At 38.7% G+C, this 72,089-nt stretch overlaps 3 non-coding genes and 1 pseudogene across 3 annotated transcripts; all 4 read right to left on the bottom strand.

Moving 5' to 3' along the window:
* Nucleotides 1-36,553: 36,553 nt before the first annotated feature.
* On the bottom strand, nucleotides 36,554-52,063 carry LOC107130226 (olfactory receptor 10R2-like; annotated as a pseudogene).
* Nucleotides 52,064-61,235: 9,172 nt separating this feature from the next.
* Nucleotides 61,236-61,309, bottom strand: TRNAN-AUU (transfer RNA asparagine (anticodon AUU)). Its single transcript has one exon. It is a non-coding gene; the product is annotated as a tRNA-Asn (tRNA).
* A 2,789-nt stretch (nucleotides 61,310-64,098) lies between these two features.
* On the bottom strand, nucleotides 64,099-64,170 carry TRNAE-UUC (transfer RNA glutamic acid (anticodon UUC)). The gene has a single exon. It is a non-coding gene; the product is annotated as a tRNA-Glu (tRNA).
* A 5,464-nt stretch (nucleotides 64,171-69,634) lies between these two features.
* TRNAG-CCC (transfer RNA glycine (anticodon CCC)) lies at nucleotides 69,635-69,705 on the bottom strand. The gene has a single exon. It is a non-coding gene; the product is annotated as a tRNA-Gly (tRNA).
* Between the last annotated feature and the right edge of the window lie 2,384 nt (nucleotides 69,706-72,089).

Genomic DNA, 72,089 nt, shown 5'->3' with positions numbered 1-72,089 from the left:
TAGATCTTCTCCTTCACTGTGGCCAGCACCTGTTTTAACTAATTAGTGCCAGGGCCATACCAGTTGTCAAATATTTTAAATTGTGTTCCTAGTCAAAGAACTCTAAGAACAGAAAATGCCTTCATAAGAAAGAAGATTGAAGAGCCATAGATAGGATGCAGATATCTGTATGGCAATTGGGATGTCTCAGGTTCATAGCCTGAATCATAGGTATTCTAGCAAGTTCCTTTGATTTTTGGAAAGTTGCTTGAATTGCTTAGAGAAATTTTTCTTATCTTGAATCTAGGCTCATTTACGCAAATTTCTGCATCTTGAATCAAATTCAACGAGTATTTAGATATGAGATATATGAAACAAAATAAATATGCAATTGAACAAATTCCAATAAACACAGATTGTTGGTCAGTGCACATTTCCCTATTCTGAGACAGGTTTTGAGGGAGAAAAAGACATGTGTCCATCAATGCATTGATTCTATTCAAATCAGGCTAAAACTTAAGATGATTTGTCCTTCCTGAGCTAATAATAATTGGGTCAGATAAGGAATTAATTTGAATGAAGTGTGTAAGATAACAGCAAGCCATAGAAGGAATTAAATTGAATGAACTGTATAAGACAATTGGGGATTAAAGCTTGCCAGGGACTAAAATGTAATCATTAATAAATTGCTACTCTGCCACTATGTAGTTGTTTAAACGTAGAGAAAATCACTTAAATCACTCTGGGATTTCCTTATCTGAGGAAAAAAAAGAAGTTTGAATTAAAATACCACTGATTTTAAAATGCTATTATTTCATGAGACAAATCCACAATGTGTGACTGACAGTTGGCTACAAGAAAAAGTGAGATGGTTTAACCTGCTGCTAGATAATATGTTTGAGATCCAGAGTACTGGAACCTTTAGCTGGCTCTTGGCTCTCAGCCCAGCCCTTTGATTCTCCTTAAATTTTCATTACTTGCATAGAGAGCCATTAAAACTATTTTTAAAGGTACAATTTAATTCTCAGAAGAAAAAAAAAAGCCTCACCCAATTCATAGATCATCCTCTACATACTCATACACAAAAGTCAGTGGATTATAAAAATTAAACTTGCTATTTAATTTCAATTCTGCCATCAAGCAACTTAGCTGTGTACCATTCAGCTAGACATTTAATATCTTTGGGTTAAGTCAGCACTGTGACATTGGTGCTAACTCCACGATGGTGAAGATCAGACAGAACGATGTGAATGTGCTTTCACATACACAAATGTGAGTTACCATCTGGCGGTAAAGATGCTTCCATATATTCAGCAGAGCCTCCTCAGAATCCAGTTCCTATGAAACCTCCACTGGAAGGCTGTTAACTCTGTGAGCCTTGCTCTCTTCCTCACAAGCCTGCCCAACAGACTGTCTAAACAGTCTTAGAAGGCACTAAGATGTGACTCAGACAATCTAGCCCTAGAAATTAGGAATCTAGACTCCTTACTACATCTACAATGTATGTGCCTTTTTTCCCCCAGTAGTTGTTCATCTTCTACAAGAAGTTTATTCTAACAAATGTACAAATTAGCACTCTTCCAAAGATTTCAGGAGATCCCTTTGCAGCTATTAGACCTCCCTCTGTGGGTGCTAATCCCTTCTCTCTAGTTATCTGTCTTGAAATGGCCCCTTTGTCTTCTTTATACTCTAATCTTTATCTAATCTAGTCTCCTTAATACTCTAATCTAGTCTTCTCTGCAATCTTTGTCTAATCTAATCCTTAATTCAGTAAGACTACTTGATATATTTTTGTGTCCTCTGCTGCCTATCTCTCTCTCTCTTTTTCTGTCTCTGTCCATATCTATCTATCTATCTATCTATCTATCTATCTATCTATCTATCCATCCATCCACATACATATATATACATACACATGTATATACACATATAGAGCTTGTATTATTCCAACAGTTATGTCTCAGTATTATCTAGTATTATCTCAGTGTTGTTACATTTTTAAATATAAGAAGTATATAAATTTCTTATATTTAAAAGATTTTAACATATTTTGTCTCACTCCATCATGGTCACACAGTGTCCAGGACTAAAGTCCTATGGAATTACTTATGTTCAACTGGATAATACTGAGACATAAGTGTTGGAATAATTCCAGCTGAAGTTAACCATGGGCTGTTTTTTCTCTTTCACTCTCTTAACTCCCATTTCCACCTTCAGTTTTTCTTTAGAGCTAAAATTAGGATTGTCAGGATCTGTTACGGGGGTCCACATTTCTTTGGTTTGTACTCTACAAATACTTTCTAAGTCATAACATGTGGAAATCATTTCTATCTCTTTTCTCAAGAATAACAGTCTTATTCTGTCTCTTGTCTAATGTTTACAAACTGTTATGTCACATATTTTTCTAACTTTTAGTTTTTTAGGGTAGAAAGTTAAGTACAACTTGTATTAATCCATCTTGATAGGATTCTATATCTTACTGATATTCATTAACTTACTCAATGCCTTTTACATAACATACTTTTGAATATATTAATTGTAAAATAAGTAGAAAAGGAGGCCACAGAAAAAGAAAAAAGCATTACTTAAAATGTGTATAAATAGAACTTTCAACAGTTTTTACTTAATAAAAGAAACCAGCACACAGCCACAGACTGTATTAGAAGAATATCTAGGTTTCCTGATCCCTGCCCAGTGCAACGGTTTTTCCCTTCAGGATGCTTCTCAGGTGAGCACATCCTTTTTTTTGTTGGAAAAACACTGTTGAACAAATACTGCAGCTTAGAAGGTGCCACTTTAGAGCACATCCAGAAACCCTAGATTGTTTTTCTTTTAATGCTTACGGGATTCCCACCTATATACTGGCCTTACGCCCAAGAGAATGTATTTCGTATATTGTGTTACTACTGGCTCAGTAGGAATAATAATAGGGTATGCAGCCAAAAAGAAAAAAGAAAACTACTCTCTTACTGAGTGAGGATTTAGGGGAAGTAAGTAGTAGATTCAATATTTTGAAAGCAGAGAAAATGGATCTTTCATTATTGGAACTTCCATTGTCAAACTCAATATATAGTTGATGAAAGAGTAAATAATTGATAGACTCTTAAAGGCAGCTTTATTTATTAAATTACTATTGTAGTCAGTCCATTTCTCTCCTTTATTTTCCAATACCTATACTAAGGCTGCTTTTCCTACCTAAAAAAGCTTGACAAATCAAGGGATAGTAAGAACGCCTTCCTCTAGGAGTAATAGGTTGGCTTCCATTGACTTGCTCCCACCTTCTGTTAGATCTATTACTGAAGGGTAAGTGTGGGTAGATAGAACCAGTCTGAAAGTATCCAACCTGAAAACAATTTATACACGTTCTTTCTTTGTGTTCATTCACAGAATGTTAGATTCTTTTTTGTTTTTGTTTTTTTTTGAGACGGAGTCTCGCTCTGTCTCCCAGGCTGGGGTGCAGTGGCCGGATCTCAGCTCACTGCAAGCTCCGCCTCCCGGGTTCACGCCATTCTCCTGCCTCAGCCTCCCGAGTAGCTGGGACTACAGGCGCCCGCCACCTCGCCCGGCTAGTTTTTTATATATTTTTTTAGTAGAGACGGGGTTTCACTGTGTTCGCCAGGATGGTCTCGATCTCCTGACCTCGTGATCCGCCTGTCTCGGCCTCCCAAAGTGCTGGGATTACAGGCTTGAGCCACCGCACCCGGCCAGAATGTTAGATTCTTAATTCCTGCTTTTCAAGACAGGAAAAAAAAAAAAAAAAAAAAAAAAAAAAAGCAGAGAAATATCATTCTCTGTATGTTTTGCTATTCATTTACTTTTTAGCATAGTGTATTTTTGTTAAAATGAAGAGAAAAGTAAATCTTGACCAACAAAACATGTAACAAAAGCATTAAGAATAGTTGTAAATGGCATAATTGTTTTAGAATATCACTGCCACAAAGGAAGGTTATAAGAGGTATGTGGTGGGAGACATGAAAGACTTGACAGAAAATAATGCCATGGCATTTTTCTCTGTGGCAATAGAAGAAACTTTTCCAGGTACTTCAGGGAATTTCTTACTTTCACTTCATAAGATCATGTCCCATCCACCCACAGGTCCTGCTTCTACCATCCTGATAATTATAAAGTTGCCTAGGTAATCTGGCAATCCAGGTAATTCTTATGGTATCATGAATTAATCTGTTCTACTTCACCCACCAGCTTTATACTATTTCCAAGAATGTCTGTTTTGTTTGTTTGTTTGTTTGTGTTTGAGACATAGTCTCTCTCTGTGGCCAGGCTGGAGTGCAGTGGCGCGATCTTGGCTCACTGCAACCTCTGCCTCCCGGGTTCAAGTGATTCTCCTACCTTAGCCTCCCGAGTAGCTGGGACTACAGGCGCGTGCCTCCACACCTGGCTAATTTTTTGTATTTTTAGTAGAGATGGGGTTTCACCGTGTTAGCCAGGATGGTCTCAATGTCCTGACCTCCCAAAGTGCTGGAATTACAGGTGTGAGCCACCGCGCCTGGCCCAAGAATATGTTTCTTAAAAGGGTTACCTATTACATTTTAGAACTTGTGTATGTTAAAGAAGAACATAGTTTTAATGATTCCCATGATGTGATGGAGCAGAAATCAAGCATGAGGGTGTCCAAAATGGAGCTTGTGGAGACTAACTGATAAGTGATTTCATTTTCTTGAGTATCTAAGACAAATGTATGAAACATCTGACCATATTACCATGATTCACATTCACCCCTTGCCAGGCATCAGTATTCAGCCATAGTTCTCTTTGCCATTGAGCGTAAATAACTATTGGAATCCACGCAACCACTATTAATTGTGTTTTCATAAAATACAAATACTGTTTACTATTCAAGTCTAGAATAGATACAAGCAAACAATAAGAGAGGCCACCAGTACATTGCATATTATAAATGGGATGTGAAAAGACCTTCATATTCTGAAACTATATGCTAAAATAAAAAACAATAATGTAAAAGAACAAATTCCAAATACAATATTGTTTTAAAGGATAAAATTAAACTAAACTAAGCATAATAGGTTTCATAATCATAGGGTTGTAGATATATAACATTAAACTCTTTAGTCTAAGCAACCTCAGCGTCAGAGGAGAGCACATATTTGGTAGAACTGATAGAGAAGTAGTGAACTTTAAGTTGTATTGACATAAAATTGACTTCCGGAATAAGGAAAGTGATTATCTTAAGTCACCTGCAGTGTTGCCTCATTTCCTGGTAAGTCATTTTAAGAACACTATTAACAAAGAGGAAAGTATCTATAAAGAATCTAGAGAAAGATAACCAGGATTTTGAGGAGGCTGTGAACTCAGATATACCATGCAGTTCAAAAGCATCTTCAGGTAGGTTGTTTACTTGAGGCATACATTATGCTTCTTCAAATATTTGAATTGTTGCTGTGTAGGTTAAATATTATATGCAAATTGTACATCTGTAGAGACAATAGGAGCAAAAGGAGGACGATACATAAAAGTAGAACTTTGTAACACTTAGAAATATTTAACTGTGATATAACTCCCTATTGAGCAATTAATTGAGGCTAGAATGCTGCAGATGAGAATCCTACAATGACTGAGAAGTGGAAATGACAGCTCGGCGTTCTCTCTGACATGGATAGCTCATAATTATAAAAAAAAATCCATTATATTGGTTCCATTTTCTTTGTAATCTTGTTGTAAAGTGTCTTACTAACATTTTTCTAGACTATAAAGAAGTCGTAATAGTTGAATCTTCTATACTAAATTACAACCCATGATGTTTTACTTGTCACCAAAGAAACTAAAACCATTCTTTAAGTGTACTGAGAAATCAAAATACTTATTTGTTCAAGTTTGAAAAGTATTTGAGGCTTGAACCTGATTTTTAATAAACCCAAGTTTGAGATGGCAACCCACAAAGCTCATTGAAATAATATAGTGGGAAGCATGTATTATGAGGCTAGTAAAGTGCTATGTAAATGAAAAACAAGAGTATTATTAACATTAAAATTATCACTATGTCCTCTGAAATAGTTTTTCTGTAGATGCGAAATAATCTAATTATAGCTTTAGGAGGAACTCCTCCTTGGCAAATCACTTTCCAAATGGCCATCTGAACGTCCTTATTCTTGAAGCTATACACCATGGGATTCAACAATGGAGTCACAACTGTGTAAGGTCACCGTCACCAGCCTGTTCTTGCTGGATGATTATTTGGCTGATGGTCGCAGGTAGACAAAGGAGGCACAGCCTTAATGGACAATGGCTCTTTGCTTGCTTTCACTTATGGGATCCTCAGGATGATGTGAACAATGAAGGCATATGCAAATAAAATCAGAGAAACCATAAGTGCTAGAATTCCACCAATGAAGATGACTAGCTCCCTGATGTTGGTATCAGTACAGGTAAGCTAAATAACTGATGAGATGTCACAGAAGTAGTGGTTGATCTTGTTTGGGCCACAGAAAAGCAGTTGAAAAACTAAGAAGGAGCCTATCAGTGAGAACGAAAAAACCAATCACAGCACATGTTGCTGCCAGTTGTTTACATATCTGGCAGCTCATAAGGACAGGGTAGTAAAGTGGATGGCAGATGGCAACATAGGAATCATAAACCGTCATGCCCAGGAGCATGAAATTAGTGACAGCAAAACCCAGAAAGAAGAACATCAGAGTGGCAGTTAATAAATGAGATTGTTCTGAGCAAAGACAACAGATCTATGAGCATCTTGGGCAGAATGACAAAGCTATAGCATGTCCCAGAAATGGAGAGGATCCCTAGGAAGAAGTATACTTGTATGTGGAGGCTTTGAGCCAGTGGATGACAGTGACAGTGGGGATATTTCCACTCAGAACAATCAGATATAGGCACAAGCAGACAGAAAAAGGATCTGCTGGATTTCTTCAAGGCTGGAGAACCCAAGAAGCAGGAACTTCGACAGAGGAGAAGTTAGCTTGATTGACTTGATCCCAGAGATTGACCTACAGGGAACAAAAATGAAAGAACAGATAGTTTACCCTAAAAGAGGGAGAGAGTTAGTTACACTATGGATTGAGAAACAATAAATCAGAGAAGGGGGTAGAACTTGTAGTAGTAAATGCCCTACTGATCATATCTATTCATTGTATTGTTTCAAAATACTCAGATTACATTTGTTTCCAGTGACATGTTTACATATCTTATAGTGCTTAAGTCTAGGTGATTTTTTCACATTGCCTACTTTAAATAGCAAACAGGAAATTAACATGTTAATTTAATTACTTTATTAAATAAACACATTTAATAAATACTTACTGTCTATATTACACAATTTTCTTAGGTTGTATAAGCAAAGTATAATTCTTAGCAGGAATGATGCTAAAGCATCTTACTTTCTTCACCAAGTGTTCTCTCCTCTCTCCAGGTGCTCTTCGTAAATGCTCCAATAAAAAAAATGAGTTTTTTTTCATACTAAGACTATGTTTTCTCATCTCACAGCATCTCACCTCTGTGATTTGCTCATCTCTTTCCCTCTACCTGGAAAATCTTTATCCACTTTGCATTCATTTTTGATAACCCAAATAGAACTATAACCTCTGGCAACTCTGGTCTCTGAAGATAAGGGTGATATTAACTTTGCTTTCTTTTAAATTATTTAGCAACTTTCTATTCTACACTAGAGTGAATCACAGAAGATAGACATGAACTCTAAGTTCACAAAGTGCAACTCTAAGTTCATAAAATTAGTTACATACATTTGATTTTTTTCTTTAGTGCCCAGCACAGTGCTATTCACAAAAATTCTTAATATACAATGATTGAATAGTCAATTGCGTGATCTTGAAATGCACTTTTTCATATACCAGAGCATAAAGGCCTTGGGAGTAATTTTGTATTCCCCATAACATTTACAAACAAATTGCTATCTAAAAGCTATTTGTTTAATTAGTTGATTATTAAATATTTTATTCTATAAAGGGCATCTGTAAAAGGCATTATTTAAGCTCATGAAGGGTATGGTGGAATTTTAAGCCTCAAAAGGAAATTGATGGGAATAAAGAGCCAGTTTGAAACCTACTAGATCACATTGCATATTTATAATTGTACTGCGCACATTTTGATCTTTCACATGACCAAGAAGTTGTGGAATATGAACCAGATCTAGCTCTCATGAATTTCCCTACTGTGGCATTTATTTTTACTTTTATCTTTTTGTCTCTCAGTCTGGCTCTTCACAATACTTTATGTATTAACTGGTAACTAACGAAACAAATAGCACCAGGATCTTCCCTGAGGAGTGCAATTTATTTACCTCCTCAGTTGCCATCTCTGAGGCTTATGCAGTAGATTTTTTTGTCCATGGAATGTTAGGATGGTGAGATTCAAAAACAGCAGAAGGTCTGTAAAGAATGACAAGTTAATTAGACAGTCATTTTTTTTTTTTTTTACCTCCTCATCGCTTATTAGACATTTCTAATATACCTTTGTCACCAGATAATACTGTCATGTGACATTTGAGAATGAAAAATGAGTGAACTGTTGAAAGCTCATTCTTGATGGAGAGTCATGGGAATCTATTTTTTCCTTTTTCAGTTACCCAGAGAAGTGTTGTTTAAGGAATCAGTCTTTCTAAGATGGCTCATAGAGAAGTAGTCAGTGCTATGGGCTCAAGAGAACATTTTTTATGGCATTTGCTTGAAGCAGTAGCTTATTGTAGCTCATTTGGTGAGGTTCTATTTTATCTCCCCAAGCCCTATACTAGCTTCCATTTTTCAAGCTGTCATATTATTTCACTGTCACTGAGTAACCAGATAAACAAACTAAAACTCACGGGAGAATAAGAGCTTTTCTAAAATTATCATGGTGACTGGTATTTTTCTGTTAGTAAATTCACATACTATCTTCATTCCACTTCCCACATAAAATAATACAAACAGGGTTATTTTCTTATGTCCCCTATAACATAGCTATTGTAATCCAGTGAAATCTTCTAATGAGACGAGACTCAAAAATTAATATTATCACAACCATTTCTATATTGAAATAACACTATTTTATTCTTTTCTACTGTTAACCTCTCAATGCCCCAAACTGTGTATCCCTACCTGCTCTTCTGATAATTATGAGAAGCATCCCCCAAATCATCATTGGAAAAGTTTTCTTTAATCTCTTATTAGCTGGGGCCCCAATATGTTGCTTGGTACTTATACTTTCAAAAACTCCAGGGAGTCTTTATTGCAATGTTATTTTTGGCACAGTTCTGTACTTCTCTCACTTAGCAAACGGGATGCAGAAAACACCACAGATCCAAAATCTCACAGGTCTAATAGAAAAATGAAATAAAATAAAAAACAGAAGGCGGGCCACAGTGGCTCAAGCTTGTAATCCCAGCACTTTGGGAGGCTGAGGCAGGTGGATCATCTGAGGTAAGGAGTTTGAGACCAACCTGGTCAACATGGCAAAACCTCATCTCACTAAAAATACAAAAATTAGCTGGGCGTGGTGGCAGGTGCCTGTAATCCTAGTTACTCAGGAGGCTGAGGCAGGAGAATCACTTGAACTCAGGAGGCAGAGGTTGCAGTAAGCGGAAATTGTGCCACTGCACTCCAGCCTGGGTAATAAAATGAGAGTCCGTCTCAAAAAAAAAAAAAAAAAAAAAGAAAGGAAAAAAATGGCATTGGTAATTAATTGATCATCTCTTCCAAGTTCCCTGGTGGCTCTTAGAGGCTCAAGGCTATTGTAAATTAAGGAAGTACAAGCGAATACAGAAAAAACCATATAAACCATATTACAGGCGATAATGCAGGCCTGTTTTTTATGAGGCCTTTTTTAGTGAAGCAGAAGCTCTTTTTTTCTTAGACTTCATCAGGACAAACAAAGTCTTGCTGTATTATTGTCAAACAAGAACAAAGTTCTCTCTTTTAGTCTGTGTTCATCTGAAGCCTAACAATTCAGTTGCTATGTCAAGGAGAGGAGCATAGGAGCACAGCATGAAAGATGGGGAAAAGAGCAATGTTTTGATGACAGAGCTGAAACCTTGAAGAACAGCAGCAAATAATATATATTTAGAGACTGAAGACAAATTTTGGAGTGCTTAAGTGCAGGTTACAGAAGTGATACTCTGCTTTTTTCTAGCTTTCTGGAGGTGAAAATATCTTCAATCAAGGCTGCGCCTCAGCATTTGTGAATGGGAGTAAAGCTTGGTGGGTAACCTCCTAGAGGGCTTGGGTAGTCCCCCCAGTTATTCTCATTCTTTCCTGCAACTGCCTAATAGTCTGACTCAAGATAGATTAGAGGGACTTGGGATTGGAGAGAAAACAATTAAGTACCTGTCTACATTTGTGTGCCACTGTTGTGTTACCCTGAAGTCAAAATTAGGTTAAAGGTCGAGCTTTTTATTCCTGAACTCAGTTAACACAGTGTCCAGATCGTTAAGTTTCCTGGAAATTGTTATTCTTCCTCCTCTATGAGATAACAGAGGAAAAATCTGCCCTCTCTATTCTCCCTCAGCTTGTTATGAGTGACTTGCAAGGGGATGGAAGAGAGAATTGAAGGCACTTAGCATCCAGGTCTGCCCCAGCCTGACTCTATTTGTTACAGTTTCTGTCAGTGGCTCCCAGCAGAGATTTCCTGGCATTGTTCCCAGCAGGAGCCCTCAGAGCAGCAGAAATTCCCAAATGAGAGGATTCCTGTCTCAGAGTCTTTTTCTTTCCAATTATACTAACCATTGTCACAGGTTACCTACGGAGATCCCACAGTAGCTACTGCTGCTTCCAGCAATATTCGAATATTCACAAGTTTTTTTTTTTCCATTTGCCGCTGAGTTTTGGGGTGTTTTTTGGACATCTGGTCTGCTCATTGCATCTTCCTAAATAAACATTTTCCCACAGAATGCTGGCCAAGTCTCCAGCCTTGGTACTGCACAACTCTATAAAGAAAACTGTCCAAAAACCTCTAAAGTATCAGAATGGAAATAGACCTGGAAAAAAATACTATAGTTAGTCACATTTATAGGAATACTTGTTGACACAATTTGGGGTGAGCTTGGGCATGACCCTAAACCAGTAGCTGCCTCTGATCACAGTCTCATACACTTGAGGATAATTTTCCAGGAAATTAAAGATAGCCATTCCTTTTTAAACTGGAGTTTAACCAGGTTTCCAGTAAACTTAGTATGATACATATATCATCTCAAATATTCCAATACAGTTCAAGTGTGCAAACAAAGAATATCTTTTATTTCTATATTCAGAGAAAGGGACTTGAAATACTTCATTATGCTTAGTCTTCATTCAGAGGTCAACCTCTGAAAAACACCCCTTTTATAATTTACTTTTTCTTGTTAACATATATTAGAAATTTCTGTGTAATTATCATTACATGTTTTCCTTTACATATCTCTATTTTCTGGTTTTGTGGGGTTACTTTTTAAAGTTTTGCTGAATGTTTAGCCCCATCATTTAGGATACATAGTAAAAAGGTAACATATGTATTTCTTGAATGAATAACTAAATACTTTTTCTTTCTCTGTTTCACTTGATTAAGTTTCACTATATGTGCTATGTTTCTTTTTCGTTGCTGTGGCTTTATCCAAATTGCAGAAAAAAATGGAGGTAAAAGCCTTAAATATATGTTCTTAGCAATTCAAAAAGCTGAAACATTCTCAATCTTATGTCTCCCACATATGGGATGTAATCATGTCTTTTGCGGGGACATGGATGGAGCTGGAGCTACTATCCTTAGCAAACTAATACAGGAGCAGAAAACCAAATACCATGTGTTCTCACTTATAAGTGACAGCTAAATGATGAGACCACATGGACACATAGAGGGGAACAGCACACACGGGGGTCTATTGGAGGGTGGAGGGTGGGATAGGGGAGAGGATCAGGAAAAATAACTAATGGGCACCAGGCTTCATATCTGGGTGATGAAATAATCCACACAATAAACCCCCAAGACACACATTTACCTGTATAACAAACCTGTACATATACTCTTGAATTTAAAAGTTTAAAAAAATCTTTTTTTTTTTTTGGCTAAAAGTTAAAACAATGTGTGATTGATTTCACAGGCCTTTTTACCCAATCCTAGGGTAAGAAATAGATGAGGTAGGTTAGTCCCCCAACTATATATTTGAAAAGTTTTCCAGATTAAGTCTTTTTTTTTTTTTTTTTTTTGAGATGGAGTCTCGCTCTGTTGCCCAGGCTGGAGTGCAGTGGCCAGATCTCAGCTCACTGCAAGCTCCACCTCTCGGGTTCACGCCATTCTCCTGCCTCAGCCTCCCAAGTAGCTGGGACTACAGGTGCCCGCCACCTCGCTCGGCTAGTTTTTTGTACTTTTTAGTAGAGACGGGGTTTCACCGTATTAACCAGGATGGTCTCGATCTCCTGACCTCGTGATCCACCCGTCTCGGCCTCCCAAAGGGCTGGGATTACAGGCTTGAGCCACCGTGCCCGGCCCAGATTAAGTCTTATACTGCAAAATTTTTAAATTTAACTCAAACTAGATTTAGCGTATAAACAGGAAGAGGAATCTGTAATCTCCTATATCAAAATATACATCAGAACATCAGATGATGAGCTGTAGGCAAATTGTGGATTATAGGCTAAGATGATTAAGATCCAGTTTACTTGTTTTCTTAACTATTCTTTCTCTTGTCTTTCAACTTCATTCTCTGCCTGGTTTTCCTTATGATACTTAATATGGAAGGAAAAATTAAAGTCACTTTTCTTTTATCTTGCATCTACAGAGAAGCAAAACAATAGAAATCTGTGTGTTGACACTATATTGTGGAAGTTAGACTCAGTTTCTGCTCCCTTGATTTGTTAGGTATATAGAGAAAGCTGAAAAAAAATGTTGGCTCCACCAGGAGCAGCAATGTTTTCTTGACCTATGGATTACAGTTATCATATGTTCTTGAAAGCCAAAATTCTAGTGATAGTCCCTTGACTCTTTCAAACTTCCCAATAATTCGGAAGCATGTAATTTTTTTAAACCAAATTTTCTATTAAAATACTTACATAGAAACACCAGACAAAAAATTCAAAAGATTGATTATTAAACTACACTAGGAGATGCCAGATAAAGGTGAAAACCAACATAAAGAAATTTTAAAAACAATTCAGGATATAGATAAAAATTTCCTAGAGAGATAAATATCATAAATAAAACCAAATGGAATTTGGTTCATTTCCAAAACAAAATCAAAATGAAAGACATGCTTAGGGAATTACAAAATAGTGAAAAGTTTTAACAATAGACTAGAAGAAGTGGAAAAGAGAATTTCAGAACTTGAAAGTAAGGCTTTTGAATTAACCCAAGCAGACAAAAATTTAAAAAAAAAGAATCAAAAGAAACAAACAAAGTCTCCAAGAAATCTGGGATTATCTGAAACGGCAAACCTAAGAATAATTGGTGTTCCTCAAGGAGAAGAGAAAGCCAAACTTTGGAAAACTTACTTGAGGAAATAATAGAACAAATCTTCCCTGGCCTTGTTAGATATTTAGATATCCAAATACAAGAAGCTCAAATAACTCCTGGGAAATTCATTGCAGGAAGGTTATAAACAAGGCACAGAGTCATCAGGCTATCTAAAGTCAACATAAATGAAAGAATTCTAAGAGCAATGAGACAAAAGCATCAGATAGCCTAAAAAGGAAAACCTGTCAGAAGATTTCTCAGGAGAAACCCTACAGGCCAGAAAGGATTGCAGTCCTATCTTTAGCCTCCTTAAACAGAATAACTGTCAACCAAAAATTTTGTAGCCAGCAAAACTGTTTTCTAAATGAAGGAGAAGTAAAGTCATTTTCAGACAAATCCTGAGGGAGTTTTACACTGCCAAACCAGCATTGCAAGAGCTTCTTAAAGGAGTTCTAAATCTTGAAGCACAACACCCTCTATATGCACCTAAACAGAACCGCTTGAAAACATAAAACTCACAGGGCCTATAAAACAATAACACAATGGAAAAAACAAAACATCTAGGTAACAATTAACAGATGAATAGAACAGTACTTCATATCTCAATATTAATGTTGAACGTCAATAACCTAAATGTTTCACTTAAAACATACAGAATGGCAGAATGGATAAAAAAAGTCATAAACCAGGCTGGACACGGTGGTTCACATCTATAATCCTAGCTCTCTGGGAGGTCAAGGCGGGCAGATCATGAGGTCAGGAGTTTGAGACCAGTCTGGCCAACATAGTGCAACTCCATCTCTACTAAAAATACAAATATTAGCCTGGTATGGTGGTGTGCACCTGTAATCCCAGCTATCTGAGAGACTGAGGCAGGAAAATCATGTGAACCTGGGAGGCGGAGGTTGCAGTGAGCCAAAATCACGCTATTGCACTCCAGCCTGGGAGACAGTGTGAGACGCCATCTCAAAAAAAAAGAAAAAAAAAAAAAAAAAAAAGCAACATCATAAACCAAATGTCTGCTGTCTTCAAGACACCCACATAACATGTAAGGATTCATTATCTCAAGATAAAGGGGTGGAAAAAGATATTCCACACAAATGAAAACCAAAAACGAGCAGAAGTAGCTATTCTTTATTCAAACAAAACAGACTTTAAAGTGACAATAGTAAAAAAAAAAAAAAAAAAGACAAAGAAGGTCATTATGTAATGACAAAATGATCAATGGTCAATCCAACAAGAAGACATTACAATTCTAAATTTATATGGAACTAACAAGGAGCTCCCAGATTCATAAAACAGTCACTATAAGACTTAAAAAATAAGATAGAAGGTAACACAATAATAGTGGGGGAATTTAATACTCCACTGACAGCACTGGACAGATCAAGACAGAAAGTCAACAGAGAAACAATGGACTTAAACTACACTCTAGAACAAACGTACTCAACAGATACTTACAGAACGCTCTACCCAAGAAGTGCAGAATATACATTCTTCTCATCAGCACATGAAACATTCTCTAAGATAGAACGTATGATAGGCCACAAAACAAGTCTCAATAAATTAATAAAAATTAAAATCATATGAAGTATCTTCTCAGACCACTCTGGGATAAAACACCAAAAGAAATCATGAAAACAATACAAATACATGAAAATTAAATAATCTCCTCCCGAGTGATTTTTGTATTCACAATGAAATCAAGATGGAAAGTTTTAAATTCTTTGAAATGAATGATAATAGTGAAGCAAGTTATCAAAACCTGTGGGATTCAGCAAAAGCAGTGCTAAGAGGAAAGTTTATAGCACTAAATGCCTACATCAAAAAGTGTGAAAAAGCACAAATTGACAACCTAAAGCCACACCTCAAGGAAATAGAGAAAGAACATAATAAACCCAAAGATAACAGAATAAAAGAAATAACAAAGATCAGATTATAACTACATGAGATTAAAACAAAAAAAATACAAAAATATCCATGAAACAAAAAAAACTGGTCGTTTGAAAATATAAACAAAATAGATGACCCATTAGCTAGATTAACCAAGAAAAGAAGATAAAAGATTCAAATAAGCTCAATTGGAAATGAAACTGTTGACATTACAACTGACACCCATAAGATACATAAGATCATTTGAGACTACTATGTACATCTTTATGCATGCAAACTAGAAAACCTAGAGTAAATGGATAAATTCAACCCTCCTAGATTACAGAAACATACAACCCTCCTAGTTTAAATCAGGAAAAAATAGAAATCCTGAACAGACCAACAACAGGTAATGAGGTTGAATTAGCAATTTACAAAATTGCCAACAAATAAAAGTCAAGGACCAGATTAATTCACTGCTGAATTCTACCAGATATCCAAATAAAAATTAATATCAAACCTGCTGAAACTATCTCAAAACACTGAGAAAAAGAAAATCCTCCCTAAATCATTCTATGAAGGCATTATCACTCTGACACCTAAAGCAGGAAAGGACATAACAACAACAACAACAAAATAACCATAAACCTATATCCCTGATGAACACAGATGCAAAAATTATCAACCAAATACTAGCTAACTAATCCAACAGCACATCAGAATAATACATCATGATCGAGTGGGTTTCATCCCAGGGATGCAGAGTGGTTTAACATATGCAAGTCAATAAATGTAATACAGGCTGGGCATGGTGGCTCACACCTGTAATCCCAGCACTTTGGGAGGCTGAGGTGGGCGGATCACAAGGTCAGGAGATCAAAACCGTCCTGGCTGACATGGTGAAACCCCATCCCTACTAAAAAATACAAAAATCTAGCTGGGCGTGGTGGTGGGCACCTGTAGTCCCAGCTACTCAGGAGACTGAGGCAGGAGAATAGCATGAACCTGGGAGGCGGAGTTTGCAGTGAGTTGAGATCGTGCCACTGCACTCCAGTCTGGGCGACAGAGCGAGACTCCATCTCAAAAAAAATAAGTAAAATAAAATAAATAAATAAATATTAAAATACATCACCTAAACAGAATTAAAAACAAAAATGATATGATCATCTCAATAGATGCAGAAAAAGCATTAAATAAAATACAGCATCTCTTTATGATAAAAACTCTCAACAAATTACACATAGAAGAGACTTACTTCAAAATAATGAAAGCCATATTATATGACAAACTCACAGTCAACATTTTACTGAATGGAAAAAGTTGAAAGCATTTTTTTCTGACAACTAGAACAAGACAAGGAGGCCCACTTCCACCACTTCTATTCAACATAGCACTGAAAGTCCTAGCCAGAGCAATCTGGCAAGAGAAAGAAATAAAGGACATCTGAATTGGAAAAAAGGAAGTTAAACTATTGCTGTTCCCCTATGATATGATTGTATGCATAGAAAATCCTAAAGATTCCTTGAAAAGATTCCTAGATTTGATAAGCAAATTTAGTAAAATCTCAGGTTACAAATTAATGTACACAAATCAGTAGCACTGCTATACACCAACAACAACCAAGCTGAGAATTAAATAAAAAACTCAAACACTTTTAAAATAGCTGAAAAAAAAAAAACCCCACCACCAACAAAAACTCTAGGAATATTATTAACCAAGGAAGTGAAAGATCTCTACAAGAGGAACTATAAAACACTGCTGAAGGAAATCATAGATGACATAAACAAATGCAAACACATCCCATGCTCATGGCTGGGAAGAATCAATATTATGGAAATGGCCATACTGCCCAATGCAATCTACGGACTCAATTCAATTTCCATCAAAATACTAACATCATTTTTCACAATATTAGAAGAAAACAATCCTAAAATTTATATAAAACCAAAAAAGAGACTTAACAAACAAAACAACTTTAAACAAAAAGAACAAATCTGGAAGCATCACATTATCGGACTTCAAATTATACTGCAAGGATATAGTTACCAAAGCAGAATGATACTGGCATACAAGTAGTGACAAACAAATTAGCAAGAAAAAGAAATAATACCATCAAAAAGTGGGCAAAGGACCTGAATGGATATTTCTCAAAAGCAGGTATGCAAATGGCCAAGAAGCACATGAAAAAATGTTCAACATCACTAATCATCAAGGAAATTCAAATTAAAACCACAATGAGATACCACCTTACTTCCACAAGATGGCCATTATTAAAAAGTCAAAAAACAATAGATGTTGATGTAGATGTGGTTAAAACAATTAAAAAGGAACACTTATACACTCGAGGTGGAAATGTAAATTAGTACAACCTCTGTGGAAAACAGTATAGAGATTCTATAAAGAACTAAAAGTAGATCTGCCATACAATCCAGCTATCCCAATACTGGATCTACCCAAAGAAAAATAAGTCATTGTATGAAAAAGACACAGGCACACATATTTTTATAGCAGCACAATTCACAATTACAAAGATATGGAACCAACGTAAGTGTCCATGGACCAATTAGTGAATATAGAAAATGTGGTATATATACACCCTGGAGTACACATTCTTCTCAAAAAATACACAGAACATTCCTCAGGAAAGATCATGTGCTAAGTCTCAAAAAATAAAAGAAGATTAAAATCATATATGAATATGGTTTGGATCTGTCTTCCTGCCCAAATTTCATGTAAAATTGTAATTCCCAGTATTGAAGGTGGAACCTGATGGGAAGCAATTGGACCATGGGCATGGATTTCTCATAAATGGTTTACCACCATCCCCGTCGTGCTGTTCTTGTAATAATGAATGAGTGAGTTCTCATAAAATCTAGTTGTTTAAAAGTGTATATCACCTTCTCCTCACTCTCTCTGTTGCTCCTGTTATGGCTGTGTGATATGCCTACTCACCCTTCACCTTCCACCATAATTGTAATTTTTCTGAGGTCTTCTCAGAAGCCAAACAGATGCCAGCATCATGCTTCCTGTATAGCCTGCAGAACCATGAGCCAATTAAACCTCTTGTCTTTATAAATCACTCAGTCTGAGATATTTCTCTGTAGCAATGTGAGAATGGACTGATACACATAAAAATATATTTTTTAACCACAATAGAATGAAGCTAGGAGCAAACAGTAGGAAAAAATGAAAAATTTACAAATATGTGGAAATTAAACAACATACTCTTGAACAACCATTGAGTCATAGCAGGAATCAAAGGGAAATTAGAAAGTATCTCAGGACAAATTAAAAAAAATTATGGAATGCAGCAAAAAGAGCAGTAAGAGAAAAGTTTATAGCAAGAAACACTCTCATTAAAAAAGAATGATCTCAAATAAGCCATCTAACGTTATACCTAAAAGAATTATAAAGATTAAAGCAGAAATAAATGAAATAGAGAATAGTAAAACAATTGAAAAATATTTAAAACCAAGAATTAGTTTTTTGAAAAGATAAAAAAAATGATTAAAAGGTATGTAGGCTAAAAAAAAGTCTCAAATAAATTAAATCAGAAACAAATGAGAAGCCGTTACCACTGATGCCACAGAAATGAAAACCATCTGTCTTTTTTTTTATCTTTTTTTTTTATTATTATTATACTTTAAGTTCTAGGGTGCATGTGCACAACATGCAGGTTTGTTACATATGTATACATGTGCCATGTTGGTGTGCTGCACCCATTAACTTGTCATTTATATGAGGTATATCTCTTAATGCTATCCCTCCCACCTCCCCACTCCCCACAGTAGACCCTGGTGTGTGATGTTCCCCTTCCTGTGTCCAAGTGATCTCATTGTTCAATTCCCACCTATGAGTGAGAACATGCGGTGAAAACCATCTGTCTTAATCAGTTCCAGCTGCTATAACAAATTACCATAGACTGGGTGGCTTAAACAACAAACATTTATTTCTCACAGTTCTGCAGGGAGGGAAGTCCAAGCTCAACTACTCACAGATTCAGCATCTACTAATGGGGCTTGCTTCAGGTTTTAAGATAGTTGTGTTCTAATTATAGCCTCACATGGTGAAAAACAGAGAAAAGGCAACAAGTTTTTTCTTGTCTTTTCTAAGATTACTAATCACATTCAATAATATTCCATTGTAAGTATATACTACATTTTCTTAACCCATCAATCTGTTCATGAACATTTAGGTTATTTTTTGTCTTGGCTATTGTGAATAATGTTATAATAAACATGGGATTGTTAATGTCACTTTAAAATCCCAATTTTAATTATTTTGAATATATGCCCAGAAGAGAAAGTGATACAGTATTAGTCAAACTCATAGAAACAGAGTAGAACAGTGGTTGCCATTAGGCAAAGGAGGAGAAAATGTGAGTTCCATTTTGTTGAATGTAAGTTTCAGTTACACAAGATAAACAAATTCTAGAAACCAACTGTAAAACATTATGATTTTATATAGTTTGAATATTTGTTTCCACCTAAATCTCATGTAGAATTATAATCCCCAATGCTGGAGATGGGACCTGGTGGGAGGTGTTTGGATCATGGGGATGAGTCCCTCATGGCTTGGTACTTTCTTTGTGATAGTAACTGAGTTCTCATAAGATCTGGTCAGTTAAAAGTGTGCACCTTCCCTTCCTCTCTCTCTCTCTCTCTCTCTCTCTCGATCTTGCCCTGGCCAAGTGATGTGCCTCCTTCCATTATGCCTTCTGCCATGATTGAAAGTTCCTTGAGGCTTTACCAGAAGCCAAGCAGATGCTAGCACCATGCTTTCTGTTAAGTTTGCAGAACCATGGGCCAATTAAACCTCTTTTCTTTATAAATTACCCAGTCTCAGGTATATTCTTTATAGCAAGGCAAGAATGGCATAACACAAGAAATTGGTACAGAGGAGTGGGGCATTACTATAAAGATACCTGAAAGTGTAGAAGCAGCTTTGGAACTGGGTAATGGGCAGAGAATGGAAGAGTTTGGAGGGCTCAAAAGAAGACAGGAAGTTGAAGTTAAGTTTAGAACTTCCTAGAGACTTGTAAAATGGTTGTGACCCAAATGCTGATGGGTGATATAGACAGTGAAGTTCAGACTGAGGAGGTCTCAGATGGAAATGAGGATCATACTGGGAACTGGAGCAAAGGTCACTTTTGATACGCCTTAGCAAAGAACTTGGCTGCCTTCTATTCATGCCTTAGGGATGTGTGGAAATTAAAGTTTTGAAACGATAATTTAGGGTATCTGATGAAAGAAATTTCTAAGCAGCCAAGCACTCAAGATGTGGCCTGGCTGCTTCTAACAACCTACACTCAGATGTGGGCACAAAGATGCGTTTAAAGCTGAAACGCACATTCAAGAGGAAAGTAGAGAATAAAAGTTTGAGAAATCTGCAGTCTGGCAATGTGGCAAAGGACGAAAAAGCTTTTGAGGGGAGAAGAATTCAAGTAGGTTGTATAACAACCACTTATTAAAGAAATTTGCATACCTAAAAAGGAGCCAAGTGCTGATAACCAAGACAATGTGGAAAAAGCCTTGAAGGCATTTCAGAGACCTCTGCGGCAGCCCCTTCCATTGAAGGCCCAGAAGTCCTACTGCCACACACAGCTTCATGACACTACTCCCTGCATTCGGCTGCTCCAGCTTCAACTGGAGCTCAAAGAGGCCCAGGTACTGCTCAACATGCCACTTTGGAGAATTCAAGTCACTGTAAGCCTTGACAATTTGCACATGGTTTTAAGCCTGTAGGCACACAGAGTTCATGAGTGAATGAGAATTGGCACCATCTGCCTAGATTTCAGAGGACATATGGAAAAGCCTAAGTGCCCAGAGAGACGCCTGCTGTAGGGGTGGAGAACCCCACAGAGAACCTCTACTATGGCAATGCAGAGGGAAATGTGGGTTTGGGCCCCCCACCAGAGTTCCCACTGGGGCACTGCCTAGTGGAGCTATGAGAAGGGGACCACCATCCTCCAGACCCCAGAAAGGAAGATCCACTGGTAGCTTGTCCTCTGCACATAGAACAGCCAAGAGCACTCAACACCAACCCATGGAAACAGCCATGGGGACTGAACCGTGCAAAGCCATAGACTGTTAGGAAGGCATAAATATATTTTGCAATGTGAGAAGGACACAGATTTGGGAGGAGCCAAAGAAATATTGACATAGTTTGGATATTTGTCCCCACACAAATCTCACATTGACTTGTAATCACCAGTGCTGAAGGTGGGAAGTGTTTCGGTCATGGGGGTGAACTTCACATGGCTTGGTCTAGTTTTATGATAGTAGCAAGTTCCCACAAGATCTTGCCATTTCAAAATTTGTGGCACCTTCCCCTATCTCTCTCTCTCTCCTGTTCTGATCGTGTGATGTGGCCACTCCTGCTTCACCTTCCACCATGATTGAAAGCTCCCTGAGGCTTCACCAGAAGCCAAGTGGATGCCAGCACCATGCTTCCTATAAATTCTGCAGAGTCATGAGCCAACTAAACCACTTTTCTTTATAAATTACCCAGTTTCATGTATTTCTTTATAGCAATGCAAGAATTGCATAATATATTATTACAGTTACCAATACCGTTTTACCAGGGGGTGGATTTATGTTAAATGTTCTTACCACACACACAAAAAAGTCAGTGTTGACCTAGTTGAAAAACTAGCATACCTGTGACCCATGCTATATTAAAAAACAATTATTGAATAAATCCAGAGTGCTATTGCTTTTTCTGAGTGAAATTGTAATTGACCTCTCTAACCCTTGTTTTAAATGCTCTTGTTAGAATTTTCAGAAAAATTTTAGTGGAGTATACTTTATAAACATCTGTTGACATTAACATAATACCAGGGCTCACAGAGATGAATAAAAACTAAATCCTGTCAAAATTTTAAAAAGAAAGAGAATTAAGAATGTAATTGCCTTTTAGCTCCAAATCTACCTTTATTTGTCCTGATTGTGTTACTGGAATGTTTCTCCTTTATCCAGCAGACATGATGTTAAGCTTTTCTGTGGAAGGTGTGAAAGGACACTGAAGTTAAAATGGGGTTCTCTTCCCATTTCTGGCATGCTTTCATCTACCTGGACATGCCGTGTGTGTGAAGTCTAGTAACAAGTAGGACTCCCAGTAGCACTACCTCCCAGGCAATACCATCATCAAAGATATTTTCCCAGAAGGTTGCAAACAGAAGCATCTTCCCATAGATGCCCCCTATCCGCAGAGTACATCAGAGAGTGGTTTTCCAGCAAGTTCTAAAGTATAGCACTTCCTCATGGATGGTTTCCCATGAGGACTACGAGGGCAGAATCCAGAGGGCATTACATTGATTTCAAGAAATGTTTATTAAGCTACACTTTAAAAGACAGTTTAGTATTAGTATAAAGATGAACAAATAGATTAATGGAACAAAACAGAACATTTAGAAATAGAAACATATATGTATAGTTAATTTTATACAAGCCTCAATGCAATTTAATGGTAGAAGAATACTCTTTCCAATCATAATGCATTTGGATAGAAAAGAATCTTGGCATTTTTTCACACCACTTACAAAAATTAACTGGAGATGAATCACATCCTGCTTGTAAGAACTAATATTATTAAAAAGAATGTTAAATAGAACCTTAGTGAGCTTGAATTTTTCAGAAACTTATTAAGTATGACAGAAAACACTTAAACTATAAAAGTCAAAGTCAATAAGTTGGACTTTATCAAAACTAAAGGAAACTTCTGCTCTTCAAAAGACATAGCAGAAAATTAAAAGCAAGTTACAATATTTGCATAATATACATGTAACAAAAATAGATATACCTGGAAAACATAAAGAACTCTTAGATTTCAATTAAGAATACAAAGGAACCAATTCAAATATTGGAAAGAAGAAAATATGCCTCTAATTGAAGACTGGACAAAAGATCTGAAAAGGCACTCAACTAAAAAATATGTAGATGGTCAATATACACACACAAAAATATATTCAGTGTCTTTAGTCATCAAGAAAATTTAAATTCTAACCAAAATTGAATACTATTATGCATCTACTTAATGTATGAAATTAAGACTAACACATTTTGTTGAGAATATTAAACAACTGGTAAATCTCATACATTTCTGTTGGGAGTGTAAGAAAATAAAACTATTGTGTATATGTACGCAATGGTACAAAAAGAATAAACTGTGAAATCACATACAACATGGATAAACCTCAAAAGTATGCTTAGTGATAAGAAGTTAGAAAGCAAAATGTTATTTTATTCTGATAAGATTCTTGTATTGTCAAACTAAATTCTGGCAATAGAAAGCAAATCATTGGTTCCCTGGGGCTGATGGTGGTATACAGGGCGCAATGGGATGGGGCATGTGAAAAAATTGGGGGTAATGGAAATGTTCTATATATTTTTTCATTTTTAATATCATTTTTACAGTAAATTGCCTTGAGGGCCTTGTAGAAAATTAACTATACATATGTGTTTCTATTTCTGAATGTTCTGTTTTGTTCCATTAATCTATTTGTTCATCTTTATTCTAATACTAAACTGTCTTTTAAAGTGTAGCTTAATAAACATTTCTTGATGTTTTTTAAAAGTATTGTAAAACAAATACAGACTGGATATTCTGTTATACAACTTTTAACACATTTGAAATCAGCAGAAAAGTTGCTTTGGGTAAGTCTGGGGTAAAGGATTGCCTATATCTGATTTTAATTGAAAAGTGTTGCAAGAAGGGATGATATAAAAAACAAAAAATCCTCTTTTAACTTGAAATGACTTATCTGTATGAATAAGTAATAGAGTACAATACAAATATATGCAGAACATGTTGGAGGCTAAGCCTGATGTAGGGTAGAAACTGTCACTGACAACCCTTTGTTTCTGTCTTAATGCAAAGAAATGTTCTATATCTCGATAATGGTGGTGGTTACAGGTTTGTACATATATGTCAGAACATCAAACTACACACTTAAAATTGGTGTATTTTATTGTATATAAATCATGTCTCAGTATATTTGATTAAGGCATAAAACATAAACAAATGAACCTGCATCATACGTACAAGCTAATACTATAAAGCTCTAGGCACAAATATAAGGGAATGTTTATTTGATCTCGGTTTAGGAAAATGTTTATTAGACACAACAAGTACTAAATACAAAAGAAAACAATTGTAAATTTAATTAATCAAAATTCTATAAAGCTTGCCCTCATTAAAAGACACTACTTAATAATAGAAATTCAAGGCACAGACTTGGGGAGAATATTCATAGTGTTCCAAACAAACTTAATTCAGAATATATAAATAGTATGATTAAATAATTTTAAAATAATCTTATTACTATGAGCAGAAGACTAGGGCAATTTACTAAAGGAATGAATAGTCAATAGGCAAATGATAAAAGAATGCTCAACATAATTAGATATCAGACTAATACAAAATAAAACTAAATGAGGTACTACTTACCCTCCCTAGAATTATTAATATATTGTAGATCATTCCAAGATGGCTGAATAGGAACAACTCCAGTCTACAGCTCCTAGCATGAGCAACACAGAAGATAGGTGATTTCTGCATTTCCAACTGAGGTACCATGTTCATCTTATGGGGACTGGTTGGACAGTGGGTACAGCCCATAGAGTGTGAGCCAAAGCAGGGCAGGTCATCGCCTCACCTGGGAAGTGCAAGGGGTAGGGGAATTCCCTTTCCTAGCGAAGGGAAGCCATAACAGATGGTACCTAGATAATCGGTACCCTCCCACCCTAATACTGCACTTTTCCAACAGTCTTAGCAAACGGCACACCAGGAGATTATATCCTGCACCTGGCTCAGTGGGTCCCATGCCCATGGAGCCTTGCTCACTGCTAGCACAGCAGTCCGAGATCCAATTGCCAAGTGGTAGCGAGGCTGGGGGAGGGGCGTTCACCATTGCTGAGTCTTGACTAGGTAAACAAAGTGGCCAGGAAGCTCGAACTGGGTGGAGCCCACTGCAGCTCAAGGAGGCCCATCTGCCTCTTTAGACTCCACCTCTGGAGGCAGGGCATAGCAGAACAAAAGGCAGCAGAAACTTCTGCAGACTTAAATGTCCCTATCTGACAGCTTTAAAGAGAGCAGTAGTTCTCCCAGCATGGAGTTTGAGATCTGAGAACAGACAGACTGCCTCCTCAAGTGGGTCCATGACCCCAGAGTAGCCTAACTGGGAGATACCTCCCAGTAACTGCCAACTGACACCTCATATGGCCAGGTGCCCCTATGAGACGATGTTTCCAGAGGAAGGATCAGGCAGCAACTTTTGCTGTTCTGCAATATTTGTTATTCTGCAGCTTCTGCTGGTGATACCCTGGCAAACAGGGTCTGGAGTGGACCTCCAGCAAACTCCAACAGACGTGTAGCTCAGGGTCCTGACTGTTAGAAGGAAAACTAACAAACAGAAAGGAATAGCATCAACATCAACAAAAAGGACATCCACACCAAAACCCCATCTGTTGGTCACCATCATCAAAGACCAAAGGTAGATGAAACCACAAAGATGGGGAGACAACAGAGCAGAAAAACTGAAAATTCTAAAAACCAGAGAGCCTCTTCTCCTACAAAGGATCACAGCTCCTCACCAGCAATGGAATAAAGTTGACAGAAGTAGGCTTCAGAAGATTGGTAATAACAAACTTCTCTGAGCTTTGTTAGCTTTGTTAGGGAGGATGTTCAAACCCATCACAAGGAAGCCAAAAACCTTGAAAAAAGATTAAACAAATGACTAACTAGAATAAACAGTGTAGAGAAGACCTTAAATGACCTGATGGAGCTAAAAACCATGGCACTAGAACTACATGACGCATGCACAAGCTGCAGTAGCTGATTCAATCAAGTGGAAGAAAGGGTATCAGTGATCAAAAATCAAATGAATGAAAAGAAGCGAGAAGAGAAGTTCAGAGAAAAAAGAGTAAAAAGAAATGAACAAAGCCTCCAAGAAATATGGGACTATGTGAAAAGACCAAATCTACGTTTGATTGGTGTATCTGAAAGTGATGGGGAGAATGGAACCAAGTTGGAAAACACTCTTCAGGATATTATCCAGGAGAACTTCCCCAACCTAGCAAGGCAGGCCAACGTCCAAATTCAGGAAATACAGAGAACGCCACAAAGATACTCCTCGAGAAGAGCAAACCCAAGACACATAATTGTCAGATGCACCAAGCTTGAAATGAAGGAAAAAATGTTAAGGGCAGCCAGAGAGAAAGGTCGGGTTACCCACAAAGAGAAGCCCATTAGATTAACAGCAGATATCTCAGCAGAAACTCTACAAGCCAGAAGACAGTGGGGGCCAATATTCGACATTCTTAAAGAAAAGAATTTTCAACCCAGAATCTCATATCCAGCCAAATTAAGCTTCATAAGTGAAGGAGAAATAAAATCCTTTACAGACAAATGATGAGAGATTTTGTCACTACCCAGCCTGCCTTACAAGAGCTCTTGAAGGAAGCACTAAATATGGAAAGGAACAACTGGTACGAGCCACTGCAAAAACATGCCAAATTGTAAAGACCATCAATGCTAGGAAGAAACTGCATCACCTAACGAGCAAAATAACCAGCTAACATAAGGATGGGATCAAATTCACACATAACAATATTAACCTTAAATGTAAATGGGCTAAATGCCTCCAATTAAAAGACACAGACTGGAAAATTGGATAAAGAGTCAAGACCCATCTGTGTGCTGTATTCACGAGACCCGTCTCACATGCAGAGACACACATAGGCTCAAAATAAAGGAATGGAGGAAGATCTACCAAGCAAATGGAAAACCAAAAAAGCAGGGGTTGCAATCCTAGTCTCTGATAAAACAGACTTTAAACCAACAAAGATCAAAAGAGAAAAGAAGGGCATTACATAATGGTAAATGAATCAATTCAACAAGAACAGCTAACCTGAATATATATGCACCCAATACAAGAGCACCCAGATTCATAAAGCAAGTCTTCAGAGACCTATAAAGACACTTAGACTCCTACACAATAATAATGGGAGACTTCAACACCCCACTGTCAACATTAGACAGATCCATGAGACAGAAAGTTAACCAGGATATCCAGGACTTGAACTCAGCTCTGCACCAAGCAGAACTAATAGACATCTACAGAACTCTCCACCCCAAATCAACAGAATACACATTCTTGTCGGCACCACATCACGATTATTCCAAAATTGACCACATAGTTGGAAGTAAAGCATTCCTCAGCAAATGTAAAAGAATAAAAATCATAGCAAACTGCCTCTCAGACCACAGTGCTATCAAATTAGAACTCAGGATTAAGAAACTCACTGAAAACCGCACAACTACTTGGAAAGCGAACAACCTGCTCCTGAATGACTACTGGGTAAATAACGAAATGAAGGCAGAAATAAAGATGTACTTTGAAACCAATGAGAACGAAGACAGTGTATAGAATCTCTGGGACACATTTAAAGCAGTATGTAGAGGGAAATTTATAGCACTAAATGCCCACAAGAGAAAGCAGAAAAGATCTAAAATCGACACCCTAACATCACAATTAAAAGAACTAGAGAAGCAAGAGCAAACACATTCAAAAGCTAGCAGAAGGCAAGAAATAACTTATATCAGAGCAGAACTGAAGGAGATAGAGACACAAAAAACCCTTGGAAAAAATCAATGAATCCAGGAGCTGGTTTTTGAAAAGATTAACAAAATAGATATACTGCTAGCAAGACTAGAGAGAAGAATCAAATAGACACAATAAAACATGATAAAGGGGATATCACTACTGATCCCACAGGAATACAAACTTCCATCAGAGAATACTATAAACACCTCCATGCAAATAAACTAGACAATTTACAAGAAATGGATAAATTCATGGACACATACACCCCCCCAAGACTAAACCAGGAAGAAGTTGAGCCCCTGAATAGACCAATAACAGGCTCTGAAATTGAGGCAATAATTAATAGCCTACCAACCAAAAAAAGTCCAGGACCAGATGGATTCACAGCTGAATTCTACCAGAGGTACAAAGAGGAGCTGGTACCATTCCTTCTGAAACTATTCCAATCAATGGAAAAAGAGGAAATCCTCCCTAACACATTTTATGAGGTCAGCATCATCCTGATACCAAAACCTGGCAGAGACACAACAAAAAAAGAGAATTTTAGACCAATATTCCTGATGAACATCGATGCAAAAATCCTCAATAAAATACTGGCAAACCGAATCCAGCAGCACATCAAAAACCTTATCCACCATGATCAAGTTGGCTTCATGCCTGGGATTTGCAAGGCTGGTTCAACATACACAAATCAATAAATGTAATCCAGCATATAAACAGAACCAAAGACAAAAACCACATGATTATCTCAATAGATGCAGAAAAGGCCTTTGACAAAATTCAACAGCCCTTCATGCTAAAAACTCTCAATAAACTAGGTATTGATGGTACGTATCTCAAAATAATAAGAGCTATTTATGACAGACCCCAGCCAATATCATACTGAATGGGCAAAAACTGGAAGCATTCCCTTTGAAAACTGGCACAAGACAGGGATGTCCTCTCTTACCACCCTGTTCAATATAGTGTTAGAAGTTCTGGCCAGGGCAATCAGGCAGGAGAAAGAAATAAAGGGTATTCAATTAGGAAAAGAGGAAGTCAAATTGTCCCTGTTTGCAGATGACATGATTGTATATTTAGAAAACCCCATTGCCTCAGCCCAAAATCTCCTTAAACTGATTAAAAAAAAAAACTTCAGCAAAGTCTCAGGATACAAAATCAATGTGCAAAAATTACAAGCAATCCTATACACCAATAATAGACAAACAGAGAGCCAAATCATGAGTGAACTCCCATTCACAATTGCTTCAAAGAGAATACAATACCTAGGAATCCAACTTACAAGGGATGTGAAGGACCTCTTCAAGGAGAACTACAAACCACTGCTCAATGAAATAAAAGAGGACACAAAAAAATGAAAGAACATTCCATGCTCATGGATAGGAAGAATCAATATCATGAAAATGGCCATACTGCCCAAGGTAATTTATAGATTCAATGACACCCCCATCAAGCTTCTAATGACTTTCTTCACAGAATTGGAAAAAGTACTTTAAAGTTCATATGGAACCAAAAAAGAGCCCCCATTGCCAAGACAATCCTAAGCCAAAAGAACAAAGCTGGAGGCATCACGCTACCTGACTTCAAACTATACTACAAGGCTACAGTAACCAAAACAGCATAGTACTGGTACCAAAGTAGAGATATAGACCAATGGAACAGAATAGAGCCCTCAGAAATAATACTACACATCTACAACCATCTGATCTTTGACAAACCTGACAAAAACAAGAAATGGGGAAAGGATTCCCTGTTTAATAAATGATGCTGGGGAAACTGGCTAGCCATAGGTAGAAAGCTGAAACCGGATCCCTTTCTTACACCTTACACAAAAATTAATTCGAGATGGATTAAAGACTTAAATGTTAGACCTAAAACCATAAAAACCCTAGAAGAAATCCTAGGCAATACCATTCGGGACATAGGCATGGGCAATGACTTCATGACTAAAATGACAAAAGCAATGGCAACAAAAGCCAAAATAGACAAATGGGATCTAATTAAACTAAAGAGCTTCTGCACAGCAAAAGAAACAACCATCAGAGTGAACAGGCAACCTACAGAATGGGAGAAAATTTTTGCAATCTACCCATCTGACAAAGGGCTAATATCCAGAATCTAGAAAGAACTTAAACAAATTTACAAGAAAAAAAATCAGCAACACCATCAAAAAAGTGGGCGAAGGATATGAACAGACACTTCTCAAAAGAAGACATTTATGCAGCCAAAAGACATATGAAAAAATGTTCATCATTACTGGCCATCAGAGAAATGCAAATCAAAACCACAATGAGATACCATCTCACACCAGGTAGAATGGCGATCATTAAAAAGTCAGGAAACAACAGGTTCTGGAGAGAATGTAAAGAAATAGGAACGCTTTTCCACTGTTGGTGAGAGTGTAAACTAATTCAACCATTGTGGAAGACAGTGTGGCGATTCCTCAAGGATCTAAAACTAGAAATACCATTTGACCCAGCGATCCCATTACTGGGTATATACCCAAAGGATTATAAATCATGCTACTATAAAGACACATGCACACATATGTGTATTGTGGCACTATTGACAATAGCAAAGACTTGGAACCAACCCAAATGTCCATCAGTGATAAACTGGATTAAGAAAATGTGGTACATACACACCATGGAATTATGCAGCTGTAAAAAAGGATGAGCTCCTGTCCTTTGTAGGGACATGGATGAAGCTGGAAACCATCATTCTGAGCAAACTATGGCAAGGACAGAAAACCAAACACTGTATGTTCTCACTCATAGGTGGAAACTGAACAATGAGAACACTTGGACACATGGTGGGGAACATCACACACCGGGGCCTGTCGTGGGATGGGGGAAGTGGGAAGGGATAGCATTAGGAGAAATACCTAATGTAAATGATGAGTTAATGGGTGCAGCACACCAACATGGCACATGTGTACACATGTAACAAACCTGCACGTTGTGCACATGTACCCTAGAACTTAAAGTATAATAAAACAATTATTCATATATTAAAAATACAGGAAAATAAAACAGGCAGTGCCAAAAGTTGGAGAGAATATGAAGCAGCTGGTAGGAAAGTTATGTGGTGTACCCATTTTGGAAAACATTTGGGAATCATATTATAGAGTTAAATGTCTACCTACCTTATGACCCCAGAAGTGCTACTCCTAAATATATAAGAGAGAGGAATGAAAACAAATGTCCACAGAAGATTTGTTCAAAATATGTTCATGGCAGGTTTATTTATAACAGCCAATAATTAGAATGAACAAAATGTCTATTAACAGATAAATGAATAAATATGTTTTTGCATATCCATTAAGTGACTACATCAATAGAAAGACAAACTATTTTACATGCAATAAGATAGAAGAATCTCATAAGCATTAAGTTTTCTGAAAGAAGTTAGACACACAAGAGTACATACTATAATATTACATATATCTGAGATTCAAGAAGTGCAAACTGAACTGTATTGATAAAAATCAATTATGTGTTGTCTCTGGGTAGGGAGTCACCTGGAAATTCGCATGAGATAACTTTTGGATGTGACAAAAATATGTATTTCTTGATTGGTGGGGTGGTTAAATGGGTGAATGTATTTGTAAAACCTCAAATAACTGATACTTAAAATACTTAAATTTTTAAATGTAAACTATTCCTTAATTTAAAAACAAGGAAAAAAGTGAGTGTAACAGGGAAATTAAAAACCCTCATGACCATGTTTTTTAAAAATCTAATTAACATATACTTAGAGTTCCTCTAAGTATAGTATTAGAAATGGTGATAAAGAAACAAGAGCAAAAGAACAACTTCTGGAAGTACTAATATCGGGAGAACAACAAGAACAACAAAAAACAACTGCCAATGGTAATAACTTAAAAAGTCAGTTGGCTGATTTGATATTAGCCAAAACAAGGAATGTTTAGACGCTCCGATTGACAGTTGAATACTTTCTGATGACAACACAAGAGGGAGCTCAAGAGCTGCAAAACTAGGAATACTATCCTCCCCTTACAAGAGTACATGAAAACTAATCTCACTAAACATGAATTCAGGGAAAGATCACCCCTATATCTCATATGAAGTTATTATGACAAAAAAAAATCATTAGCAATACAGCATTACTATAGAGAATAACTGTGCACCTACAGAGTGAAAACCAAGATATTCTGCCCAGGTTCTTGTTCAAATAAAGGACTTGTTGCTCCCCAACTGATGATAGCTCTGTCAGTAGGCAGACTTTAGCTGTCAACTGAGTCATTGTGTCAGCAACACAGACACCTTGTCCAAAGTAACAGGCTTCTTGGAGCAGACTACACCCAAACAAAATTATGCAGATTAATAAAGCCCTGGTCATCATGGCCCAGCTCAGGATGCCTTTGAATGGTCATTCTAGCTACGGCGCTCACTGTTGGGTCCGCTGAGGCTGTCACTAGGAGTGCATTCGGCTTGACCTCTCTCTGTACCCAATACTTCCCCCCACATTCCACAGGTGTTAATCCCATGCATTTATTAACAAATACTCTACATGCCAAGCAATCTCAGCATGTGCTTCCCAGGGAATACAACTTGCAATAGCCAGGAAGATATGACTTCAAAATCTCTGAAAACTCTAACTAAATATTTCAAAATGAGGTCAAAGAAGTTAAAGAAGTGATAGAAAATACAAAATAATAGCAAAGATCGGAATCATAAACTTAGGAGTGAATACAGGAGGAGAAGTTTTGAAAAGAGAGGGGATAGATTAGGAAGCAGTTGGAAATGAAAGAAAAATTATTTCATAAATGAAGGCTAAACTTGGAGGAACATAAGACAATAAACATGATGGATAAGGCTATAACAGAAAAAGATACAAAAAGAGAAAAAGACTAGAGTAAAAGAAAATAATCCTAGGGAATATATCTCTGTAATTATATTGTTATAAAGTGTGAAGGCATGAAAATACTAATGCATAATATTAGAAGCCATGAATGTTGTTTCTGTTGGAGAATAGGCAGGGGGTAATGAAGTGTTTGGAATGTTATATTTTTTCACCTGTTCATATTCACTTTGTGATAATTAATTGATATGTTCATCATAATTTGTACACTTTTCTGTGTGTTTGTGTTTTAATTAAAAAATGTACATGGTATACTGTTCTTCTTTCATGGTTCTGATATATTTTATATGAATGTATCAATTACTTTATTTTTTATCCTATGCAGTGTCTGTGTATCCCCCCTAGGGATTCTCTCTTATCTTTAGGTATCTGTGTTTCATGTTAAAGCCTTCTTCAAATGTCTGATAACTCTTGGATGTTCAAATATATTCCAGACCACAGCACTAAAAAGCCCGTTTGAAGCTCTCTGCACATGGGGAGACCTTGTGAACTGGTGGGCTCCAATGAAGAAGTCAGGCAAAGCAATGCTATTCATTTTGTTGAAATTGCTCCTAACTTCTCATTACCTTCTCCAGAAAGAAACACTCCTACTACCTAAGTGAAAGGTGTAAGACTGTCTGTCAATTTGGGGTCTGAGTGTTGGGAAAGAGGCTGGTGGTTCCTCACAGTATGAAAGCATTCACATTTACTACTCTGCTTGGAGTACAGACCCTTACATTTGCCTCTGTTCTATCGAGTGTTTGAAGTCAGAAGTCCTTAGTTTAACTGCCATAAAAGTTAACCTCCAATCTTAACCTGGCATGCAACAGATACAAAGCAATGCTACTCCAGTGGGAGTTGGCAGTCTAGTGCTGATCTAATAGCTTTTTGTTATTGGCTTGTAATGAGACAGGTATAGAAACTAAATTATATTTTTGTTACTTACCAGTGGTGAGCAACTACTATAAAATTTGATGTTACTGAGACACACAAACACGCAATCAGCCACATTTTTTGGGACAGAGTATAGAATTGCTCAGGTGCTTTTCATTTCTTTTTTCTAGTCATTGATTTTTACCGTATTTTATTGAAGTATTGGCCTTCTATGAAATGTAAAATGAAACTGGTTCTTTACTGCAGATGATTTGAGAAGCACTGATGGAGAATTTGAGTTCCTTATTCAGATATTAAACCAATCTTACTCTTTCCAATATCATCTGGGTGACCCAATTGTGACAAGAATGTCCAGATACAGTTCAGCATTGTGAACTGGTTGGCTTCCCCATTTTGCAGGTGTGTTTTCAACTTTCTCTCTTCCTCTTACAACCATGTCAATCATCCTTTTTATTTTTGCTTCTATAATTGTTTTGATATCTCCCCTGTGTTGTTCTCTCCTGTTTATCTTCTTGATGAAGGCTTATATGTATTTTTTAATACACCTACTATTATTTTAGTGCATTTATAGGTAGAACATACATGTTAAATCCCAAGAGGTTTACTTAGTATGTAATAGAAGAGTTCACAACAAAATTCAACGTCAATGTTGCTAGAAGTATAATAAAACTCTAATAAGCTCTAAAATGCAGTGAAACATTTTAATTCAGCAATATGAAACCATGACAGGTCATATACACACCAATAACAATATAGTGTATTAAAATAGTTTAATTAAATTTAATTCATAAAATAAATATAACATCTACACATACCAAAATTTTAATCTAGGTGAATGTGCTTTGCTGGGCATAATTCATAAGAAACCATTAATAAAGCATAACAATTTGTAAAAATAGAACTGTCGATCACATTCTCCCACAACACAAAACTAAACTAGAAATAAATAACAGAAGTTATTTAAATATCAGCAAGAATTTATCTATAAAACATAAACACTTCATTCTTAAATAATATTTGGTCAACAAATGAGAAATGTAAACCCATGAGAAAAAAAAAGAATAGAAGGAAACAATGGTAATAACCACTGTTTTACTTGAAATGCTGTAATTATTTAACTATGAAAATGAAATGAAGTAAAATGAAAATAAATAAAAATACTCAGACCAAAAACTGGAAAAGGGAGATAAAAATAGGAACAGAGGTTATAATTTTTAAATATAAGAAAACATTGTTTGTGATTTGACACATTTTAATCTGAAAATCTAAATAATGTTAACAGGAAAGAATACATTTATATTATACCCCAGAGAAAAGAGGCTGCATATGAAATATGAACTTCAGTTTTATTTATTATTATTAATTTTTTTTTTTTTTTTTTTTTTTTTGAGACGGAGTCTCACTCTGTCACCCAGGCTGGAGTGCAGTGGCCGGATCTCAGCTCACTGCAAGCTCCGCCTCCCGGGTTTAGGACATTCTCCTGCCTCAGCCTCCTGAGTAGCTGGGACTACAGGCACCCGCCACCTCGCCCGGCTAGCTGTTTTGTAGTTTTTAGTAGAGACGGGGTTTCACCGTGTTCACCAGGATGGTCTCGATCTCCTGATCTCGTGATCCACCCGTCTCGGCCTCCCAAAGGGCTAGGATTACAGGCTTCAGCCACCGCGCCCGGCTATTTATTATTATTTTAAAAGAATACTGATAATCCACACCATAGCTAGAGAACTGCACCCAGGATAGTCAGGCATCTGAAATTCAGGTCACATAAGTTATGGAAAACGTTCAGATTGTCATAATAACTGTCTTAAACATCTGTGAATCAGGACTCGACTTACTGTATGACACAAGGGATAGAATGCATGAAAAGCAGAGGCAAACATCAGCTGAAATGAGAGAGAATAATAGTAAGAGCTGAGTGCAATGGGATCATACCTTTTGTGAGGTCGTTGATGCTCAATCAGTGGAGAAGGGTTTCCCTTAGAAGAAGAAATTTCTGTACAGGTGAGAGATTGGACCAGATGATCACCAAAGTACTTCTCTCTCAAATCTTACATATTCCCATGATAAATTTGAAACTGGGTAGCTTTCTCTTCATAATAAATTCAGTGTGGAAAGCCATGTAGGGACCTTTAGCCTGAGATGGGACAGAGTGGTTGAATATTGTTTTCCATTCCATTATGTAGCATAACTTCTATGTTACATAAGAAGTGGTTCAAAGGAGCAGTCAGAAAAGCTATCCCAAAATACCTGTTTTGAAGAACTTGAAAGACATAAAATCCTCTCAGTTATGCAAAGGTTGTTTGATATGAGTTCTACATTGTATATCGTTTCACATTTTGCACTTCTTTTACACTTTCTTTTATACTGTTTATAAGATACAAATGAAACCCCCATGAAGTAGAACACGAAAATTACATTATCCCTATTTTCCATGTATTAGAATTTAGATTCAGAGAAGAGTCAAAGCTTTAGTCATGACCTAACCAGTGTCCAGTTTTAAATCATCTAATTACCTATATGGTACAGTTTTCCCTGCCATGTCATACCACTAGATCTAAGCCACCTTCAGGCCTCGACACCTCATTTTAAGCTGGACATAACCTTAAACAGAGTACAATCAGAGATTTTGGTCAAACAAGACAAATATAGGGCAAAAAAATGTTGGCCGCTAAGACCTTTTTGAAGACTATAAATCCAGAAGAAGAAGAGAAAGAGGAGGAGAGTTATGTTTTATTGCTAGATATTTTGTAATCTCTCTTAATTACAATGACTCCAGGAAGAAAATATTGCTATCTCTGCTATACATAGAACATGTAGGCCCCAAATGTCAAACAACTCATCTGAGGCCTCAGAGTTAGATAGATAAATAGACTAGATAATCTCATGATTTAAATAATCATGACACAATTGGTCTAATGGTGTCCATACACTTAGAAAGTATTCTGATTATAGAGTCTTAAGAGAAAACCCAGACTTTCCAATCAGTTTCTAAATAGCCAGCTGCCCATCTTTGTTCCTGAGGCTGTATACCATGGGGTTCAACAGTGGGGTTATGATGGTATAGGTTACTGTCACCAGCCTAGCTTTGCCCGATGTATATTTGGCTGAGGGCCACAAGTAGACAAAGGAAGCACAACCATAATGGACAATGACTACAATGAGATGGGAAGCACAGGTGGAGAAGGCTTTTTCTTGCCTTCAGCTGATGGGATCTTCAGGATGGTGTGGACAATGAAGCCATAAGAAATGCAGATAAATATCAAGGGCAAAACAAGCACCAAGACCCCAAAGATGAAGATGACCAGTCCATTGATGTCACTGTCAGCACAGGCTAGTCAGATAACTGGTGAAATATCACAAAACTAGTGATTGACCTTGTTGGAGCCACGGAAAAGGAGGCTAAAGACCAAAGTTGGAGCCACAGAAAGGAAGACTAAAGACCTAATACACCTGATGTATTAGGAAGCCACTAATAATGCAAGTTGCTACCAGTTGTCCACATACTCTCCAGCTCATGAGAACAGTGTAGTGCAAAGGCTGGCAGATGGCAGCATAATGATCATAACCCTTCACTCCCAGAAGCAGACAGTTAGTGACAGCAAAACCAACGAAGAAGAACATCTGGGTGGCACAACTCACAAAGGAGAGTGTCCTTAGTACAGAGAATAAGTTGATAAGCATCTTGGGCAGGATAACGATTGTGTAGAAGATTTCCGAGATAGAAAGAATACCTAGAAAGAAGTACATGGGTGTGTGGAGGCTGTGATCCAAGTGAATGACTGAGATGATGATGATGTTTCCACTCCATATAATCAAATAGAGGCAGAGAAAGACCACAAAGAGGACAAGCTGCAATTTCCCAAGGCTAGAGAAGCCCAGCAGTAGGAACTCAGTGACAGAGGAGGAATTAGCCATGAAGAGTTGATCCCATGGAATAAAGCCAATACGATCAGACCCAGAGATCTTTGGAACTTAAAATTCAGGGAGACTTACCTTCATAAAGTAGCCATGCCAGCCTTGTTTGAATGAGAAACAACAAGCATGGGAGAGAAAAAAGAGTTGTAAATGTAACGAGAAGATCTTCTAAATTGATATGCATTCAAACTGCTATTTTTCTGCTGCTGATTTTAGCGGTGAATCTGGGGACAAAAGTTCATAGGAAGTGTACAGTCATTTGCTCAAATAAAGCCTATCCATCAGGTCCCCTACTTGGAGACTTATATAGATCCCATCTAATTTTTTAATAGAGTGGTTCCTCCTTATCCAAAGTATTGCTTTCACTGGTTTCTAGTACCCAGGTTAGTTTCAAGTACCCAAGTCAACTGCAATCCAAAAACATCAAATGGAAAATTCCAGAAATAAACAACTCACAAGTTTTAAGTTGTGTGCCCTTCTGTGTATCATGTTGAAATTTCATACTGTCTTGCTCCTTCCTGCCCAGGACAAGAATCATCCCTTTGTGCAGTGTATCGGGACTATATATGCTATTACCCATTAGTCACTCAGAAGCCGTCCAGTTATCAGATCAACTGTCATGGTATCACCAAGCTTGTGCTCAAGTAACCTTTATTTTCCTTAATAATGACTCCAAAGTGCAAGAGTAGTGATGCTGATATAATGTTATTATTGATCTACTTTATTATTAGTTATTGTTGTTAATATCTTGCTATTCCTAATTTATAAATTAAGCCTTATCATGGCCATGTATTATAGAAAAAAAATCACAGTATATTTAGAGTTCAGTACTATTCACAGTTCCAGGCATACAATGGAATCTTGGAACATATTCCCTGCAGACTAGAGAGGATTCTTGTAACCTAATGTTATAAAATCCTTTATATTAATTATTATTTTCAATGGTCACACTTTTATCCTGATTACTGATACATATATCAATAAGCGATAGCATGAATAAGCTGTAACACCATTGTCTGATGATTCACTTTCTACGCCTGTTTTTAATACCTTCTCCATCTAGAAAAGCATCCATTTGTCTTTGTGTTACTTAAAGAGCACAGTTCCCTTTTACAACTAATTATATAACCAATTTTCATGCATTCATTTGTTAAACATAAATTGGTTTTGAACTATTGCTATTGTTTTAGGACTAGCTTTATGATTACTCTACAAACTCTTACAGGATTATAGGCCTGATTTCTCCTTACAGAAAAGACATGGCTAGAATCATTTAGTTTTGCTTCAGCATTCACTTGTTGCCCATTGTTTTATGTCCTATCCTTGATGTACCTGGCTTGGAGGCCCAAAACGCTGTCATTCCAAAGAACTGTCTCTAAATTTCTGAATAGGTGGGCTCAGATACCTTCCCTAAGGCCTCCAACATATTTATCATTGCTGGTACTGAATTACATACATTTTAATCAAAGCACTCTTATTCTGTGCTACCTCTTGCCTAAATGTGTTCTTTTATCTAGATTCTGTATCTCAATAAGTAGTTTCAAAATACTCTTAAGCCATCTAAGCTATAAATTTCTACTACATGTTTAAACTCACCATTTTTCTAATCTTCCACATTCAATCTATTTTTGTTCCCTTTTAGGATTCATTATTCTTTTTTGCAAGTAATTGTCATTAGCTTGGACTATAGTATTATAAGTGAACTGCCAAGATTCTCTCTTCCACTCTGAGTAATCCTCCATAATAGCAGCAGAATTGTCTTTCTATAGAACAAATCCTATCATATTACCAAACCAACTGACTCTCAGTTATCTATAAAATATTCTAGGTCTTTCACACTTTTCCCAGTTTCACCTTTTCACTCATAACTGCCATTATAGATTCCTTCATATGTACTTCAGCAGTGAGAATTTTTACACAATCAAGTCATTTTTCATACTGCTTTCTATATCTGGAAATAGTCTCTGCTTTATACTTACTGTTTTTCTGCTTTTAATTTTGTGGTCTCCTTTTACTTTTCATTTAAAATGACTTTACTCAAAGAATTCTTCCTACAGCTTCCTAATCATGCTGCACCATTTTTTTTTCCTGAGTAGTCACTAGAATCTTACTTGTCTTGCCACAAACTACTATTATAAGGTTATCTTTGACTCTACAAACTATAACTTACCAGATAACAGAAACTGCATCTGGAACACATACAATGATGCCCAACATATACTAAGTGTTTCAAAACCTGTTGAAAAAAATCAACGACCAATGATATCACTTTATTCTCTAAATCATTTCAAAACTCTCGAGTAAAGGCCGGGCGCGGTGGCTCAAGCCTGTAATCCCAGCACTTTGGGAGGCCGAGACGGGCGGATCACGAGGTCGGGAGATCGAGACCATCCTGGTTAACACGGTGAAACCTCGTCTCTACTAAAAAATACAAAAAACTAGCCGGGCGAGGTGGCGGGCGCCTGTAGTCCCAGCTACTCGGGAGGCTGAGGCAGGAGAATGGCGTGAACCCGGGAGGCGGAGCTTGCAGTGAGCTGAGATCTGGCCACTGCACTCCAGCCTGGGTGACAGAGCGAGACTCCGTCTCAAAAAAAAAAAAAAAAAACTCTCGAGTAGATGATATTTGATTCCAGGGATTTTCAAAACTTGTTACCTTAATATTTACCTACCCTGTAACATTAACACTCTGCTTCAACATTTTGGGATGAAAAATCTCTCTGACATTATTCTCTGAATGTAGAGCAAAAAATCCCGTAAAAAATGTTGCTATATTATTTATCATTTCTGATTATCAAATAGTCTCCTCCATTATCTCACTAGCTAAACTTTTGATTTTAATTTTAGAAACACTTGATTTAGGGGCTTGAAGTCCTTTACAAATAACTAAATTGCTATCAATATTTGCTGTTTTGTTTAGGCAAATGTTTAATAAAATTTTGAAACGGGAAGAGAACCAAGAGTTTTATTTTCTATCTCAGTATATTTTTGAATGGCCTTATCTCTAAACCTTATAAATAAAGAATATACACCATGCATTTGACCAAAACAGATTCCTCACTAACATTCTTCCTGAGACATCATCTATGCCTTTCCACTTTCCATATATCCTTTCTTGGAGTGTTTTCTCACTTATAGGTTCATCCCCAATATTAACAGTGACAAAGTATGCAAAGAAAGTTGGTGTACGGGAAAGAAAATTGGTGTACCTGAAAGAGAAGTAAGGTCACATTACTCAGTATCTACTCTATAACTCCTACCCCATCTGTTCTTTCAAACTCATCCTTGGAACCTATGTGGAAACTAATAGTCAAAAATAAAATTTACTATGGAAATATTTGACTTAACTCAGTCTAGGGTACTGCTTACAGTTACTGGTAAATAAGAGGTAATGACATGAGTTTGGAAGGGAAGGCATTACAGATTGAAAGAAACGCTTAGAAAAATGAGAAAGGGGAAGAAAAGAAAAGAAGAAAAATAGAGTAACTAGATCATCTTCTTAACAAGTAGAAATAGTGAATTCATATTTTCACATTACGCTGCATAGTAACTCTTCATCACCTGTAAGGTAAAGTCAAAATTCCTTAAGCTGAATCATAGGACAGATGATTCTCTGTCCCATATACATTTACAATCTCATCCTCTAAGTTTTCATCACACAGGAATTGTACTGAAATACTTAGTTTCCTTTATATGCCTTTGTGTCTCAAGATTCCACTGAGAAAGAGAGGAGAGAGAAATCTCAGCCTCCAATATCATTTCCCCTTCATGTATGGCCCACTCATTCCTCCCATTTTTAGAGTTATCAATTATCTAACTTTCTCCAATATGTCTAAAGAGGGTCTGCTGTTCCCTTCTTAGTAATCTAAAGCTTGTCTAAAACATGTTATATCTAATTTTTTCTTTCCCATTGGTCTCTCCAATAGATTTAATAGCCTCAAGGATAAACGCCTCATCTTATTCCCTTTGTATCCTCAACTTTATCCAATATTTAAATAAATGAGATATAGATACTTCAGGAATAAATAAATGTCTATTAATGAATTAATAATAATTCTAATTAGTTTATTTTGTAGTAACTTGGTTTCCTTAAGAGGCACTGTTATGTGCCTCTTAAGTGAGAAACATTTCTGTATTCCTCATGCAGTGTATGTTTACTGTAATTTTTTTATTCTTCCTTTCTAAGACTAATCCTACCCCCACCCCTGAAATAATCAAGACTTATCCTGGGTCTCTGTCTTTGCTTTGGCCTTGGTTTCAATCTTTATCTTTATTTTTTCCACTATTCAGCTTTTCTTTCTGTCATTTGATTACAAATTCTGTTTTTTCATTAGTAATAACTAGGGGTAAACAGATCACTAGCTCATGGGAAAAACTCAACAATTTTAAAATTTGACACAAAAATAAATGACTGTCACTGGTCTTCTTAATAAAAAAAATCAAGGTCTCTAAATAAAAATTAAAATTTTACATTTCTTCAAATCAGAGTTCTAGAGCCTTGTAACCTGCCAGTTTATTCAGTCTCAGTCACCTCCTAGAAACTTCTGTGAAGGTTTCTGGGTGAAATTTACCAAAATTGTCTTCCTTGTCATGATGGCTTAGGGTTCTTCTTCATCTTTCAGGAACTCCCAAGACCAAAATAAGAAAACAGCATTACTCCACAGAAAAATGTTACCTGTGCCCTTTCTCCATGGCTACTTTAGGTAATGCCTCAATGAGTGTCATCAGTGGCCTTTCCTTTTTACATTAGCCATGGACTCAATGCCTTGGGTGGTAAGTGAGCTCTCTACCTCCACAGGGAGATAATTACCACATGTGCCCAATACTTGTCCATAATTTTTCTAATTAGCATGTGGAACCATGATAATATACTATAAGAATTCGTTGGCCAAAGAAAAAGTCCTATTATTCATGGAGATTAGTTGACTCCCTCTTAGAAATTCTCTAGTCAGAAATGTGGAGGTTCTCCAGGCATCATTTGTTAAAATATACAACAATGAAACCATCTCCTTTGAATTTCCCTACATGGTGCCTCTAGAGTTTCGTTCCGAAATTGAAGAAAAGTATCCTTTTAAAGCAGCTACACATTCCTATTTCTGAAAGCTAGAAGAGAGGAAGATATAAAGAATAGAGGATAGAATACTAGAATGGCAGAATCTTTCAGATACATTAGAAACAGGTTTGCTTCTGGAATATAATGTGAATTTGGTAAAAATTTCCTCAGTATATGAAGACAGTTTGGATTATGGAGAAAAGTGTGACAGTGCCTTCATATAGGTTTCCACAAAGCCCATCAGCTTTCTCCCCATTTCAGTTCACATACTGGTTCTTTCTGACAGTGAGTCCATCCACCTGGGCTGGAAGTGGGTGAAATGCTAGATACGCATGGACGTCTCTCTGAGGTGCTCACATGAACTGCTCTTGTATAAGTCATGTACCACATGTTCTCACTTACAAGTCAGACCTGAACAATGAGAATACATGGACACAGGGAGGGGAATAACACATACTGGGGCCTATGGTGGAGGGTGGGGAGGGGAGAGCATCAGAATAAATAGGGAATGCAACTGGGCTTAATACCTAGGTGATGAGTTGATGGATGCAGCAAACCACCATGGCACATGTTTACCTATGTAACAAAACTGCACATCCTGCACACGAATCCCATAACTTCTAATTAAATTAAAATTTTTTTAAAAGGATGCTGCAGGGATGAGAAAGTAAGAGAAAAGCCCAAGTGATTAAGCCAGACAGGAACTTTTAATGGCTGCTTCCTTCCCCTGAATCCAGATAGGATGAGTGACCACTTTGACCAAAAAATTACAATCAATGTAAGACTGTATCTATTTATTAACCCTGGTCTCTAAAGTCTAGTAGCTGCTACTTGTGGTGTGTTGAATCATCCACTTTTGTACCCTAGCAACCGTGTTTTGAGAAAGCCCAGGCAGCCCTTGGAGAATCTATATGGAAAGAAACCAAGGCTCCTGGCCAATAGCCCCAGCTGAGCAAACTGTGTGTGGAGGCTTTTATCCTGGTGGATGACACTGATAATGGTGACATTGCCACTAAGGATGACTAGATACAAAAAAAGAAAAACTACAAAGAGAGCCAGTTGAATTTCACCGAGGCTGGAAAAACCCAGCAACAGGAATTCAGTGACCATGGTGAGGTTTTCTGCCAAGAACTACGAAGACAGAAAGAAGTAAAACATATTCAGGTATGTGAATATCAGAATTTGGGGCGTGCAGTCCTTTGTTCCTTTCTGGAGGTGACAAAGAAGAATATTGCCTTTTACTTGCCTTTTCCGGTTCCTAGCTACCTCTCATGTTCATTGGTTCATGGTCCCCTTCTTCTGTCTTCAAAGTCAACAAAGTTACACCTCTTTCTCTGACTTTCTGATTCCCTCTCCCAATTTTAAGAACCTTATGATTACTTTGAGCCTACCAGAATAATACAGGATAATATCTCCATTTTATTGTCAGTTGACTTTCCTTCTGCAACCTTAATTCCTCTTGTTATAATCCAACATATTCTCAGGTTCCAGTGATTAAAACATAGAAATCTTTGGGAGCTCGTTATTTGGCCTACTAGAACAAGCAATAAACCATCTAAAAATGATATTAAGAAAACAATTCAATTCACAATATCATTTTTAAAAACTTAGTGTCAGATTTAACAAAAAAGTGCAAGACATATGCACAGATATCTCTCAAACATTTTTGGGATAAATTATAAAATATGACTAAGTGAAGAACACCCATGTTCATGAATTTAAAGATATAATAAAATAAAGAGCAATTCTGACCAAATTGGTCTATGTAGTCAACGTAATTCTTAACAAATCCCAGCAGGCTTTTATTCTAAAGACTGATAAGATGATTATAAAATTTATATGAAAAGAAATCAGAATTGCCCAAATGTGTTCAGTTTAATCACTAAATAGAGGCCTTTGGAGCATTGTGATCCATTTAATAGTCACCATTTTAGTCCTACTCTAGGATCCTCAAGTGTTTCCGGAACACATCACAGCTCTTTGAAGACTGTTGATAGAAATAATTGTAAGTGTTGATAGAAATAATTGTAAGTTGATTATTTGCATTCTCAGGCTGATAACTTAAAGTTTACCACTAATAATGCCCAGTTATATTTGTAATCATAATTAAAATAACCATAAACACATTTTACAAAAGAAGATATTATATACCTGAACAGAGGGTTGGGAGACAGGTCCTGTTGAGCTCAATATAGATGGATTGAGTTAGGTTAATATCACTTATTCCCCACTTTGAACAACGATAATGTAGACATTCAAGAAAAATAAGCAAACAGATTGTGAATAATTATCTGTATTTATATGCAGAATAAGTATTTTCTGAATTGACTAGAATTATCCTTATCACCTTTCTTCTTTCCTTATCCATCATCTTTATCTATAGACACACATGGAGCCCAGCATGCCTTAAATAAAACATGGTCTGTTATAGAGTCATTGAATTCTGATACATAAACTGCTTTTAGGAAAAACTTTGTATATGGTTTATGAAAAAATGAAAATTGAGGTTTGAAACTTATGATAGCTTTTTCTGCAGTAAAAAGTCAAAGCAATGTAGTATACTTTTGATTTTCTAGTAACCGTTAATTAAATGTTAGTATAAGAGAAGACAAGAATACTTTTTATTCAGGTAGAATCCCATTAAATAAAATTAGCTTATATGAAATTTATTCTAATTACTGCACCTAAACCTCCTCTCAGGTTCTAACAAGTAGAAATAAGAATCTCTTCACTCTGTCAATAGTTTCTTTTGCTGTGCAGAAGCTCTAGTTTAATTAGCTCCCACTTACAAATTTTTGTTTTTGCTGCAATTGCTTTTGGGAACTTAACCAAAAATTCTTTGCCAAGGCTTATATTGAGAATAGTATTCCCCAGGTTTTCATCCAGGATTTTTAGAGTTTGAGGTTTTACATTTAAATTTTTAATCCACTTTGAGTTAATTTTTGTATATGGTGAAAAGTGATGGTCCAGTTTCCCTCTTCTGCAGATGGCTAGCCAGTTATCCCCGCACCATTTATTGGACAGGGAGTCCTTTTTCCATTGTTTTCTTTTGTCAGCCTTGTTGAAGATTAGATGGTTGTAGATGTGCAGCTTGCTTTCTAAGTTTTTTTATTATGTTCCGTAGGTCTATGTATCTGTTTTTGCACCAGAACCATGCTGCTTGGGCTACTGTAACATTACAGTACAGTTTGAGGTTGGCTAGTATGATACTTCTCTCTGACTTTGTTCTTTTTGTTTAGGGTTACTTGGGCTATTTGAGCCCTTTTATGGTTTCATATGAATTTTATAATAGTTTTGCTAATTCTGATAAAATTACATTCGTAGTTTGATAGGAATAGCATTGAATCTGTAAATTGCTTTGGACAGTATGGCCATTTTAACAATATTGATTATTCCAGTTCATGAGCATGGAATGTTTTTCCATTTATTTGCATCATCTCTGATTTCTTTGAGCAGTGTTTTGTAGTTCTCCTTGTAGAGACCTTTCTCCTCTTTCATTAGGTGCATTTCTAGATATTTTATTTTCTTTGTGGTTATTGAAATATAATTATGCCCTTGATTTGACCCTCAGCCTGGACATTATTGATGTATAGAAATACTACTGATTTTTTTAGATTGATTTTGTATCCTAAAATTTTACTAAAGCCATTTATTATGTCTAGGAGCCTTTTGGCAGAGCCTTTAAATTAGTTTTCCAGATATGGAATAATATCAACAACGAAGACCAGTAGTTTGACATTTTCTTCCTATTTGGATGCCTTTTATTTCTTTCTCTTGCCTTGAATAGGAGTGGTAAGAATGGGTATCCTTGTGTTGTTTCAGTTCTCAAGAACAATAGTTCTAGCTTTTGCTTGTTGAATATGATGTTGGCTGTGGATTTGTCATAGATGTCTCTTATTATTTTGAGATATGTTCCCCAAAGACTAGTCTGTTGAGGGCTTTTATCATGAAGGGATGTTAGATTTTATTGAAAGATTTTCTGCATCTATCGAAATGATCATATGAATTTCATTTCTAATTGTTTATGTCATGAATTACATTTATTGATTTTCATATATTGAACCAGACAACCTACAGAATGGGAGAAAATATTCACAAACTATGTGTCAGACAAAGGCCTAATATTCAGAATCCTATAAGAAACTTAAATCAAGCAACAAACAATAAATGCCATTTTAAAATGTGCAAAGGATATAAACAGACACATCTCAAAATAAGACATACAATCAGCCATGAAACTTATAAAAAATGCTCATCATCAATAATCATCAGAGAAATGCAAATCAAAACCACAATGAGATACCATTTCACACCAGTCAGAATGCGATGAAATAAAATACTTGTTTCTATACATTTAAATGATCCATCACCCTTTCATCTTATTCATATTCATGACTATCCAAGTGCTCATAAACATTGATCAAAAACAGCAAAGATTAAAATGTATCTTACACATTTATCCTATACATTTAAAGAAGCATTAATTAAAACATTAATTTTTAAGTTTAATTATTTTAAATTTTTAATTTAAAAATTTTAAAAGAATACGGAAAATCTATCTGTACATTTGAGCAAAACCATTGATCAGTAACAATAAAAATAAAATCTATGAAAATCATATTTTTGAAAGCTCTTCCATATGATAATTTTTTTTTTTTTTTTTGAGACGGAGTCTCGCTCTGTTGCCCGGGCTGGAGTGCAGTGCCCGGATCTCAGCTCGCTGCAAGCTCCGCCTCCCGGGTTTACACCATTCTCCTGCCTCAGCCTCCTAAGTGACTGGGACTACGGGCGCCTGCCACCACGCCCGGCTGATTTTTTGTATTTTTTAGTAGAGACGGGGTTTCACCGTGTTAGCCAGGATGGTCTCGATCCCGTCTCGGCCTCCCAAAGTGCTGGGATTACAGGCTTGACCATACGATAATCTGAAAATACTATTAAACAAGTGTTGGGGCAAAGGGAAAATTCAATGTAAAATAAAATAAATTCTAGAAAATAATGTCAGCTATATATATTAGACTATATGGGCTAAATTTAAAGCAGTTATCAGAAGAAAGTTTATACCTTATTTACCTAAACAAAAATTTAATTATTTTTAAAGTATAAAACATCTCAATGCCGTCTAAACTCTTTCTGACATATAGTAGTAACTTAATAAATACATCTTCAATACATTTTAAATATCAGTTTAAATTTTCAACACATACGTTCAAAATTTATTTTATATGTTAATAAAATACAAAAAAAAATTGAAGAATAGAAAACATTGTATTACTGGACAGAAAATTTGAAAAGCTAAACTTACACAATAATGGAATATTATCAAGCAGTATTAAGCAACAATTTGTATAAAATAAAATATTTACAAAAATGGCACCATTAGAAATATTAGAAAGCAAACAACAAATGGGAAACTACCAAAAATATTCTTCAAATAAATTCATTAATAAAAAGTTTATTACAAAGTGATGGAGAAAATAACAAACTTTGAAGAAGCAGATAGATATAAGCATACGGTTTATAAAATAGAAATAGAATGCGTCAAACATGTAAAAATTTATGTTAAAAATATAATTTAACTTGAAGTATATTTCAAGTAAAGTAGAGACATTATTTACACCTATCAAATTAACTGGTGGTGTTATATGACAAGTAACAAAAAGTTTACTAATAAGATTATAGGCCGGGCGCGGTGGCTCAAGCCTGTAATCCCAGCACTTTGGGAGGCCGAGACGGGCGGATCACGAGGTCAGGAGATCGAGACCATCCTGGCTAATACTGTGAAATCCCGTCTCTACTGAAAAATACAAAAAACTAGCCGGGTAAGGTGGCGGGCGCCTGTAGTCCCAGCTACTCGGGAGGCTGAGGCAGGAGAATGGCGTAAACCCGGGAGTCAGAGCTTGCAGTGAGCTGAGATCCGGCCACTGCACTCCAGCCTGGGCGACAGAGCGAGACTCCGTCTCAAAAAAAAAAAAACAAAAAAAAAACAAAAAAAACCAAAAAAAACAAAACAAAAAAACAAAAAACTAGCCAGGCGACGTGATGGGCGCTTGTAGTCCCAGCTACTCAGGAGGCTGAGGCAGGAGAATGGCTCAAACCCAGGAGGTGGAGCTTAAAGTGAGCTGAGATCCGGCCACTGCACTCCAGCCTGGGCGGCTGAGCGAGGCTCCGTCTCAAAAATATAATTTGCTCTTGTTTATGCCAAGAAATTTAGCAAAATATATCAACATCCTTGAATATATTTATCTAATTTATTGCAATATTCTATTTCTTAAAAGTTGCCCATAGAGATTTATATGTAAAAATGTATTTATAATAACGAAAATTTGAAAATCGTAACACAAACTAATAGTACTTATTTTAAGAAAGGCAGTATTACTGTGTATTGAATGACAGTATGGAATCTAGAGGAAGGTAACTTGGCTTTGGGTCCCAGTTCTTCCATTGGGTGACTGTGTAACCTTAGACAACTTATTTAACCTCGCTATAATGTAGTTGTCTCATCTATGAAAGAGGCTGTGATTAATATTAAGTGTATTAATTTATGTAAACTTCTGAGAACAGCACCTGCTACATAAGAAGTGCTCTATCTAATGGCATTATTTTCTTTACTATTATTATTTTTTTTACTGGTCTCTTTTCTCTTATAGATAAATATGTTTTAAGACAGTAATTTTGAAACTTTATGTTTATTACATAACTGAGGCTATAGAATCAAATTAGTGGTCTACCTCAGCAGTTTTTAAATTTAAATGGAGAGCAGATATAAGAAGAGAAGATTAGAATAAAGCATACCCAGTCTGAGTAGTCCTTATTTAAAGTGAATATTTTATTTCAATTTGTATATGTGCACATGCATACTAGGTGTCAATTAAAATATATTTGTACTTTTTCTTGCAGACAGAACTATGAAAATAGAATACACACTCAATGAGCTGACCAACTGATTCATAATATCTTTATTGGAGAATGAATTTTCTTTTTCTCTCCAGGCCCCCTGATACCCATATCTGGTGTTTTTGACATGACTGATTCCTCTCTAGAGCCAGAACTATGGAATCTGAAAAGAATCTGTATTTCTTTTAAAAAATAAATATATTATGACACTCTTTATTTTTGTTTGCCTTTCCTTTCTTGTATCCAGCCTGAAGGGAGAAATTAGAAGAAACAAATTTATTCAAAGTAGGAAGCTATAGGGTTTTGTTTTGTTTCATTTTGTTTTTCATTTTTACCTCCACCCCTGTTGACTTGGGAAGGGCAATTGGAGGAGATTATTTTGCAGAGTGATTTGGGCAGCAGAGATAGAGGGGCCTGAGAATGGGAGGCATGGCATTGCAAACACAGAGAACAGCTGGGAGAAGATGGGAGAGGAGAGGAGAATAAATGGTAAGGTGGGTGTTGAAACAGTTCAACTAAGAAGTGGCAATCATAGGGACATTTAAATTTACATTTAACCAAGTACCTTCTAACCCAGAACCCTAAAAAATCCCTGCAAATGTTGCAAAATTCCAATTTTCTTAAAAGAAAGAAAGAAAAAGAAAAGAAGGAAGGAAGGAAGGAGGGAGGGAGGGAGGGAGGGAGGGGGGGAGAGAGAGAGAGAGAGAGAGAGAGAAAGAAAGAAAGAAAGAAAGAAAGAAAGAAAGAAAGAAAAAGAAAGAGAAAGAAAGAAAGAGAAAGAAAGAAGAAAAGGAAGGAAGGAAGGAAGGAAGGGAAAGAGAAAGAAAGAAAGAAAGAAAGAAAGAAAGAAAGAAAGAAAGAAAGAAAGCGAAAGGAAGAAAGGAAGGAAGGAAGGAAGGAAGGGAAAGAAAGAAAGAAAGAAAGAAAGAAAGAAAGAAAGAAAGAGAAAGAAAGAAAGGAAGGAAGAGAGAGAAAGAAAGAAAGAGAGAGAGAAAAGAAAGAGAAAGAAAGAGAAAGGAAGGAAGGAAGGAAGAAAAAAAGGAAGGAAGGAAGGAAAGAGGGATAGAAAGAAAGAGAAAAAGAAGGAAAGAAAGAAAGAAAAGAAAGAAAGAAAAAGAAAGAATGAAAGAGAGAAAGAAAGGAGGGAGGGAGGGAAGGAAGGAAGGAAAAAGGGAGTTAAAGGGAAGGAAAGAAAGGGGGAGAAAGGGAAAGAAAGAAAGGGAAGAAAAAGGGAAGGAAAGACAAGGAAAAAGGCTGTTGATAATTTGATCTCTTACAACACCACAAATATTTATTCCAGCTCCAAGATTTTATCCCAATGTTTTAATCATATGGAACTTCATAGTTCATTGAACATGCAAAGAGCCTTTTCCTGTGTTAGGGCAGATCTTCTAATCGTTCAAATGACTTCCCTGTAAGTCAGGTTTCCAAGCACTATTTCAATTTAAAAACTATTTATTGTATACATTACTAAATCTGAGACATCGTATTTGGTGTTTGAGATACAACAGTGAAAAAAGCAAAGATCTTTGCCCTTGTGAAACATGCATTCTAGGACTTCTTACGTTTTAGATCATTCTATAAAATGATCATTCTTACCTAGTACAATTCAAGCTCTTAGAAGTCAAAGACTATGTTGTTCATTTGACAAAAGTTTCTGTGCCATGCACCACTTATATACATCTCTCTAACCACATCAGCATCAGAGTTTCTAGCAAGAACAAATATTCAAAATCTGACAAAATTATAATTGAACAAATTAATACATAAATAAATCATTGCAACTAATTTGTACGTATTTTTCATGTAGTTTGTAAAGATAATTCCAGTGAGTGATCAAGGAAGCTAGATAAAAATTTGTTATGAAGAAAGCACTAGAGACGGAATTCACATTCCTATTTCAGCATTTTCTTTGAGCAAATAAATTAATCCTCCTGAATCTTAGTTTTCTCTTCTGTAATATGGGTTATTATAAAGATGATTGGACAGCGTAAGTAAAAAACATAACCCAGAATTACAAGAAGCCCTAATTAAATATTTCCTTCCTTTCTTCCTTCATTTCTTAAGACTGATGCTAAGGGTAGCCTTTTTGACCATTCTGCAATATCTCTAATGTTCTTTTTTCTTGACCTTAAGACCTCAACCTGAGCGTTATTTTGTCTCCCCATCCAGCTACTTTTCCTATTACCACCTTCCAATCCTTCGCTGTCATGTATTTGTAAACTGCAATTCGAAGAAAATCTCAACAATTTCTGAATTAAACATAAGATAAAAGGCATAACTAGCTAAGATATTTGAAATGACATAATTATGTCCTAAGGTTTTAGATAATTTAATTTCTTCAAGCTGTCCACTGAATAAAGACCAAATCTCCAATATGAGAGAGTTTCACATTCTTTAAAATATGAATCCTGGGGTACAGAGGAATGCAGTTGCTCTGTATCTTAATCATGGCCCAGGCCCTTTAAGGAAAAGTCCAAATAATTCGCCAAAACTAGCATGCTCCCAATATATTATATATCTTCCTGCTAGTCTCTTAAAATTTTTCAAGACAGCAACAAATGACTTACTACTTCACTCCCCAGAAAAGTGGTCATTGTGCCTTTTCTATATGGGCTGGATCAGCTACAACCTTAATGAGTATAATTAATGGGTTTTTTTTTCTGGTTCACATTAGCATCAATGCCTGCTTGGTAATTTTACTATCTAGCACCCTAGGGAGCTATGACCACATTGCTTCTGACACATTCTGCCTTCCCTCAATTAGCAACTATGATCCAAGGGAAAAATGCTCCTCAAGGCTTTTTTGCCAAATAGATAAACTACGCAATAGACTCAGGAAATTAGTTGGTTTCCTATTTTAGATTCTTTGGTGAAGTGACTCATTAAAAATCTAGAAGCTACTGGAAACACAATCAGCAGAAAAATCTCCCATGGGCTTCCTCCTACAGTTCCTGATTTTTGACATTTGGCTGGAGACAAGAATGTTTATTCCTTAACTTAAGCCTCTATTTCAAGGGAAGGAATATATTTTGAGAAATGGCAGAGCAATGGACTAACAGGTGCTTGTAGATCCAGCAGTGACAGCAGCAAGGAGCAAATCTGGGAGATGCGGCACAGTGTGGGAGAACTCACTTATAGTGTCCAGAGACAGCATTGATGTATTTATGTATTACGAAGTTTAGTTTCAGTCATGAACTGTGTTACATTTAGGCGATCTGAGCTCAAATAATTGGTAATTTTTACCTTAAGAAATTAATCCCCCAGCCAGGCGCAGTAGCTCACGCCTCTAATCCCAGCACTTTGAGAGGCTGAGCAGGGGCGGATCACCTGAGGTCAGGAGTTCGAGACCAGCCAGGCCAACATAGTGAAACCCCATCTCTACTAAAAATACAAAAATTAGCCAGGTGTGGTGGTGGGCACCTGTAATCCCAGCTACTCAGGAGGCTGAGGTGGGAGAATCACTTGAACCTGGGAGGCGGAGGTTGCAGTGAGCTGAGATTACACCATTGCACTCCAGCCTGGGTGACAGAGTGAGAGTCCATCTCAAAAGAAAGAAAATAAAAAAGAAAGAAAGAAAAAAATTAACCCCCATAGGAGGAAACATAGAAAGCAGTGACTGCTGCACGTTTTGATGTGGGATTATGAGAGATATGCATATGTCACAATAAAAAAATACAGAAAATAAATACAAATTGGATTATGGAGGTCAATAACTTCTTAGAGGTGGTTATGTTTGAATGAAGTTTTGAAATCTGAGTAGTGGGTAGACAAATGATAAGAAATCATAAATTTTGGGAAAATACATGTAAAGGTAAAGAGGCATGAAACAATATATTGTATTAGAACAACAAGTACTTTGGTAGAATTTTTAACAAAGAGTTAAAATGTACCTTCAAATCTGTTAGGAACTATTGAGAGTTTTATAATCTGGGACATAATTTAATCAGATTTTTATTTTAGAAAGATGATGACAATGATAATAAAAATCAACAGTAAAATAGTGCTCAGCATATGCCAGACAACTTTTGTAAGTGTTTAACTCATATTTTCTAATTTAACCATCACGACAACCCTAAGACTTCCCTGGCAGCAGTGTGAAGAATGGATTAGGGACCACAGGACTTGAGGTTTTTGCAGTAATCCAGAGAAGACTGGATGATCCTGTAAAAATAGAAAAGGAATGTGATTGAAGAACTTTTCGCCAGTGGAATCTATAGGACACAATGGGTGGTATGAGGGTTAAAAAACAAAGTGGTGAAGATGACTTCCATGTACTTGGCTTGTTTGCTGGGATGGATGGAGTTAATATGAAGGTGGCAGAGCAAGATTGGGGGGCATAAAATTGCAGGACAGTCATGGCCATTCATAAAACAGGTATTTCTGTTACGCCCGGCACTATACAAGGAACTGGGTCAACAAAGCTGTGTCTGATACATAAACCCATGCTGTCAGTAAATTCAAATTCATTCCAGAGAGAAAGCAGAAAAAGCATTTATACCCCAAAAACTCAGGTAACCAAAGCCAAAATAGACAAATGGAATTACATCAAACCAAAAAACTTCTGCACAGAAAAAGTAACCATCAAAAGAATAAAGAGACAGCCTATGTAATGAGAGAAAATATTTGCAAACCGTGTATCTGACAATGGGTTAACATTCACAATATTTAAAGAACTTTAAAAACTCAATAGTCAAATAACAAATAACCCAATTAGAAATGGGCAAAGAATCTGAATAGACATTTCCCAAGACATATAAATGGACAGCAGGTATATGAAAAAATGCTCAACTCCACTATTCATCAGAAAATGCATATTAAAACCACAATGAGATACCACCTCACACCTGTTGGAATGGCTATTATCAAAAAGACAAAAGATGTAAAGTGTTAGGGAGGATTTGGAGAAAAGGGAACCCGTACACACTGTTGACAGTTGTAAATTAGTTGACAGCCATTGTGGAAGTCAGTAAGGGGGTTCCTCAAAAAACTGAAAACAGAACTACCATATGATCTTGTAATTCCACTACTTGATGCATATCGATATAAAATCAGAATGTCAAAGAGACATTTGCACTCCCATGTTTATGTAGTATTATTCACAATAGTCAAAGTTTAGAATCAACCTAAGTGTCTATTCATGGACAAATGTATTAGGTTGGTGCAAAAGTTATTGCAGTTTTTGCCATTGAAAGTAATGACAAAAAGAAAACACAATTACTTTTGCATCAACCTAATATAAGAAAATGGGGGTGTATATACACAATAAAATATTATTCAGCTATATAAAGAAAGAAGTCCTGTTTGCAATGACGTGGATGAACCTGGATGATATCATGCTAAGTGAAATAAACCAGGCACAGAAAAACAAACACCATATGATCTCACACATATGTGGAATCTAAAAACGTCAAACTCATAAAAGCAGAGAGTAGAATGTTGGTTACCAGAGACTGAAATCGGGTGAGTGGTTGAGGGGAGAGTTTTGAAGATGTTTGTTACAGGGTACAAAATTTCAGTTAGATAGGAGAAATGATTTTAAAAGCTCTACTGCATATCATGGTGACTATAGTTAATAATAATGTATTATATACTTAAAAATTGCTAACAGTAGATCGTAAGTGTTCTCACCACAAACAAGTACATGAGCTAAAGATATATGTTAATTAACTTTATTTAGCCATTCTACAATACATATGTATATCAAAATATCATGTTGTACACCATAAATATATATAATTTTATTTGCCAATTAAAAAGCATTTTTAAAACAGCATTTATACAAGCCTTCTTTGCTTGTCTCCAACTCATCCAGTTCTTGCTTCAGGGGATTTGTACACATCGATTCTTCTGTCTAAAAGGATATTCCCTTTACCTGACGACTTTTACTTACCCTTCAGGTTACATACAGGTTAACTGTCAGTTTCTCTGGGAAACCAACCCTATGCCGTTCAATCTAAATTAGGTTTATCTTAGCATTCTCTCCTCTATCCCCTGCATGCACTTTTTCTTCAGAGAATAAACTTAAACTGGTAAAGTATGTTCCCTCATTTTTCTGTTTACTGGGACTATCTTGAACCAGATAATAAGGTCTATGAGGGCAAAAACCACATTTATTTTGTTCATCACATTTATTCGTTTTGAAACAAGCAAATTGTTGGTTAGCTTCAGAGAGTATAAGAAAGCATATAGAGAATGAAGAATAACAAAATTAGAAATGATAATAATGAAGAGGAAGGCAGAAACTAGATGATAAATCCATGACAATGAAGGACTCTTGGCATTATCTTCTATGGCAAAGGGAGTCACTGGAGAGTTTTCCACGGGTTTTCTGGTCATTCTAGGAATCTAGCCTTCTTTTAATATAAACTCAAGCTGTTTGCTTGGAATTACTTGAGATATTTCAGCAAGTAGGCAATGCTAGTAGCTTCCTTGAAGAGAGCAAATTAGTATGGTGTTTCAGGAACAAATGTGGGGGCTAAGACAAACTAGTATGTGAAGGACATACATGTGCATCAGGAGGAGAACCACAAAGTGGCTCCACCTCAAACCAAGGAAAAACAAAACAACCCCAAGTAAAGGCAAAGCTATTTCTTTTTTTCTTTTTTTTTTTTTTTGGCAAAGATATTTCAATATGTAGGTTAAGGAAATGAATCCGGGACCATAAGGACCACCAAGATTTATAGCAGAATGTGTGGGACCGAAGTTTTCTGTTGTCTTTAGGAAAAGAAAAGTAGGGATAGATGGATTTCCTGCTGCTTTTTTCCTTTTTCTTTCTTCTTCTTTTTTTTTTTTTTTTTTTTTTTGATATATCTTTTCTGTCAGGGCTCTGACATGACGCTCAAAACCCACCAGCTCCTGCAGCTTCTGGCAGCCAGAGAGAATCAGCCGGGAGAATTCCACACATGGGCACTTAGTTACTGGAAACCCTGCATGAGATGTGAGATCCCAAAGCCAGACTGGGGGTCCCTAGGGTCTTGGCTTCGGGGCTAGGCGTGGAACCATAAATGAGGGTTCAGCCTGTCTGCCTGGGGGATTGTGTTTCCTGGTGTCTTTTTCACTCAAATTTTGAAAAGCAGTCGAATTTCTTATATTGGAAACTCTAGTAGTTAAAAACAGTAAACGCTAACACTTTCAGGAATGTGTCTTGTGCCAGGAGCTGGGAGGGGTTTGTGTAGTGGAGTGATGACATGTTCGCCTCACATGTGAAAGGTCCCCGGTTTGAAATCGGGCAACAACACCCTTGCTTTCCTGAAGGTTGGAAATACGTAGGTGATTCTAAAGAAACATGAAAGGAATGCCATTGCTAATCAACAAACCTGCTCACAGCGAACCTCATTCCTTGTCCTGCTAGTCAGAGTGGTGAGGAGGGAAGGGCACATTTGTCACCCGGCAGTCATTTCAGCAAGGGAGGTTGAGGGCGACACACCAATGTTTAGATCAGGAAATCTCACAAAGTTCTCTTCATTCTCTTCCAATGCCGGAATTTCTCCATGGGCTGACAATGTGATTACATCTCTGAAAGCTCAGGAGTTATTTCCTGGGGGTCCTGCTTGGCTGCCCTCCATCTCGGAGCACAGATGTGGAACAGGTTGATTTGTCTGAGAAAACCACCCTGAAGCTGCATCTGGATCTCAAGCCAAGAATATGGAGTCAATATTCCATATTCACACAAATGAGGAGTGTATATATATATATATATATATATAGAGAGAGAGAGAGAGAGAGAGAGAGAGAGAGAATCTCGCTCTGTTGCTCAGGCTGAAGTGCAGTGGCGCCATCTCGGCTCACTGATCTTGGCTCACTGCAACCTCTGCCTCCCAGGTTCAAGTGATTCTCCTGCCTCAGCCTCCTGAGAAGCTGGGATTACAGGTGTGCACCGACACACTCAGCTAATTTTTGTATTTTTAGTAGAGCTGGGGGTTTCACCATATTGATCATGCTGTTCTCGAACTCCTGACCTCAGATGATCCATCCACTTCAGCCTCACAAAGCACTGGGATTACAAGAGTGAGCCACTGTGCCCCGCAAAAGTAATATTTTTAGGTCGGGCTCTGCAGCTCACGACTGTAATCCCAGCATTTTGGGAGATGGAGGTGGGCGGATCATCTGAGGTCAAGAGTTTGAGACCAGCCTGACAACATGGTGAAACACCGTCTTTACTAAAAATACAAAAATTAGTCAGACATGATGGCATGTGCCTGTAATCCCAGCTACTCCAGAAGCTGAGGCAGGAGAATCGCTTGAATCCAGGAGGGAGAGGTTGCAGTAACCCGAGATCATGCCAATGCACTCCAGCCTGGATGACACAGCGAGACTCTGTCTCAAATACGTTTACGTTAACAATGCATACATTTCCCTACCCCTAAATAATCTTTCTCAGAAAACTCCAGAGGCTTCAGGAACCAACAGTTTTAATAGACGTAATTCCCGATGTGTGGTGTACAGGTCCCGGAGGGCTCTCACCCACTTTCCCACCCTTGTCTCCTGCTTTGCCTTCTATTCTCCTTGACAGGTCTGGGGTCACTGCATCCAGGGCTTGCTTTGCCTTCTATTCTCTGGAGGAAGCGCTTAGGCACTTGAGTGCCAGACTGCTGCTTGGAACCACTGAGTGGCCAGCACTGGTGTAACTGCAGGCCAAGGCGTCTGAATCCTCAGGGATCTGCCCTTTACCCAGGTCAAAGGTCCAAGGGCTCTCCTCACAGCTTTCTGCCAGCCCGCTCCAGATATACACATCTTCCTGGAGGTTCAGTTTCTGCCCAAGGCCCAGCACAAATGTCATGGATCAACCGTGACTTTATGATTTTTTGCCAGGACTTCATGGATCCACCAGGAGTATAGATGAATGTGAAAAGATTACTAGTTCTAAAGATTATAAACCCATAGAAACACACCAGAACTTACCTCCCACTCTGGAAGGTGAGTGGGGTGGGCTGGAGGGGTTGTTGCTGCCCTTCAGGCCAAGCACTAATTCCTCCAGTATCACAACCCCGCCCCCAAGGCAGACACGTTGATGAGGAGACAATGTATTACTATCTTTTATTCCAAAAATGCCAATGGGGCCCGGGTTCGGTAGCTCACGCCTGTAATCCCAGCACTTTGGGAGACAGGTGGGTGGATAGCCTGAAGTCAGGAGTTCGAGACCAGCCTGGCCAACATGGTGAAACCCTGTCTCTACTAAAAGTACAAAAATTAGCTGAGCGTGGTGGCAGGTGCCTGTAATCCCAGCTACTGGGGAGGCTGAGGCAGAAGAATTGCTTGAACCTGGGAAGCAGGGGTAACAGTGAGCCGAGGTTACAGTGAACAGAGATCATACCACTGCACTCCAGCCTGAGCAATAGAGTGAGACTCTCCAAAAAAAAAAAAAAAAAGCGGGGGGGGGGGGGCAATGGAATTTTTCTTTCCCACATTTCCTCAGCTCACAGTGGCCCTGCACCTGGCTGCTGAATCTCTATGTAGACCAGACTCACCTGAGTAATAAAGACTCCAACAGATGCAACAAATGAGGTTATGTTGACAGTGAGAAAACAAAACAAAACAAAAAACTACATACTTTGGCCAGAAACTGAACCTAGGGAAGAGAAAAACATTCCACCTGAATCACTAATGCTGCTAGTTTAAAAAATTCTCCTTAGCTTATGATACATTCAATACTTCTGGATCTGATTTTGTTCACCATTCACATTAGGCCTAGGGTTCATTCCAGACTCTTTTACAGACATGCAAATCAACTGGTTCAAACTGAATGTAATGGCCCAAATGTTTTCAGTTACACTGAACCCCCAGTTCCATGTGGGATGGAAGGGAATGCCAGCCTGGTGCAGAATTGTTTCCAGACTAGGCACAAAGGAAAGGCTCGGTGGCAGACTCCCTGAATTGAGGAAGTGAAGCTAAGTGTCTGGGGAGAGCAAGACAGAGTTCATAGGACAAAGATCCAGTGAGAAAATAACTAAGCAGAGAGAATCTGGGCATATGTACAGGTTCTGCCACCAGTATTCAGCAGAGCACTAGTCAGTGCATGATTGTGGAAAGAGTAGCTGACTAGTACCAGGGAAAGAAACATCCAAGAAAATCATGGAATGGCGTCTGGTACTCACACAGTGCAGAAAACAGTATCTGTTCGCACCAGTCAGACTGGAATTATTCATAATTCATAATGCTTTCGTAACGGGATATAATCAGCCCTGGACTGAGCACTACTCCTGAACCACGTAAAAGTTCATAAAAGCAAGATCCAAAAGGATCCAACTGTTTACAGGTCACTTAAGTGCACCCCAGAAAAAATTCAAGACGATTTATAGGAATTATAAAATATAACTTTCCAGCTGACAAGGAAAAAAAAAAAGGAATTTAAAAATAGCTAGTATGCAAGAAGGTAAACTTCACAATGTCCAGCATCCAATTAAAGAATATCACGTATGCAAAGAGCCAGGAAACGATGACCCATAAAGAAGGGAAATAATCAGTTAATCAGAATTGAACCAGACCTAACATGATGTTAGAATTAAGAAAGAGGACAGCCAGGCACAGTGGTTTATGCCTGTAATCCCAGCACTTTGGGAGGCCGAGGCAGGCAGATCACCTGAGGTCAGGAGTTTGAGACCAACCTGGTCAACATGGTGAAATCCCGCCTCCAGTAAAAATACAAAAATTAGCCGGGGATGGTGGTGCATGCCTGTAATCCCAGCTATATGGGAGGCTGAGGCAGGAGAATTGCTTGAACCTGGGTGGCAGATGTTGCTGTGAGCTGAGATTGTGCCATTGCACTCCAGCCTGGGCAACAAAAGCGAGACTCCATCTCAAAAAAAAAAAAAAAAAAAGTTAAAGGAGTCCTCCAGGCAGAAGGAAACTGACACCGGCTGAAAATCTGGATGAAAAAAAAAAAGACACTAGAAACGACATCTACATAGGCAAATATATAATTTTAACATCTGACTAGCCAGGTGTGGCAGCTCACGCCTATAATTCCAGCACTTTGGGAGGCTGAGGCAGGCAGATCATTTGAAGTCAGGAGTTCAAGACCAGCCTGGCCAATATACTGAACCCCCCACCCTACTAAAAATACAAATATTAGTCTGGTGTGGTGGCCTATGCCTGTTATCCCTGCTACTCAGGAGGCTGAGGCAGGAGAATAGCTTGAACCCATGAAGCAGAGGTTGCAGTGAGTCAAGATTGTGCCACTGCACTCCAGCCTGGCTGATAGAGCGAGACTCATCTTAAAAATAACAACAACAACAACAAAAAAAACCAAAACCAAACAAAAACACATCTGACTGTTTAAACGAAAGTAATAAAGATGGACTGTAAGGTTTATAACATGTGTAAAGTAAAATGCATGACAATAGCATAAAGGCAGGGAGAGGAGTAATGTGAAGAGGTATGATATCACTTGAAGGCAGAATGTGGAAAGCAAGGCAGAATTTTTGAAGTTTCTTTCTTCATACACTTTCAGGTTCCCATACATACAACCTAGTTTTTTTCTGGAGGGATCTTATTTTTTAGGAGGCTTGGAGAGGCACCTTTTGCTTTGTGTTCTTATGGGATGCACAAGACACAAGGGAACAGTCTCTCACTTTTAAATACAGTGATAGGCCTGAGGAGAAACAACTGTAATTTTTTTTTTTTAAATGAGATGGGATTCTCACAGAAGTTCATGTGGTGTTGAATTTCTGAGCTCAAGTGAGGTTTCCTTACGTCGGCCTATCAAAGCGTTGGGATTAATAGGCGTTAGCCACTGTGCCTGGCCACAAATACCAACATTTAAAAGGACGTCCCTGGATGGACTCGAACCACCAACGTTCCGGTTAATAGCCGAAAAGGCTAACCGATTGCGCCACAGAGACAACCTCAGTTCTTTATGTTCAACGAAACAGATTAAGCGTTCACTTTCATCTCAACGTAGATTGAGCCATCACTAACTCTAGGGATTGCCATTCGCTTTCTGCAGGAAAAGTGTGCAGACTACAAAGCTTTGGAAAACCGGAGAGGGTGGGTTGACTAATCGTGTTGTTGCGCGTTAGAAATGTGTATATTGCATGACTCTGAAGCCAGAAGGGCAGCCGAATGGCCTTCAACCTGCCTTGACCCTCGCCTGCTTCAGAAGCCAGTGCCTCTGGAAATGCCTGGATCTGCGACCCCAGCCTGAGCCTAGTAGGGCCTAAGGGAAGCCAAACGCCCCGACGGCTCTGTTTTCTTGCGCCGCCTTCAGGCAATCATCTTCTCCCCTTGCTCTCCCCTCACTCAACTCGGCTTCAGTAGATCGGGTCGGTGGGGCGGGAGGGGGAAAGAGGCAAGGGAGTCAAAAGGGAAAAGGTGAAAAGGAGGAGGGAGAAGCAGGGGAGACCAGGACGAGACAATGGGACAGCCCAGGATGCCCGTGCAGAGGGCGCCGGCTGGATGAAGAGAAGATGGGACACGTATCAGAATGGAGAGGAGAAGACGTGAGAGAAAATCACAAGAACCTGTAGCTGCCCAAGAATAAAGAGGTAAAAATCGCATAAATGTTTTTACATTTAAAAAAAAATCGGGGGACCGGGCGCGGTGGCTCATGCCTGTAATCCCAGCCGTTTGGGAGGCCGAGGTGGGTGGATCACTCACTTGAAGTTAGGAGTTCGAGACAAGATGGGCCAACATGGTGGAAGCCCCTCTCTACTAAAAATACAAAAATTATCTGGCCCTGGTGGCGCACGCTTGTAGTCCCAGCTACTCGGGAGGCTGAGGCAGGAGAATCGCTTGAACCTGAGAGGCGGAGCTAGCAGTGAGCTGAGATCGCGCCCCTGCACTCCAGCCTGGGCGACAAAGTGAAATTCTGTCTCTCAAAAAACATATATAAATAAATAAAGAGGGGTGGGAAAGCAAAACGACAGGCAGTAGGTGTGGGGTGCTTTGGGATTCTATAGTGGTTAGTACTCTGCGTTGTGCCTGCAGCAATCTCTGTTCTAATCCGAATCCTGGTACAGTCAGACTCTATCTTGGACCCACTGGGGCGAACCCATGTGTCTTTTGGTTTGCTTTAATTCCTGCACCAGCTGCCGCCTTTATCTGCAGCCAGAAAGCCAGAAAGCAGGGTTTACCGCTGGACCCACAGTGCCATATGGTCAGGGGAAAAGAAGGAAATCCAATAGTACATAAACAAAGGCCCAAAGAGAAACCGTCGAAGTGCCCTATGCCTCACCGTTTAGCAGAAAATATCAAGCAACTCTCAACCTAGCTGGTCTGTAGCTTCCACGAATGAAATAATGTATTTATTGCAGTTTTTCTGGTTGAGATATTTCAAATATTTGGTGGAACTTTTAATTAGAGGGAGAGATACTCTCGAGTGTGGAAGAAAAAAATGAGGGGGTGTGAGGATGGGGCGACTTTAGGACAGAAAAAAAGAGACAAGGAAGCCACGTAAACATTTTCGGGTGGGCGTGAGGCGATGTCAGTCTTGAACCCCGTTACGTTAGGTAAAGAGGGCAGCCCTCTTCTAGCACAAACAACGTTTCTCACATTGAGGAAATTACAGGAATCAGCAACTCTAGAGTGCGATGAAGAAGCTTCACTCTGGGAGAACTCCCTTCGTGACCACGGTCTCTACTCTGCCAGGTAAGTGGGAATGAGCGCAGGCCCTGCAGGGACAGCACAGCCTCCTCACCCTGGCGGGACGCTCAGGGTCACCACCCTACCCACTGCCGCCCCTCGCCATTCTTCCAAACCACTCTCAGCCAAACATTCCACCGACAGTCACCCCACACCACAACCCAGGCCGACTTTCAGCAGCGGCTCCCGCCCCGCAACCACCGCGCACTCTCATCCCCGCGGTTCTGCCCGGCGCCTCTGCCCCAGTCTGTGCACTTCACCTCCCTGGCTCCCGCTCTCTCCTGAGCTCCCAGTGGACGCGGCGTTCGTCCGAACCCCTCTTGGGAGTACTGAATGGAAAATGGGGAGCGTGCGCAAGTGGTTGGTGGAGTGTAGATTTTGTGGGATTTAACTGTGAGACCATCACTTCGACGTCCTAGTGCTGGTTTTCACACCTGCCTTCTGTTGGGGCACCGGCAACAGTTTTCCATTTGTGCCTACTCCACCTGCTGTCTTTGTTGGCTCAGCGAACATCGCCTCCCTCTACCGCTCAATCAGCAAATGGGACCGCCGACGAGGACCTCACCAGCTGCTCACCCTCCTCGCAACCTCGCGGGCATCGCCTCCAGTCGCCTCGTCCAAAGGCCTAAGCTGCGAACGTTAGCTGCGAACGGGGGTGAGGAGGCTCCGCTGACTGGTCGGTACTCGTGTCCAGGGCACGCACAAACGCCACGACTTGGCGTGGCCTCTCTCTTAATTCGCATCCTGGCCAGATAAGCGCCTCGTGGCGGCGGCGGCAAAGAGGGTGGGCTTATTGGGTGGCTGACATCTCTGCACTGTTGTGTACACCTGAGTGAGACGCTCAGTCGCTCTCTAAAGCCGCGTCTGCGGATGACGGACACGGACATAAATAGGAGCAGTGTGTCGTGAAAGGTGGTCCACCACGACTTGCCCTACTTCGCCCGGGTGTGCCCCTTGCTGCGGAGGCTGTTCTGCATCTGGCCATTGGAGCAGGCCGGCTGACAGTGTAATAAAGGAAGATTCCCGCGGGAAGGCGGCCAGTGCAAAACAATTCCCTGACCGGGAATCGAACCCGGGCCGCAGCGGTGAAAGCGCCGAATCCTAGCCACTAGACCACCAGGGATATAGGGAAAGGTGCTTTCTCTCCTTTCTTCGGTCTGAAGCGACAGTTTCCCTGTACTCTGGGAGGACTTGGGCTTTGTGAGGGTCGCTCTTTGCTCCTGGAGTCCTCTCACATGGCCGTTGCTTCCCTGCTTTCTTAAAAAAAAAAGAGCCTGCAGGCGACACACCGAGGGCTCCGCGAGGGACACCAAGGCCAGAGTCCCGAGTCCTGGGGCGAGTTGCAGCGACCTCGCTGCAGCTCACCACTGGCATAGAGATACGCCTTTGCGAGGAAGCAGCAAGTGGAGAGACCGTCGCGGGTCGCCAGGGCCAGAGCCGCGCACCGGGTTGCCAGGAGGAGCCGGGAGCGGGGAGGGGCCCGGGGTGAGACGGGGATACCCTCTGCATCATAAAGGACCCAGACCCCGGCACCCCCAAGATCATAAAGGACTCGGATGCGGAAACCGAAACGGGCTGCATGGGAAACTCTTTCCAGGAAGGCTCCGGGGCCCTCAACTGGTCTCCCACCTTCCCCTGCAACCTGTGACACCTGCCATTTTCCCGTCTTAGGAGATGGCAACGCCACCCTTCCGTTTGCTCCGGGCAAAACTTGGAGAGTTCCCTCTGACGCTGGAGTTTTTTCCTCAGATCCAAGATCCAATTGGTCACCAACTCGTGATTTACCATCGGCCAAGTGTGTGGGCATTGATCTACACGCAAGTTTCTCCACCTCCGCGGAATGGCTACTTCGGGGTGGGGATGGGGTGGGGGAGGGGCCCTCCCGCGGTGGATTGTAAGGTGTTTAGCAACATCCGTCGCCTCCGCTGACTAGATACATGCCAGGGGGTTAACATTCTCCCTCCCGCTTCCCCCCCAGTCGTGGCCTACTATCTCAGCGGGGATGGGAGAGGTGTGTGAGGGCGAAGCTGCCCCCTGTTGAGAACCACTGGTGCGCAGCTGTCCTGCTCTCTGAACTTGTGCAGAGGACTCTCCAGGTGAAGGCTCAAGGATCGATCCAGCTCGAGACACGCTCGCTCCCCCTCACAGTCGGACCTTAGGATTTAGGCTTTAACATCTTGACATCATGAGATTCGAAACCTTTAGGTCTTTTCTTTCGTTCTGTCCTCCAAATCGGCCTCTTCCGAGCCTGTTGACCAGGGCCAGCCAGGCAAAGGGCTGCGTTCGCTCAACGAGGCTCCTCTCGCCCCTCCTGCAGTTTCAGGCCTCTTTCAGTTGAAGAGAAGCTTTATGGGCCGCTACAGCTGCTGCATAACTGCATGTTGCATGCAAGCCCTAAATTGCTGATTTTTAAACAGCCTGATGGGTTCACAAAGACAATTTCTGAATAGTCTTAACAGCAGAGGTGCACTAAAGCCATTGTGCCCTGCAGCCCAGGATTCCAGTAAGTTCTTTCAGGACCATTTATGGAAGATTTTTGGAGTTGTCCTTGGTAACTCCCAAGAATGTTTTGGTTAGGAGTAGAATTTTAGATGTCATGGATTTAAAAATTAAAACTAAAACTCTGGAACTCATAGAAAGATGAGAATACATTCACTATCCTGAGTAGAAAGATTTCTTATAGAATAGAACAGGCTTTAAAAATAAAGAAAAAATATGGCAAAATTTCATCAAATTAAATATTTTGAGAACTGAAATTAAAATCCGAAGCCACCAACCAACTGGACAGACCCCTTCTTGGTCAAGGAGACCCCAGAGAAGTCTTAAATACTGAGTTCCTGACCAGTATTTGGAAGATCAGACACCTGTCCTTATACTCTTTCCCTTTTGTGGGTTAGACACAACTGACCAGCATTATTGTTAAAATAAAGATCATAAGACTGACAGAACAGACTCCTTACCATAGTAAGATACTATATTATAAACAAGACCTAAGACCATGCGAGGCAAAGTTAAGTTGTGCACCCCTCAACTTAAAGAATAAACTATGTTCTAATTGCGACAGGTTTTTTTCTTCTTCCTTTTTTTCCTCTAGCTAAACAAGCACTGGCCTTGAGATAATCAATGCTGAAGCACTTGCAGCTGACCCATTACCATAAACTGGCTGAGCCCTCCCTACACAAGCCATAACGACAGTTTTGATTGGACAAGAGACTGATTTCAGTAACTTTCTCTTGATAAGAGACCACTGATTGTGAACTGGTTCTGGACAGTTTACAGAGGCTGTGCACCTGATTGCCATTGTGTCCCTGCTTCACCTATTGAAGCATAAGGCCTAATTATTATAACGTATTGAAATGTTGTCTCCACCCCAAAGTGAACATCGGTTGCATGTAACAGGCATGTTTACTCAGCATGCATGCAGCAGGATCCCTTCACGAATATTCAGAGCTCCTCCTATTCCCTGTTGAATATGTATATGTGGCCAACCAGATCAACATAAATCCCTGTTCCCCCCTCCCCTCCCTGGAAACCTACTTTTCAGGTTTCAGCAGGTGGGTATGCTCCCAGTCTGTCAAAATGGCCGCCTTGCAGGCTGTAACCCTTTATAAAAAATAAAATCTTCTTTCTTTCTAAATTTATAAATTGTGTGATTTTTCACTTGACAGCTTTCAGTTGTCAGTCCAGTCACTGACTGGGAAAAGTCATTTGCAATATATTTATTTGAAAAATGACTCAATTCCTGAATATATAAGAGAACTTTCATAAATCAGTAATATAGAGCTAAGCCAAATAAAATCGGGCAAAATATCCAAATAGGCCTTTGAAAAGGATAATTTCTTATATGTTGGAAGCCATAAGAAAATATGCTTCATAGTATTGCTCATTAGGCAAGTACAAATTAATTCCACACGGAGACATCACTAACCACTCATCAGTGTATGGTTACTTTTTAAATTTTCTGAGACAGGGTCTCACTCTGTCACCCAAGCTGGAGTGCAACGGTGTGATCTTGGCTCTCTGCAACCTCCCCCTCCTGAGTAGCTGGGAGTACAGGTGCATGCCACCATGCCCGGCTAATTTTTGTATTTTTAGTAGAAACGAGGTTTTGCCATGTTGGCCAGTTTGGTCTGAGAGCACAGCTACATTTTAAAAAGTTAGTACACCAAATGCCGACAAGAATTTGGTGCCACTTCAACTGTCATTGCTGGTGAAAAAACATTCTAGAAGACTGGCAATTTATACCAATGTCAAACTTATACTCAGGTCATGACCCAGCAACTGAAGTACTTCCATGAATCTCAAGTGCACAAAAACTGTTATAAGAATATTCATCACAAGAATTCAGTAACACCACAATTGAGAAGTGATCCATGAACTACGTGGATGTATCTCATGAGTATAATGAACATAACTGCAGAAAAAAGGCCAGATACAAAAGATATGTCCATTCACTCATGTGAACTTTAAGAACAGGCGATTGTAACCTATGGGAATAGACATCAGAATAGTGATTAAGAGGACACAGGGTGAGAATTGCCTGGAAAGGGGCTCTAACAGGCCTTTCTCAGATGATGGCAATTTTCTATAACTTGAGCTGGGTGGTGATTACATTTATCAAAATTAAATTGCACTAAAAATTTGTGCACTTTATGTGAACTGTAGTTTATTTACTGTTCTTATTCCTTGAACCCGGGAGATGGAGGTTGCAGTGAGCCGAGATTGAGCCACGACATTCCAGCCTGGGTGACAGAACAAGACTACGTCTCAAAAGTACTAATAATAGTAATAATAGTCTTAACAGCAGAGGTGCACTAAAGCCATTGTGCCCTGCACAATCTCATTTTATGAGAATTTTTATGCTCTCATAAAAATCAGCAGATGGGGAATGGAGGCAAGCCGGTGTCGACCATGACAACTGGTTTAGATTTTATTGTAAACTCACTAAAAGCTCGTTCTCATTTTGTGTTTTTTAAAAATCCCACTGATACAGCTGTTTTCTCTTCCAGAAAGACTATAACCGCATTATTTCATCAGTGGAAGCTACAGACAAAGGGTCCTTGAGAGGCAGCATCTTCACCTACGGGATTTTTTTCTGCTCAATTGTGAAACTAAGAGCATGTCCAAGTTTTCCTTTTGGCCAGGCCGCCCCTAGTTTATGCACTGTGGGCTAAACTCCAGAAGCTGGTGCCCTTCTGGGCCAGCGGTTTACTCTGCTCTCTGGAGGCTGCTAGGATTAAAGGCGAAGCAAATGACAAGTCTATTAGCCACAATCGCAGGATACAAAACACTGCTGTGACTCAGATTAGAACCCAGGTTGCAGCAACCACAACTAGAAGTATTAACCACTACATGACCACAGAGCCTGCTGACAACCATTGTACTTCATATATATATATATATATATATATATATATATATATATATATTTTTTTTTTTTAATGTAAAAACACTCACACTATTTTCTATGCTTTATTCTTGGACGTCTGCAGATTGCTTTTCTCTCTTTCACATGCTTCTCCGTTACTCTCTCCCCACTCTGCTACATAATTTTAAAAAATCTCATTTCTCAGGATCCGGCCACTGCCTCTACAACAAGCCTCCTGGGAGATCTTGTTGTCCCATCTACACCTCTGCCTTCTTTCACTCCTTTTTTTTTCTTTCGGAGTCGATGTGTTGTCCAGGCTGGAGTGCAGCAGCTCGATCTTGGCTCACCGCAACCTCCGCCTCCCGGGTTCAAGCGATTCTCCTGCCTCAACCTCCCAAGTAGCTGGAATAGCAGGTGCATGCCACCACATTCGGCTAATTTTTGTATTTTTAGTAGAGACGGAATTTCACCATGTTAGCCAGGATGGTCTTGAACTCTTGACCTCAAGCGATCCATCCGCCTCGGCCTCACAAAGTGCTGGGATTACAGGCGTGAGCCACCGTGCCCAGCCAAATTTCAGGCCAACACCTGTTGACACACATTGCCAGACACACGGAATCCCTCGCGGAACACCGATGGGCCCACAAAACACGCGGAGGCCGCGGTGGCTGACGATGTTAGCAAATTCGGTCCATGGTGTCTGGGGTACAGCCCCGAGGGTCCACTTGGCCACCTCTGCTCAAGGACTAGTCTCCGCCGCTCCTCTCATCTCCACGCAGATTCTTCCCCACACATCTCCCCTTTCTTTGGGCCGCCGAGGCCTCTTGGACCTTTGAGGAGACTGCCCCGCCCGCAGCTTCTCTCCTTCCTGGAGTTTCATTTCTTGATCCTCTCCATAGTGGCTCAGCGGTAAGCCCAAGGTCCAGCACGCGAATCAGGAACGTGATGGTTTGCAGGGATCTGCCCAGAGAATAGATGAAAGTAACAGGTACCAATATCAAAACTGCAGTGACTCACCAGAAACACTTCGTGCTTGCCACTTTGCTAAGCCGTTTGTTGAGTCCAACAACTGCACGGGTCCTGGGTTAGTCTCCTGAATGTCTTTTGCCGCTACTTTGACGAGTATTGGCAGCTTACTTTGTGGTGGCCAAGCCCCTAAATGCACTATTTGCTTATGGATTATAATTTTGCAGGGAAGAAGTGAAGAAGGCAAGCTGCTTGCATTGGCTGGGAATTGAACCCGAGCCTCCCGCGTGGGAAGTGAGAATTCTACCACTGAACCACCAATGCCTCTCCCTACCAATTTCCTGGAGGATACTGTAAAAGAGTATCTAGAGGCCGGGCGCGGTGGCTCAAGCCTGTAATCCCAGCACTTTGGGAGGCCGAGACAGGCGGATCACGAGGTCAGGAGATCGAGACCATCCTGGCTAACACGGTGAAACCCCATCTCTACTAAAAAAACACAAAAAACCAGCCGGGCGAGGTGGCGGACGCCTGTAGTCCCAGCTACTCGGGAGGCTGAGGCAGGAGAATGGCGTAAACCCAGGAGCCAGAGCTTGCAGTGAGCTGACATCCGGCCACTGCACTCCAGCCTGGGCAACAGAACGAGACTCCGTCTCAAAAAAAAAAAAAAAAGAAATCATGGAAGAGGGATTGTGTAAGCAATCTGGGCGTTTTATTCATGAAGGGGTATTAGATGTTGCCAGTGCTTTTTCTGCCTCAAGTGGTATAATCATCTCCTTTTTCTTTTTAGTTTGTTGATATGATGGAGTACACTGATTAATTTTGGAATGTTGAACAAACTTTGCACACTTGGAATAAATCCTGCTTTGTGATGGTATTTTTTTTTTGTACATTGCCGGATTTGACTTGCTAATATTTTGTTGATGATTTTTGCATCTAAATTTATGTGGGATATTGGTCTATAGTTTTCTTTTGTGCTGTCTTTGCCTGGTTTTGGTGTGAGGATGACATTAGTCTCATAAAATGAGTTGGGAAGTGTTCCCTCTTCTTATATTTTTCCAGAATAGATTGTGTGAATTAGTGTTAATTCTTCTTTAAATGTTAGTAGAATTCTTCAGTAAAACTATCTTGGCATGACCATTTCTTTGTGGGGAGTTATTTAATTACAAATTCAATTTTTCAGTGTTTATAGGACTGTGCAGATTGTCTATTTCATCTTGGTTGAGTTTACTAGTTTGTGGATTTTAAGAACTTTGTCCATTTCTTCTAAATTGTTGAATTAAGAGTGTAAAGTTGTTCTTGTTATTCATTTATTATCATTGCAATGACTGCAGGCCATTTCCTATTTTTAATCTTATTCCCCCTCCCCCATATTTTAGTCATGTTTTTGTCAGAACACTTCTCATGCAATTTGGCCATTATTGACTACTCACCTGGATCCCCTTGAAAGTTTAGATGTTTTATTGATCATCTAAACTAGGAATTCCTGGTTCCTAGTTCAGGGCCAAGAATTAAAGAAGTTCTTAGTAATATTTGTCCAATGGCTGGACAATTTCTCTTCCATAGAAAGAACTCTACTTTATACCATTTTGTCCATGTCCTGGGACCAGTTATCTGTGATAAGACTTGATGGAAACAGACTGTCCTCAGCAATTCCTCTCAATGGTTCACCCTCTTATATAGAAGAGTGTTTTTGGCCTGCATATACTTTGAGCTATCACTCCCAGTTTAGGAGAGCTATCACATTTGTTGAAATTATCTGTTTGTGTTCATCCTCCCACTGGCTTGAGTTCCTCAAGAAGACATTAATATCTGAACCCAAGTGCTAAACACAGGGAAAGGAAAATTCAGCACTTAACATATTTATAAGATATTGTATGTAAAGCCTTTCTCAACTGTAAATACAGAAGAACATTATCAGTATCGCTGCTTCAGATACAAGAATTCTCCTACTCTGGCCCCTCCTCAACTTAGGACAGAACTATTTAAGGTAAGAATGGAGTCTCCAACCCTTCTCTAAGCACCATTTATTCCTGCTAAGCCCACACTTACTTGAGGAGAGTCCATGGCTAGGGCAGTCCCAAGGTCAAGGCCCCTGGGTCTTGGGCAGGTTTCATGGAATTGGTGTTCCCCTCTTGGATTTGGTGTTTCCCCTCAGTATAAATCAGACCTGAGTTTATCTTATGGATCCCCTTCACATGGTGCACAAGTTCACTGTGGAGTAAGTTACAAACTGCTCAGCCCAAGATGTTCTTTGAGGAATCTGATGATGCTGTAGACACTCTTTTCCCCTGACTTATCCAAACCCAGCTTGAAATCTGTCCTTATTCTCACCACCATAGGTTACCACATGTTCCACTATTACTTTGGACTTTAAAAAATTATTTTCATCCTCCAAACTTGCTGACTTCCTGCCATTTTGTGTCTCAGCTTTGCACTTTAAGGGCATTGACTCAGGCTGGGCTGGGTCCTGGAAACATGCAGTAGGGACCAAGGTCAGTCTCTGCTGCAGGGTCCGAAGTATGTTGAATACACATCTCACTCACTCATAGACTCAGAGAAAACTGAGCAGAAAGTGACCCTAGAGAACTAGAACAATAACCTGATCTTCCTGATGAGGAAATGGAGGCCCAGAAAGGCTAAAAGATTTTCCCAATCTCCCTCACTACTTGATGGCAGCAGAGCCACCACACAAGCCTTGGCCTCAGCTT

Source organism: Macaca fascicularis, chromosome 1 (assembly GCF_037993035.2).
Source record: "Macaca fascicularis isolate 582-1 chromosome 1, T2T-MFA8v1.1".
Lineage (NCBI taxonomy): Eukaryota > Metazoa > Chordata > Mammalia > Primates > Cercopithecidae > Macaca > Macaca fascicularis.
This window is presented reverse-complemented; position numbering and strand designations above follow the sequence as displayed.